The sequence below is a fragment of the Protopterus annectens genome, chromosome 1.part0 (genome assembly GCF_019279795.1).
Source record: "Protopterus annectens isolate FY-2018-M chromosome 1.part0, PAN1.0, whole genome shotgun sequence".
Taxonomy (NCBI): Eukaryota; Metazoa; Chordata; order Ceratodontiformes; family Protopteridae; genus Protopterus; species Protopterus annectens.
In genome coordinates this window covers 245,291,087-245,363,175 of record NC_056725.1, presented here as the reverse complement: position 1 = coordinate 245,363,175, position 72,089 = coordinate 245,291,087, and positions in this window count along the sequence as shown.

Sequence of the window (72,089 nt, the reverse complement as noted above, 5' to 3'; positions counted from 1 at the left end):
TTATTTATAGCTGAACTGGATGATATATAAACAAACATTTTTCAGGCATTGTATTTTTTTGAAGTATCGAAATGATATACATAATGCAGCTAGCCACAGGCTTGGGAAGATTTATGCCTGAATTCTTTCCAGCTCAGAAGCAAAAGCTGTCAGCAGTATATCAATGGTTATTCTGTTCAGTGACTCCTAAAATGTACAATTTTTTACAGCAACTTTATGTTTCCTTTCAGATAGATCAGCACATAGTGGTTAGTGATGCTGATTCATAGGTTTGAATCCTGTCTACTATGTCTTATCTGTGCAGTTAGTTTGTCATCTCTGTATGTACATGGAGAATATATTGTTAGTATCCATTTTTTCCTGCATCTCAAGGACATATTTTTAACTAATTTGGTGACTGTCATAGTGTCCCTAGCTTTTTGTGAAAGTATATGTGTATTTTGCAATGGACTGCTGTCCCACCAGGACTGTTTCTACCTCATTTGTATTATTACACAGGTTAAGCTGCTGTTCTGCAACACATAGAGCTGGATAGTATGCATGAAATCTGGAAAAAAATGGATGACTGGATAACAATTTCACAGCTGCATATTCCAAAACTCACATATATTCAGTTGAATTGCTATATTGCAGTTTTCATAAATCTCAAGAAGACCTAACCACTCAGCATGATGTGAATATAAACAATCCACCAAGATTGCTTTCTAAGGTATCACATTTGGTGAGGTAAATTATACAGCAGAGATCTCCGGGAGGTATATATATATATATATATATATTTTTTTGTAGTGTCTATAGGTGCTTGGACAGATAGGCATTACGTGTGTGATGTAGATAAACATCCACAGCAGGGGCAGAGATGTTTTTTGTACTGCTCCCAAATCATACCTAATTGGGCCTATAATGTGGAGTTGCAGATTACATGTGTAGTGATGTGGTTGGAATACAAATGACATGTGGGCAGAAATGAGGAACCATGAACAGATCTCCCTTCCTGACATCATTACATGTCAGTTGCTGGAGAGAAAGAGAATGAGGGAAGTGCAGTGCAAAACAAACCAAAAAACCTCAACCTGTACTACAACAAAATCAGCAACCACTATACAGCCTTCATTCCTTAGGAGAATAAATAAGGAAGTGTAGGTTCTTATTACTCCAACTAATCATTATCATCACTGACCCCCTTTTTTCCCATTTTCTACATGGGGTCAGGGTATAGTGTCAGCTGTTATCATCACTCTTTATTCAATGCCATTCTCCTAACTTTTTCAACACTCTTGCCTCACTGTCACAGGTCTTCTCTCATACAATCCATCCAACTCTTTGCTAGACATCCTGACTTCTTCTTTCCTTTTTTCTGTCTGTTCCAAATCTTCTTCACTAGATTGTTTTCTGCGTTTCTGCATATGTGCCTGAATCACCATAATCTGTTCTCTTTGACCTTTTCTGCAATTGGTGCTAGTTTGGCTTGTGCTCTGATGTCCTCATTTCTGTCTCTGTCCACAGTGAGCATCCTACCACCAGTGTCAGGCACTTCATCTTCATCAACTCTAGTTTCCTCAACTACTCTGCCTTTACTGCCAAGGTTTCTGCGTCACATCGTAGTAATGGTTGCACCACTATTTTGTTTACCTTACTTTTCATCTTCTTTGGCATTCTTCTGCCATACCATACCCATGTCACTCTGTGCCAGTTGGTTGCCGCCCCTCTGATTCTAGCCTTGACCTCCTCATTCAGACTTCCCTTCTCCCCAACCATCCCTTCCAGATAATTGAAACTGTTAATCCATTCCACTATCTTCCCTTCTATGACAATTCTCAGCTTTTGTGGATTTCCCCATTTGCTGCCATTACAACTGTCTTATTTGTGCTTAGTTTCAACCATATGCTGTCAGTTTTGCACTCCATTCCCCTAACTTTTGCTGAGGTTCTAGCTCAGAGTCTGTCTGTAATGCCACATCATCTGCATACAGTAAATGTGTTGATTTGTCCCCTCCAACCTGTTTGCTTTACTCCAAATGTAGTAAGAGAAAGCTTGGCACAATAAACAGTGATGAGATGGTACACAGACAAAAAAGTGAAATACATGAATAGCCACATTAGCAGACCACTAGCATAAATACAATGACACTGTCAAGCCACTATTCCACATATAGGTTCATAGGTTCATAGGTAGGTAATAGGCTATCTGCTCAAAGACATTTATAAGCCTAGCCAGAATGTGTTGGCTTTCGCCACCCCCTTAGATTAGTTCCCTGTGCCTCTGTCCAGCAAAGCCCCCGAAGTGATTCCCGGGGTAAACTTTTTGTTTCCCATCCATTCGTCAAGGTTTCTCTTGAGGAGTGTAAGTGAGGAGCTCTGCCTAATGTAGATTGGAATCTTGTTCCAAAGCATGGGAAGTCTCTGCGACAGGAATCTATCCCCCCAGCACATCCTATTTATTGTTGTGGTGAGGTTTAGATCCCTAGAGTGTGTGGCTCAAGGGGATAAGGTTTTCTTTAGGCAAAGCATGCCCATCAATTCTGGGTTGGACATGGTCTTGCATGTTAGGCAGAGATCACCTCTGAGTAGGCGGTATCAACCGAATACAGCTGGAGTTTCCTCAGTCGAGCTGCATAGGGCATCTGTTTGAGGTTAGCGATCCTCTTGGTGAGTTACTTCTGTGGTTTTTCCAGCTGTTGCAGGTGTCTTGTAAGGTACATCCCAAATGGGGCATTGTACTCTATGATGGGTCTGATGAGTGATGTGTAGAGGGGCACAATGACCTCTTTTGATCTGGATGCGAACCCTTTTGTGATTAGGTGGGCCACGTAAAAGGATTTTCTAACCATTTTGGCAATGCGATTATCAAAGGAGAGATTACTATCTTCTTGGGTCCCCAGACATCTTATTATATCTTCCATTTTTACGGGACTACCAAGTATGTGGTAGTTTGTGGGCACTTTGTTTTTTCCAAAGGGGATGACTATGCACTTTTTGGCATTTAGCTTGAGGCCATGATTTTGACACAAGTATCCATCTCAGTGAGACCCTTTTGGAGGATGTCTGCATCAGCTGGAGAGTTGATTATAGCCCCTAGTTTGCAGTCGTCTGCGAACTTGGTCAGCCATAGTCCTCCTGTGCTTGCCTGTACCTCTGAGAAGTATATGCTGAACAGGAGTAGTCCTAGGACTGAGCCCTGGGGAACACCACTTGTATCCAGTTTAGAATCGGGCCTTGTTCCTGCAACTTTCACCATGTGAGTTCTGTCTGTGAGCCAGTTGGCAACCCGTCTTGTGACGTAGGGTTTTATGTTCAGGCTGGTGAGCTTGTCTATAATACCAGAATGGGGAATGGTGTCGAAGGCCTTTGCGAGGTCGAGGTATGCTTTGTGTACCACCTTTCCCTCATCTATAGCCTTGGTAACTATCTCAAAGAAGTCCACCAGGTTTAGAAGGCATGATCTGCCCTTAACAAAGCCAAACTGGGTAGGGTCTAGTGTTTGCAGGTTCCCAATGTCTCTGTTAATGAGTTTCATGATGATGTGCTCCATAGCCTTGCAGAATAAGCTAGTCAGGCTTATAGGGTGATAGTTCCCAGGGTCTGTTGTGGCTTCACCTTTGTGGAGTGGATTAATCATTGCTGTGCACCACTCTATGGGTACGTAGCCTGTGGAGAGGCTGAGTTTGAACAGTGTTTTTAGGTGAGGGGTTAGTTCATCTTTGAGCTCGTGTAGGGTGCAGCCTGGGACACCGTCCGGTCCCATTGATGCTGTGTTTTTGGCTTTGGAGAAGGCTGTTATAACCTGATTGTCTGTGATTTCAGGGTCTCTACATTCTTCTGGCATGGTTATGGGCCCTTTTAGGGGTGAGAGGGGGGTGAAGTTTGCGCTGAACCTGTCTGCCAGGATGTTGGTGATATTGGTCGGTTCAGTGTATTTTGTGCCATTCTGCACTAACTCTGAGCATATCTGAGCATTGCAACTTAGATTCTTGACATAGCTAAAGAATGCCTTGTGGTTATGTTTGGAGTCCTTGGCAATTTTTTTTTTGAAGCTCACCTTGGATGATTTTATGAGGGATCGTAGTTTCTTGCTGATACTGATCAAGGATGTCTTCCCTTCTTGGGATTTTACTCTTTTCTGTACTAGTTTCCTTCTTCTATTGTATAGCTTTTTTATGGCAGGGGTCCACCAGACTGGCTTCCTTTTCTTGGAGGAGTGAGTCTTGGTTTTGCTTGGGATAGCACAATCCATGCATTCTTGTAGGTGCCCGTAGAATGCATTAGTAAAGGATTTTGCAGCTTGGACAGCATTATCCTTTAGCATGGGGGCTTTGAAACTTTCCACCTTGGTCTTAAGTAACATGAAGTTTGCTTTTGAAAAGTTTTTCATGGTGGTTTCCTTGTCCGGGGGTGGGGATGGAATGTGGATATCCAAAGTGATTTGTTTATGGTCAGATCTAACCAGCGAGGGGTTGACCTCCAGTGTGGAACACCGGTTGCTCATGTTGATGATGACCAGGTCCAATATGTTGTCACATGTGGTGGGAGTGTTGACCAGTTGATCCATGGCATTTGAGTTTATAAATTCTAGGAAATGTTGGGCAAGGGAGTTAGTACTTGAGTAGTTTTCCCAGTTAATGTTTGGATAATTGAAGTCACCCAATATTAGGGTGTTTTGTAGGACCTTTGTTTCCCAGTGTTTCCAGAAACATGGAATGGGGGTCCTGGGACATGGTGGGTGATCTGTAGCAAGCTACAATTTGAATTACAGTTTTGCCCATTGTTAGTTGCATGTGGATGATCTCTGAAGCATCATGTTGTGCCACTAACCTGGAGGTGTGGGTATCCTTGATGAATATGGATATGCCCCCCGCCTTTAGTATTTTGGTCCGAGTTCTGTGGACGAAATGTATGGTATGAGTTGTAGCCTGGTAGTGTTGGGGTGCTCTCTAGAGCCTTAAACTAGGTTTCTGTTACTGCACATATATCAATTTTCTCCATACTGAGGAGTGCCTTGAGTGCATGCATTTTGAGGTTTAGATTTCTGGCATTGAGTGGCATTATCCTCGTTTTTTTTGTTACTTGTGTTATTTCCGGCGGTGGGATTGTTTTTTGAGCCTTGCCTAAAAAAGGCACTATGGGGGTGGCAAGAGCCTTGGCCAGTATTCGAAAGCCTAAGGGTGACAGGTGCAAGCCATCTCTAGTGAAGCAGCGTGGCTTGTCGAACATGTCATCCCAGGTGGACAGACACTGGATCCCCTTTGAATGACACCAGAAACTTAGCCAATTGTTGAAATTGATAATTTTTCTTTATACCATAGTATCATTCTTGGTGAGGGCAGGATGCTGCTCAGGGTCAGGATCATACTGGCCTGGGCTATGTAATTAGAGAGCTCTTCCATGTCTCTTTTCATGTAGTCCAGGGAGGTACGGCTCAGGTCATTCACACCAACACTGACAATGACAGAGTTGTATTTGTACTTGTTCTGGAGTGACCTGAATGTTTGTGTTATGTGGCGGATCCTGGCACCCAACAGGCAGCTAACAGTAACCTTCTCCTTATTCAGCCTAGTGAATGGGTCGTCAGTGTGCCTGACTATAGAGTCACCTATTACTAGTATGTCAGGTATGTTACTTAGCCTTAAGGGCTGTGATTGCGTGGCACACTGGGTTTGTGAAGTATGTGTTTCATGGTTTGTGTTGAGGGGTGGAGGTTGCTTGGATGTCTGCTTTGGAGGTCTCTGTTGCTTTTGCAGATTTTTATTTAGAGCCTCTGAGTATGTCTTCGTGTATTTATGTGTGTTTTTTGCCGGTGCTGGTTTAATGGGTCTATGTGAGACTGGTGGTGTGATGCAAGTATTTCCCTTTTCTTCTTGACTGTCTGATCCAGTCTTGGTTTGAGAGAGCTTAGCCTCCAGTTTGGCTGTATAATTGCATCTCTCACATGTATTAGTGTTTGGTGGTAGGAGGAGAGGGTTGTCTGTGTACATGAGGCAGTTGTAACATTGCCTCAAAATACCCAGATTCACCAGTTGGACTGGATGAGTACACCTGAAACTGCCCTTTGAACATGCCTGGATAGGTACAGTGAACTGTTTTACCAAATGGCTAGTAAGGTTGAATAGAGAGCCTTGTCCTTCTGTACAGTATAGGAGGGTCTAGTGCTAGTGTTTATAAGTGCTTGCTATGAGTTTTAAGCAAGTGCCATGCTGAGAAATGAATGGCTTGAGTGCTTAAGTTGAAAGTTTGTCTAGTTCCAAGGGAAGAATTGAAGAGGAGACTTTGTGGAGTCAGGAATAGTTTTACCCTAGCTAACCGGCACTGCCTGGCGCGCAAAACCAGGCAAATGCGGTTTTTATATCAGGGTAATGAAAAAGATAGAAATTATCCCAAAATGGCCTATAATCTACTAATTTCTGTGCTGAAGCCGCTCCTCCAGGACAGATAGGCTGCTCAAATCTCCATTCTCTCACAGGTAAACAGAGAAACTTCCTTCTATCCAAAAGTAAGGTATGGGCAAACACAGAAACTTGTAACACAGCCCTGAATTCAGCACTAACCTGAAAACTGGACTATACTAGCTTACAAAGGTGGGAAACAAGTATATATATATATATATATATATATATATATATATATATATATATATATACATACATATATATATATATATATATATATATATATATATATATATATATATATATATTTTTTCCAGAAAATAAAGCAGATACAATCAAAAAAAACACTTTAAATGCACATAAAAGGATACTTATTGTTATATATCTCAGGTCAGCATTGTAGTCAATGACCCTAGTAATAAAGTAGGAAGAAACACAAATACAGTAAAGGCGTTATGAAGACTAACATCATTCCTCATTCTGTGCTTCTTCAGCTTTCACATTTACCACTACTAATAGGGATGAATGATAATGAATAATGGCTATTGGTATGTGAAAAACACATCATGATGTGGTCTAAAACAAAATGAACATTTTAGCCACCCACTTAGTACACTGTATGTTATAGCCCAGCAAAGCCTTGCAATCACTAGTAGTTTCAGACATGCCATTTTTTGATGGAGAAATCAAAACAAAAACATCAAATACTGTCAGAAATGTTTGTTTACTTATGTTGTATTCCTCATTTTTGTTCTCCAAATTAACCAAGGTATAGAAAACAAAATAACACTGTCTAGCAGGCTGTGAATGCTGCAGATTATTCAGAAAAGGTCAGTAATTTCAACATAGATCAGCCTGGAAGATTTAACATCCTGTGTAAGCTGTCAGTTACATTTCAGTTTTAAAAAGTGAATGCCTACCTTATTTTCTTATCTCATATCATCCAGTCTTTTTATTTAGTTCTGAGACACCAAAAATAAATGTAGTATGGCATAGAAAAATAAGGCTATTAACAGCTAGTGAAATTTATTCTGCAGTCATAGGTTTAATTCCCTCTGTGTTCTCTAGAATACTGTGATTATGAGAGACACAGTTAATCAAGCAACTCCTTCTAGGTTAGCAGTGGGAAAGGTAATTTCTATCCAATGTGTTTACCTGGTCAATAAATGAAGGGCTTTAAATATTATAGGATGTATAATATGCTATGATATGGAGCCTTACAGATTTGTTTCTGCCTAGTATCTGGAGTTTTAACTCTAATTTAATTTTGTGACCCCCTCTCCCAACTATGTACATTCCAGCTGGCCAGCTGTTGGTTTATTTCAATTACCATTAAATTAACATGTCCTAGATATTACTCCCAGGGCTTGGGCTACTTCAACCATAGATGATGCGAAAATGTGAAGTGGAGCTTCTTTCAGCATCATAGATATTATCATGTATGGAGGGGGATTTTTTTTTTTTTTTTTTTGCAATATCTTACAAAACATCCAGTCCTGCTTAAAAAAATAAGATGGATACCTGTTACAACAAAATTGCTAAGTTTGTGACTTGTGCTAAATACTCTTCCCATCACCTCACATATATACAACAATCCACAGCACACAAACTTATATACAAACCCCTGGAATGCCCAACTCTCACCTCCCTTCTAACTCTCTATCTACCAAATCGGCATCTCAGATATGAAAATCAATCTCTTATCCAAGTAAGTAGACCAAAACTTCCAACAGGTCAGTATCTCTACTCTTTCACTGTAGCCAAATCGTCGAACACTCTCCCATCTCATCTATGAACCATTAATGGTGGGCCCTTATTCAAAAAGTCTTTACATCAATATCTCTCTTCTCAATGGCTCTGCCCATATAGTATCCCCAACTCCTCAATAACCTGATTTACTGTTATATCCTTTCTACCCAATACTCACCTTTCTCCATTCTTAATGTGCCACCCTTGGAAATCTATCTATATCCTCACATGGCATATGAAAATTAGCGTAGGTACCTACTCTTGTTTATGTATACTACATAAAGTACTCAGAAAAATCCTTCTGTTTAAAAGGTAATATATCATTGTAAATGTGTAGGAATTATTTGTATTCTCTGTTAAACTCTACACACATGATACCCTGCTATTAACCATAGTGGACATACTGCTACTAGCCATCCAGTTGTACAATGTTCCATGTTATTCTCCTGTCTGATACATTTTTTGTAACTTGGTTATATTTTTGAAACTCTTGTTTAACATATTTCTCTTATCATGTATACTGTTTATGGAGCTTACCTCCCCGGGCCTCAGCTGAAAATGGGCTCATTTTAGCCCAGTGGACTTTCCTGGTCAACAAAAGCAAATAAATACATTAATAAATAAAATAAAATAATTAATATCCTACGTGGGCATACCTGCTGATGTACATTGCTGTATACATGGCCAGCACTGTGTATAACGTCAGAAAGCATCCATTTCTCTAATGCCAAATTTAATAACCAGTCTGTATCATGGCATACCTCCAACAATACAAATGTTCACAGAATGTCCACCGATTTCTACCACATATTTTTGGTCCATTTTTCATAAAATTGTGGTTTTCTGGAAAATTAGTGGCAAATTATTAAAAGACAGAAGTTAGAAAGTAATGGCAGGCATTTGAGTTTCAGACTTCATATCTTTCACAAAAATCATGCTAATAGAAAACCTGTCATTCTATCAACTTTCTAAGTTTGTAAGAGCAATATGTAAAAATTGCCCCTATTTTTGGGCCTGTGTCCCACTTTTATTTATGGCTTTATCTCAATTTCTTGCTCTAAGAGGTTGAGAGATATGATCATGGTTACAGCAAACCCCTGTCGTGGATTGCATGCAAGATGCCAGACAGAAATCTCACCCTCTCCCTCCTAGAATGATCTGCTCCTTCAGCACTCAATTCTGGGATCTTTACCTGTGACTGTAGACTGAAGAAATCAAAATGAAAAGCCTGACTTCTTACTTTTTGCATTTCTACTTGTGTTACATGTCTCATATCTGTCTCTCAGTTAGACAAGTGATGGAATCAGTGAAGTAGCACTATAGAAGGCCAAAGGCAGGAAAGTTGAAGAACTAACTGCCTGAGGCTCAGACTCCATGGCCTGCAGAGCTTTGTGATAACTGCAGTATGATGCTAGGACTTGAAACCAGTAACTGCACTTCCTGGAAGCACTCCTCACTTTGGAAGATGCTGACATCTGTGCAGTCACAGAGACAAGGTTCAAAGGCATGGAAGCACCCCCGCCATGCAGGGCTACAATGCATTCCATACATTCAGACCACAAACTGAGCATGAAATAACCAAAGGAGGAGGTGTATATATCTTCATTAATCATAAGTACACCTCAAGATTGGTCAAACTGTATGATTCTCTTGAGCTACTCCATGTCCAATTAATAATAGGCAAAGCTCCCTTTCACATCATAGCTAGTTATAGGCGCCCAAACATGAAGCTTGAAATGCACACCGCATACCTGGACTTAATGGAGTCACTTGCTATACAGCCCAACACCTTAATCATGTGTGATTTTAATTATTCTACCATCAGCTGGGAAACTTACATGACCACAAACATGCTTGCGCAAAGATTTTTTGACATTGCCAATGCAAATGCTCTGTAACGGCTTGTCAGCACACCCACAAGAAGCTCAAATATTCTGGATGAAGTACCCCCCCCCCCCACCATGTGATGTCCTCTCTGGCAAGATTGGACCATAAATTAATCTTGTTTGATGTAATTATAAGACCAGATACCCCATCAAGCTCAAGAATGCTTAATAACTTTCTCAGTTTTTGTATTACCTTTTGTTTAGTTTCTTCCCACATAAAGAACAGGGTGGATTGCCAGTACCCAATTTGAAGGAGTATTTCAGAGCTAGACAGTTATGGCTCCTATACACAGCAGAAGCACAAAACTATAATTCAAAGTAGAAAGGGATGATGCTGAAACAGGGGGAAAGCTCAAGAAACAAGGGGAGACTGAGATTTTGGATGCAGACCTTTAAAGAGAATAACAATAGTCATACAAAACATTCTATCCATAATGCAGCAGAAAGTATTCTAAGAATTAAAGACAACATAAGAATGGAGAAAGGAGATTCTGCCAATAAGGATGACTGCAATTATGGATACAGACAATAGGTAAGAGAGGGCTGGAATTTTTTGGAGAAAACTGGCAAGGAAACCAAGGTAATGGAGTAAATAACTAGAGAGGGAAAGATTATAGAATAGGAAGATGCCAAGAATTTATTTGGACTGCAGGTTAAAGATTGCCTTCCCTATCAAGGACTGATATCAGAGTATAGGCAAAGAGAAAGAAATAGAGGAGTCCTAAACAAAAGCTCAGCACTGATAGAGTTTTTATTAGAATCTAGAACAAAAGCTGCCATTAACAAAGGAATAATTTGTAGAGCATATAAAATATTGCATAATAATTATAAGAATCAATCAGACGAGGTTAACAAGGATTGGGAAGAGAGAGACTGGTTAATTCACAAAGAAACAATGAGAGGATATATTTATGTCTCCTAAATCTGCAACAAAATCTAGAAGATTTAGGATTTTTGCTTGGAAATGTTTACATATTTTTATACCCCAAGTAGACTCCAGAGAAGTTTTCTTCAGGTAGACCGCAAATGTTGGAGGTGTGATGGGGTAGAAAGAGGTAAATGGGAACATATTTTCTGGTAGTGCAGTGAGTTGGTGGACTTTAAAGATTCCCTGCAGGATGCACTGTCAGAGAAGCTGGATGGGCAGATTGGTGTGATGAGGCAGATGATTTTTCTGAGCTATGATATAGAATTGGAATTGCCTAGACATGGTAAGGCCTTGCTGTCTCTAATTATGGTGGCGGCCAAAAAGCAATTACTAGAAAATGGAAATCAAAATCTAAACCAACTATATCAGAAGTAGTGAATATTGTAATATAAATAAAACAACTGGAATTGAGATCTTTAGAAAAGATAGGAGCAAACTACATAGAAAAAAATAGGAATTGTTGGGACAATACATGCAGGGGAAGAATGAGGTTTAAAAGAAGGCAGGACTTAAATGAGCTATGTAATGTTTGAAAATGATTAGGTAGATTATAAGTGATGTATGATGTTTGCAACTGGGAGTGGGTCAGTAAGGACTGTGGTGTAAAATGCTTGCAACTAGAATTGTGTCAGTGTGGTTTGTTTTCATTTATATAAATGTATGATTACTTATGTTGTACGTGATGGTTTAATAAAGATGTTTCATGTTTAAAAAAGGGGCAGGAATTGAATAATGTATGTGATGTTGCTTAGGTTATATGATATATAGCAATATATGTGATGGATAATATTTTAAAATTTTAACTTGTTAATGCAGTTTGATTACATTTATATAAATGTAAATGTGCCTGTGTCACAACTGATAATTCAATAAATGTGTATAACAAAATGCTTAAGGGTTTTCCTAAGACAAATTACCTTCTACTAAGTGATGGTATAAGACATTTCAAAGCCTCCTCAAATGCAGATAGTATGGACTGCTATACAGAGGTGTACACCAATGAGCTGTATAATCACTTAAGCAATTGCATGAAATCAGCTGTACCTGACTGGATTATAACCAGGTCTTGCTGAAAAAGCAAGCTACTCTGGTGGACCCCTAGAATAAACAGGCTATACAGCCAGTGTTCCTTGTTCCTGTGGGCTGTGTTTTTAGAATGGAACATTTGATTTGATTTCTTTGGAGAATGTCTTTTTGAATTTATATATATATGTATATATATATATATATATATATATATATATATATATATATATATAGGACGTTTGCTCAACTGAGCAAACGTCCAAATCCATAAAACCGGAACACACTTTATCGAAAGTGCTTTTATAAAAAAGCACTTTCGTTAAAGCGTGTGACAAAAAAAAAAACACTACATTTACATTTTAGCAGGGGGGCTTTGCCCCCCTGCACCCACCCCCGTGCGGGGCTGTACCCCCCACACCCCCTACTTTAATATTCTCACTCCGAGACAGCACTACAGTAAGGAAAAGGGAATTTTCTCTTATCCACACCATAGTGCGGTCTTGCAAACAGGCATACTTACGCGAAAGTGCTTCTTTGGTGAAAAGCACTTTCACGCAGATATGCCAAACCAAAATTAGTTTTGGTGATTTTGTCTTCGGTGATCTGTACGGATACTATATATATATATATATATATATATATATATATATATATATATATATATATATATATATATATATATGTGTGTGTGTGTGTGTGTGTGTGTGTGTGTGTGTGTGTGCGTGCGTGCGTGTGTGTGTGTGTGCATGTGTGTGTGTGTGTGTGTGTGTGTGTGTGTGTGTGTGTGTGTGAAGTGGTTTGTGCAACTTTTTTATATGGTCTGAAGAAGTGGGTTTGTTTTCCGTGAAAGTGCTTATCTTTTTTATTTCTGAAATTTATTAAAGTTTTAAGCCATGGTGTTCAAAGCTCTAGTTTTTTTCTTTTACATTTTACTGTTTGGTAGTGTTCTGGTCTTTATCTGAAAACCTGACTTTGCCTGTTTAAACAGACCATACAGCAAAAGAAAGAAACTAATGTCCAAGAACAAGAGGGAACCGGCTCAGCCAAGGAATAAACTCCTCTCTAGCTTAAACAAACAAATCAGTGATCTTGTCAAGTCCTTCAAAGCTAATTATGATGTAAAAATAGCCTCCCTAGCTAAGGATAACCACAAGGCATTCTTTAACCATGTCCAAACTCTAAAAGGGAATACCCAGCTATGAGCTGAACTGGTTGTGGATAGCATCACTCATACTCAACTGGAGGTAATAGCCAACCTGCTAGCTGAAAGATTTGGGGAAAATTCACCCCCCTGTCCCCTACAGTCATCCTCCAAACTATACCTGACATCATTCCTCAGCCTATTATCTCAAGAGAGTAGGTCATATTGCTGCTATCCAAGGCCAAAAGCATGACATCAGTTTAACCAGACAACATCCCAGGTTGCCTTTTAAACAACTTAAAACATGACCTAGTGGACCTGTTTAAATCCCTGTTTAACCACAGCCTGAGAACTGGCTATGTTCTGGTGGAATGGAGGACAGCAACAGCAATCCCTTTGCACAAAGGGGGACCATCAACTGACCCTGGGAATTATAGGCCCATAAACTTGACTAGCCTCATCTGCAAGGCCACAGAAAAAAATCCTTATGGACCTTATTAACAATGACATAGGTAATCCCCAAGCTCTGGGCCCATCCCAGTTCATATATTTAAAGGTAGAACATACCTGTTAAAGATGACTGACTTCTTCGAGAAAGTCACCAAGGCCCGGAGGATAGAAAGACAATGCATACCTTATCCTGATCTAGCCAAGGCATGTGACAAAATCCTACACTCAGATATTAGACAGAAATGCTCCTAATTGGGAATTAACCCCTACATCAGATAGGTAGCCAAATGGCTCACCAACAGGACACATACTGTCAAAGTGGGTGACTTCACCTCTAGCAAAAGACCAGTCACCAGTGGCATACTACAGGGTTCTGAGCTGGGCCGCTTACTGTTCGGAATTAATTTCTTAGAATTCTAGGCAAACATGGATGGCCTGTGGCTGACCAAGTTCACTGATGACTGCAAATTGCGAACGATCATTGAATCTGCCAACAATGTTAATATACTGCAGACAGGGTTAACGCAGACAAACAATTGGTGCCAAAGCCACTGATTAAAGCTAAATGCAAAAGATATATTATTATTCCCTTTGGGAAAGCTGACATCCCTGCTAATTACATTATAGACAGCGCCCTCCTAACTGTAGAACCAGTGGTACATGATCTGGGTACTCATGTTGATAGCAATCTGAACTTTGACCACTACATGTCCACAATAGTAAGGAAATCCTTCTATGTGGCACATCCTATAAGTAGAGGCATCACATCTAGACCTACTTGGGCCTCATCAAACCAGTAATTGAGAACAATGCATCTTTTTGCATGCATCTCAAAAGACACCTGCAACAACTGGAGAGACCACAGAGATTTCTCACCAGGAAAGTACAGGATAGACAGAACAAGTCTTACATGGAAAGACCGAATGCCCTGTCACTGTATTATATCTTCTACAGGTTGCTAAGGGGAGGCCTGAGCCTGGCTTACAGGGTAGTCTCTGACCCAGCCCTGATGGAAATGCTACACATTCATAAATCAAAGTGCAGGAGAGTCACTTGCTCCAGGGATCTTAACCTAGCCTCTGACATGAATAGGTCATGCTGAAGAGATAGATACATCTCTCACAGACTGCCACTTCTAAGAAACAAGCTCCCAATTTACTTCAAACAGAGCCCCACCCTGATCACCTTCAAACACAATATAGATTAATGGAAGGGTGACTGCAAATTCCTCCTGGAGTGGTGTCCATGTCCCTCCTGGATAGAGGAAGTCAGTATTAACTACCACAGACCCTTACCTCTGTGAACTTCACTTACCTAACTATCAACAATTGGGGCAATTCGGGATAAATATGGCTAGGCTTGTAAGGGCTCTAGAGCCATTAGCCTATTACCTTCCTATGAACCTACGAACATAGACATGTCAACATTCGTGCCATTCAACATCTGCTCTACCATCAGTGACCATTGGTATATGTAGCATAGCTGCATTATTCTAATGCCTTTCTGTTCTAATGGGCGGCGACAGGTGTGAACATGTCTGTATCTTCTTTACATCAGTCAGATGAACTAGTCATACTAGGTGGTTTATATGCCTGCGTGTGCATGTATGTGTGTGGTGGTGGGAAGGGGTGGAGGGGCATTACTCTAATTTGACTTTTTGCTGTCTGTTTCTTTATTTATATTACATTTGTCACTGGATATATGCATCTAGACAGAGATCCTCTATACCAGGATCTAGGGAAAAAGCTCTGTTCAAAACCATGGTTTTGTAAAATAGCTACATGGCTGGGTCGTCTAGCATGAAGCACAGTGCTGGAGTTACAACAGAACTGTTAGAAAAGATGAATAATGCATTATATACTAAAGTGAAAGTCATAATACAGCTGCAGACTTATTGGCTTGTTTAACTCACAGATATAGTTACAAAAATGTTGTACAGAATTCACCAGACATTACATAGTAGTGATATTACTTTTGATTTCCTATAGCCAGAGATTAATCAGTGTAGCAGATGGAACTGATGTTTCATCAACATACAGTACATATCACTGGTATCATACTTAAATTCACATTACATACTTTGGTTAATTCTATGATACCAGATAACACTGCAATAAATATAACTAAACACTAGCCCATAAACAACTGGAGCTAATATTAGAATTCATGGTTTGTCATGCAACTTTATGTTTTTGTTTTTCACATTGCTAGGTCACTATCAGCATAAGCACACTAATGCATCAGCTTATAAATGACAAGCAGAGGGTTAATGTAGTTCTAGGGAGTCATGCTATCAGCATATATCTATTATATAGCACCATAGGAATATCATTAATAATAATAAATAGTAATAATATTAATAATAATAGTAATAATAAGTTCATTGGGCAGCGGTTAGCATTGCCGCCTCACAGCAAGTGGTTCTCTGGTTCAATTCTTGGCTGGGGTGTCTTCTGTTTGGAGTCTGCATGTCCTCCCTGTGGTCACGTGGGTTTCCTCCGGGTGCTCCGGTTCCCTCCCACATCCCAAAAACATGCAGTAGGTGGATTGGATACTCTAAATTGGGCCTAAGTGTGAGTGTGTGCATGTGTGTGCCTTCTGTGGAAGGTTGGGCGCCAGTCTGGCAACTAGAGACTGTAAAACTCCACTGCCAATCATAAGCAGACAAATGATCTGCTGTGGCAATGGGGAAAAGCCGAAAGAAGAAGTAATAATAGGTTCATAGGTGTTTACTAGGCTAATGACAACAAGGGTCTTTTTAAGTCTAGCCATGCATCCCAAATCTCTGACAAGTTCTGGTACCATTGATAAGTGTAAGCATGGGCTTGGGAGGTGAAACATTTACAAGCAGGTAATTGGGAGATTAACCATTTACAGGCTGCCTGTCTCCATTAGAGACATAGGTGCCAAATCAGGGGTGAATTTCCTGTTCCCCATCCATTTCCAAGTTACACTTTAATTGGGTTAGGGAGGAACTCTGCTTCACATGGATCGGGAGCCTGTTCCAGAGATAGCGTAGTTCTCTGGGATACATACTTGTCTCTCCAGTAGGTCCTATTTATATCACAGGCAAGGTTTAAGTGTTTATAATGGGTAATTCTGGTGCTGTTTGCTTTGCAGATATGCAGGGGGTCCATCAGAGTGTGTTCTGAAAATGCATTGCATGCCAGACATAGATTTCCCGTCAACAGCCTGTGGGAGCCAGAATACAGAGATATCCATTTATTAACCAGGTCGGCCACTGGATATTCACTTCTTTTTCAGGGACTGAAGGAATCAAATCCTCTACCACACAGTTTGCTACTGTCAGGAAAAGGTGGAAAACAAATAGACTAGCTAGAAATGTTGCCGATTTAGTAGGTCATAGACTATATAAGTAGTAGTAACTCAGCAAGCAGAAGTTGTAAGGTAATGTAACTATTATATGATGACATACTTCAAATCTAGTGCATGAACTGAGATGTGTTAGCAGCCCCTTCTTGTACAACGAGACTAATGACTAGGAAAGGTGCCCTCAGGCAGGTCCATTTGCAAGGAACAGTATGAGTGTGCCTCAGAAGTCCACAGGTACAAACCTTGGTAGGATGAGATGGTCCTCACACAATCATGAGCCACAAACACAGCTGAGGGTAATCAGTGACAGGCTTACCATGGCTCCAGCTGTGTAGCAAGATAGCTGATATAAGGAGTATGTGGGGAAGTTGAAAAGGTATGAACAGCAGCACAGAACTGGCTCATGCACACCTCTGGGAAAAGTTGCACCAGTGGTGCTGTCATAACATAAGCAAACAATGTTCCTGGGTCACATGTGAAATGATACAATTGTGCCTACTAAGTTTACGCAATTAACAGACCCCAGCCAACAGGACCCTTATCACCCCAGTCCCAGAGGCCAAACTACTAGGTCTTACAATGGACCAGCAACTAAAATACAATAAACATATTCCTAACTGTCTCCAAAGTCCACAAAAAGCTAGGAACCCTCTTTCACAGCAAAAGATTCCTAACCTCTGAGTCTAGAATTGCCATGGGGTCTATATCATATGAGCGAATTGCACAAATTACGAACACTCATAATATCAAATGTACCGGACCTTGAAGTGCTTTTTCTAAGATCACAGTACAGTGAAGAATGGGATATTTGGGTTCTATATCATGATATCGAATGATGAAAATAGCGAATGCTATTTCATCGGCCACTATTCAGTGAATGCCAAGAATAGCGAAGCTGCAGAACACCAAATTCTTTGGTTGGCCATTTCTGTGGCTTCGCTATTCTTAGTGCTGTGGTGGAAAGTTACAGGTTGGGTTCAGGTAAGTGTGCGATTGTGTGGACATTAGGGTTAGGGGCGGGTTAAGTGAGTTAGGGTTAAGGTGCGGGTTAGGCGAGTGTGCAATAGTGATAGACTTTAGGGTTAGGGGCGGTTTAAGTGAGTTAGGGTTAGGGCACAGGTTAGGTGAGTGTGCGATAGTGATGGACCTTAGGGTTAGGGTTTGGATTAAGGTAAGTGGGTAGGTAGTAGTGTATGTTCAGTTTCGTGTAGGGTTAGTTGTAGGATTTTAAGTGTATGTGTGTGGATTGCTATTTGTTTGGTGTGCTTGTGTTGTGTGTATGTGTTTCGGAGTAGTGAATTTTTTCCATGGGAAAAAATTTGCTGCTCTGAATGTTCAATATTTTGGTGTTTAGATGTTTTGGGGCTGATGAAATAGCGTTCACTATTTTCATCTTTTGATAGCGTGATATAAACACGATATTTGCCCTTTCCTTGCTGTAGTGTGATCTCGGAGTTGGAATATATATTTAGCGGGGGTGTGGAGGGCACAGCCCCCCACAATAGGAAGTTCAAGGTCCGGTACATTCGATATTATGAGCGTTCACAATTTGTGTGATTCACTCATGTGATATAGACCCAATTGCCAGAGCCAGAACCCACCTGTTATCAACATTACTTTATGCAACTCCAGCACTAACAAACCTAAATAAAGCCGACCTGAACAAACTTTCCACTTGTGACAGCAAAATCGCCAGGTATGCAACCAATGTCAAATCACACTCCCACCACTACCAATCCCTATATTCACTACACTGGCTAGAATTTCATAATTTATTACGTTACCACCAACTCAACCTAGCACACCAAATACTATACAATCCCAAAAAAACCCTGCCCTGACTGGCCTTCTATACTTCTATGATTCAAATAGGCAACTGCAATCCAGTAACAAAGCCCTGATTGAAGTTATCCCATGTAAAAACAGCTCCAGTGACTCTCTATTCCTTTGCAAAGTTGGTAAAGCATGAAATACCCTGCCCCTTGACCTCAGGTTACAAAATTGTACATCCACTTTCAAAAACCTCCTTAAGTCACACCTTTTCACCAACTACTTATGTAACTCCCTGAAGCATCACCCCTACTGAAGGATGTTATTTCCTGATGCTTCTGATGAATACTGACACCGTGCTCTACCTATGCTTATTGTATATATTGTATATATTGTAAATATGTTCTTACTACAAAAATCTCATGTACATATTTTGTAACAACTCTATGAAAGTGCTATGATCATATATTTGTACCACAACGTTGTATTTTTTAAATTGTTAACCTTTCTACAGCATGTTTTCTAACCTGTTGTTATCATTTATACTTTGTAACATTTAAGTGCTACCATGTATTACTCTTTATTCTGTAACTGTATGGTGCTTTTCTCCCCAGGACTCTGCTGAAAATGGACACTAGCTGCCCAGCTGGACTAGCCTGGTAAACAAATAATAAATAAATAAATAAATAAGCACAAACAATCAAAGATGAATGAGAGAGTTCATTGACTTGTACAGGAGAAGTCACAAGAACTCTGAACATAGGAATAGAAAAGTACACGTTTTTGTTTTGTATAAGCCAAGACCAAATTGTAAGCAAAAGTCAGTACAGAAACTATATAAAACTAAATGTTATTACCTCCTGTTATATACATTAAGATTCAGTAACTGTGTGTGGATACAGTTCTTGACAAAATGGTGCAGCTTTCAAGACAAAGAAGTCATCTGAGTTGAAAAATGAACGTCAAGGGATATGGAACAGAAACAGATCAATTCAAGCTCATGAACCAACAAATTAAGAGACATCTGTCAACTACCTGACAAAACTATGAAGCAGACAAAGGCAGTCTTGCCAGAAGAGCTAATACCGCTTCCTTCCCTCTGATTAAAGCATCCTGTTACTATGAAAAAGCCCAATGCATGCTGTTTCCTAGACAACGGGGAATAATTTTAAAAGCAGCAATACTATATCAGGATCAAAGTATCTCATCCTGCTATCCTGGTTAATTTATGCACAGCAAAAATATCTATTTTTACTAGAAGGAGGTCATATGCCTATTTTGCTTTGCAAGTCTGTAATTATAAGCATAATAAGAACACTGTTGCTTCAAAGTTCATCTTCTGCTTCATAGTATTTACAGTTTCTCTTTCTGCAGCTTCACTTAAATACTTCTCTTCTCACCCATGCTTGACACTCATCTTAAGAAATGGATTCCATAACCTGTTTAGTGCCTCACAATCTTGCTACAATATGTGCACACTGACTAGTTCTGCTTCATCCCTGCGATTATATGAGGTTTCTACAAATTTTACATACTTAGCATTCGTTTTCCCAGTCCTTCAGATCTACTCAGTATTATTGCACATACTTTATTGCCGTGATATCAATGGCATTTTTCACGTTTTATATAGGCATTGAAACAGTTAGATATTCTGTAAGGTGTAGAAAAAAATAATCCTTTTTGTTTTGGAGAATCCTTCTGCCTTGCTCCTACCATGAATCATCACAAAACAGTAAAACATTTTCAGGAATAGATTACTGACTTATAAATTCGTGAAATACACAGTCCCCATTGCAGACTTAATCCTAATGATTGGTGCTTTTCAGTTATCTGCTTCATACCGGAACTATCTTTGATAGTTATTAAAACCAGTTTCAGATTTTTAATAAGCATTTATTCACTTAAAATGCTGAAGCCCATAAAATAAATACATTTATACCTGAATTTCACATCCTTAAAAACACAGTTTTCCCTATCTTAGACATGCCCTAGATAGCACAGTGCCCAGGCTGAGCAGAGACCTGTAATTATCTCCAGCTTTTCTGCATCATTGTTATGTTAACAGACTGTACATTCTCTCCTAAGATTGTAATTAGACAAAATGATGTGACCCTTTACATGCACACCTAGATCAAATAACCTTCATTTATAAAAGGGAGCATGCAGATGCAATGCACTTTAAAATCCATTTATTGCAGCAGGTTCCATAATTGCTTCCTTTAAAAATCTTTATAACTTAGCATTCCATTCTACATAGTAAGCCATATGTCATGCTTGATGCACTTATTCCATTTTTTTATATTTATTTGGTTATTTATTTATTTATGTATTTATTTATTTATGTATTGTTTGTTTGTTTGTTTTTTTTTTTGGGTCCTCAGCGTGTCAAATTTACTATCAGATGCTAGTTACCTGTCTTCTGTTATATCCAATGTATATTTCCAGTACTACTCCAAGTATTGGACCACCAGTTCCTGGGATAATGTGACAAGTTAGGAAGAGGATTGGGATCTGCAGTTTTGGGAGGCAGAGAGGGGAGGCAGTGAGGCAACCTGCAGTATTGGTGGGTTCATATGTCCTAATGAACTCATAACTTTTTAGGTTACAAATTTTGTTGGCAGTACAATGATGTCTATAGTAAAATGCCCTAACTTTTATTTGAGATACACCCTTAATGTCTTCCCTCCTACCATACCTACCATGGAAATCACCACTCATTGTGGTTGTGGTACTGCCACTGGAGTACATGGCCTTTGGTGCATTCACAGCATGCCCCTTCACTCTGTCCATTGAAAATGGGATGCAGGCATTGCCTCATCTCTCCTCTTTCCATCATTATCAGCTGCTCCAGTATTTGGGTGACTACCCAAGCCAGGATTGTTTGGATCATAATCAGGGAGATATCCCTTTATGTCACACAAGCAATGAAAAATTCCTTAATTAACACGGAAATATCCCATCTAGGAAAAAAAGATTAAATACATACGTAGTTTTGCATCAGTTACAGTGTTTTCTACCAAATTAACAAGAGATCATGTCTCTGAAAACTAACTTTTATATACACTAGACACTGAACATTAGTGGAGAGATGGCAAAGGTCTGGTGAATCCAAAAACACAGTTCATAATATTTTTGAGATTTATTTAAATCAGTACACAGCCATTCTTCTTCTTCATATTTAGCAAAACCCAGCTCACTGCACTTTTCAGATAGCATTTTTTTTTTCTCTTTGGTCAAACCCGGAAAAGAAGAGATATCATGAGATAAAGCCATATTGTCATCATCCATTTCAAAGACTAAGGCCTTTAGATTCTTTGAGTCCTCTTCAAGGACATCACAAGAGTGTGCGAACCTCACTTATCCATAGCTATGTAATACAGTTGCATCCGTTCATCTAATGATGATGATGATGATGATGATGATGATGATGTGGCTGAGTTAGTGACAATTAAATATGTGAGGGCAGATGATGGAGCCTCAGTGCTTAAGGGACATGTCTACCAAAGAAGGCATATGGGCTAGAAAATTCTGGCAATTGCATCAGTCCCTGTTACCTAAAAGCATCGTTCTAGACCCAGAAGAACTGATCTCACCATACATAAAACAACTGCATGGCACCAGGAGCTTAATTTGATAGCCCTTGTGCAAGATACTGCAATTGGGCCTTTCTTAACCTGGATCCTGAATCCCTGCTGATCACAGGGAGAGTCCCACTTACTGTACAATGCTAGACTCACAGAATTATGCTCAGGGTGCAGGCCAGTTACAGCTGTACTCTGGCCACCCAAATAAGCAATTGTGCCACACTAATACAATGGGAAGTACTACCAAAAATAAATAATCAACAAGCCACCCCCTTTAGAGCTGTAGCAAGTTTAGCTGGTGTAATATGAAATGTTCCCATTTGGCAACATACCAATTTTTGGAGTTGAGAGCTAGGACAAAATTATCTCAGTACCAGAAATAAATTCCTCTCTGATTTAAGGACAGCAATATGTGAGGTAAGGAACTATTACATAATTGATATCTGTTGTATAAGTTAAAACAACTATGACAGGTCCTTGTAACAGCTCATTGACTGCTATTTAGTCTTAAAAAATGGTTCAAGCTAAGCAAAACATCATCAAAATCATGTCATTTACAAAATAGCTCTTTGTTAAACTTTGTAAAACACCTTTGCTACGCTGTAAGAAAGAGCTGCAGTTCTTAACACAGAAATACTGACTGAATGTTATTTTACAAAATCACAACTGTGCTAACAGGTAGTACTTGTAGGGACTGGCTGGCACCTCTTTTTCACTGGAGATCAAGTGCAAACTCAACCTATCACTAGTTAAAGAGGAGATTTCAGTAAGTGAATCGTGTGAGAGCATCTCTGAGTTGGACGTGCCATCAGGAATTTGGGACCATTGCTTATCGTTATCTTCTCCAGCACCAGCACAGGACTGCACGAGTGACTCCCTAATGATACCTCTACTAGGCAGCCTATAAAAAAACACCACGTTGAAAGTCCTGAGTGAGACCTACATTTTACCCTCCTCTGTTTTTGATTCATTTATTAATTTATTGTATTTGGTTCTAGGGATAGTCTGTTTAGGCAGAAAGCCTCTTTTCAGAGGTAGACCAGAGAGGAAAGCACTGTTACAGCAACACATAGACTAATTTGATTGTCTTAAATTACTTAATAATATACAAAATGTAGAAACAATTAAGTAGCTACAAAGAAGAAATAAAATAGATGCAACACAATGCAGAACGTTTGAGTACAGGTTTAAAATGCAAATGCAATTGTTAGCTGGAGAAAACAGTAGCATTGCTTGAGCTACTTTAAAGATCTGCTGCATGTGAGAAAACAATGAAGATTTAAAGGGTGCATGGTAGAAAGTTGTTACGAACTGAGTCAGTGAAAATGTAGTGTATACTGAACGTTGGAGGAAAAGTGCAAAGTGAAAGAATGGTAATACACTGGTAAAGGAGCAGAAGAAAGTGATGTGAACGAGTACATAGTGTACCTAACATTGCATGGTATTGAAAGTTAGACTGGGACTTTGCAGGAGCACAGACAGGAATCAAGTAGGTATTCTTTTAATTGTAATTTGAAGGATTTCAGATTGTCTCATTGCCTGACAGGAATATGTGTGGAATTATATTTTTAGCAATCTTATTAGAATATGCTATTTCATTTGGTTGCAAGTAATCCATGACTGGCTGTTTGTAGAATTCAGTAGCCTTTTTATGGTATAGTGAACGATAATGCCAATTAATGATGGACAGCTGTCTGGTCTGGTAATGAGTGTGGGGGTTGTAGCTACCTGCAAGGTCAAGATCCATTATAACCATTTTAATGAAAGGTAGTGGTGAGTCCAGTAAGATAAGTTAGTAGTGAATTTAGTGTTTTTATCTTAGCATTGCTTAAGTTGTCCTAACTGTGTGGATCGTAGGTTGTGGAAAATAGGGCTGGCATATGAGAGTGTTGGAAGATGATAAGATGAAGTAATGTGTTTTCTTACACTATCTGCTAGATACTGTTTGATCCAGTATCAGAAGCCAAGTGTATAGTTGTGATTTACATCACACTCATCCTCTTTGCAATTTGGGTAATCCTGATGAAGGCCTTGTCTTGTGATAAGGTGACTAAAATTACACTTTAATGGCTCACTGTTAGATAGATAGGCACAAATTCTTTTCCATGATCAACATCAGGCTGAAGATTTGAACCATGTGAGCAACAAAATAAAACAAAAATGGAAAATGACAAGGTTTTTTCTCCTAGCCCTATGCAATATGTTAGTGCATGTACCTATGGGACACATCTCTCTTTCTCTCTCTCTCTCTCTCTATATATATATATATATATATATATATATATATATATATATATATATATATATATATATATCTCTCTCTCTCTCTCTATAAATATATATATATATATAAATATATATATATATATATATATATAGTATATAGATATATACATACAGACATATATATATATATATATATATATATATATATATATATATATGTATATATATATATATATATATATATATATATATATATATGTATATATATATATATATATATGTATGTATATATATAAATATTTATATATATAGATATATATATATATGTATATATATGGGTCTACTACCAGAGATTGAAATTACACTATTTTGAAATCCAGTAGTAGATGCCCACTAACGCGAAAGTGCACTTCACCGAAAGTACACTTTCGCAAACACCACTAGAACAAATGTGTGATGTCCTCCACTGTGGTGCGGTAGTCACGGACCTTAGGGTTAAGGCTTGGGTTAAGGTCCGCTATCCTTAACCCAAGCCTTAACCCTAAGGTCTGTGACTACCGCACCACAGTGGAGGACATAGGTCCGTGACTACTGCACCGTGGAGGACATACTATTTCCTCCACGGTGGTGCAGTAGTCATGGACCTTAGGGTTAGGGCTTGGGTTAAGGATAGTAGATAGCCCTACAAGCTATCCACCATCCTTAACCCAAGCCTTAACCCTAAGGTCCGTAACCATTCCCTCAAGTGGTGTTCGCGAAAGTGCACTTTTGGTGAAGTGCACTTTCACGTTAGTGGGCATCTACTACTGGATTTCGAAATAGTGTAATTTCGATCTCTGGTAGTAGACCCATATATATATATATATATATATATATATATATATATATATATATATATATATATATATATATATATATATATATATATATATATATATATATATATCAGTACCCAACACAACACAAAAATGACAGAACACTGACCTCTCAAATTACTAATGGAAAACAGACAGTAAGTAACCCATTGGCCAACCCAACAATCACACAACAATGGCAGCAAACAACACAAACCCACATGAGGGGGCTTCACTCCCCACACCCCCCAACTAAATATATCAACTCTGAGATTGCATTACTGTGGAGGTAAGGGGAAAAGGTCGACATGTTGGCCAAGCACTTCCTTACCGTCTGTTTTCCATTGCTGTTTTGAGCGGTCGGTGATCTGTTGTTTTGGTATTGTCGGCTCGCTCATATGAAAATTCATGATGTGGCATTTTGTAAAGTGAAGGGGACCCATATATGTATATATATATATATATATATATATATATATATATATATATATATATATATATATACATATATGCATATTTTTATAAATATAGATATGTATATACATATATATTTGTGAGAAATAAAGATAAAAAAATATCTAAGATGAGGAATAAAAGACACAAAACAAAGATGACTGAAAATAGTAAAAATTTACTGCATTGTTTTATGCTGGCACTATTTTTTTAAAGCATGTTGCTGTGTTGGTATTCATATTAGGTACATGCCTACATCAGTTTTGCAATAAGACACTTCAGCATAGATATAAGCAATGAATGGATCTATTTTGCATTACTGCAAGACATTTTTAGTTGACAGTCTGTACGGATTACATCTACAAATGTTTAATCTAATTCAATCCAAATAAATATTTTGCACACAAGTAACGCTTTTCTAAAAAATATATATTTAGACTATGCCTTCCAATGTTACAATGTTATACAACATGCCAAAACCATTGTCATACATTTTCTGACCCTCCTCCCTTGTGTTCTCTTCAGATATGCATAAGCTGCTTTCTAATGCTGCTTGTATAGCTCCATTTTACTTCTACTGTCTGCCAAAACCATCTATGATAGTCATATTGTGCTATGGGTATACAGTATGTCCTTTCATTGACCAAACTCAGAAGTATCAACCCAAAATATCGAAACCCAAGTAAATGAAAAAAAAAAATAGGGAAAAAATAAAACCTATTTAATGCATAGGAGGCAGGCCCTTATATATACCTTATATGAACAAATTCCAAGATTGCAAGCCAGAATTCTTGATATTGATGGAAGAAACAGCGACATTAGAAATCAAGGTGAAGGAATCGAGAATTTCACCTAAAACATGGACAAACAATCCTTGGGGAAAAAAAATTTAACTCTTATTGAGACATTAAAAATGAACCCTAAATAATTAATGTGTAACTTTATACTTTATTAACTGAATATTATACATTCATGTATTTTTTAATTTTTTCCCCCTCCTTTGCTCAGGTCAGTTGTACATAGTGTATATAAAGGTTTATAATACTTATTTATTGATGATTGTACTGTTAAACATTATATTATTTGGAAAATAAAAAAAATATTTGAAGAAAACTATTTCGGATGGGACTATGACAGTGATGGCGTACCTTTTTGGGTTTGGTGTGTCAGAAATTCAGAAAATGCCTAACTTGACTCTGCTTGCGTGTCACTCCCAAAAAAAATAATATATATGTATATATATATATATATATATATATATATATATGTATATATGTGTAGATATATATATATATATATATATATATATATATGTATATGTATATATATATATATAAATATATATATATATATATATATATATATATATATATATATATATATATATATATATATATATATATATATATATATATATATATAAAACAAATAAGTAAATAAATAAATAAAACTGCAGGGCTCTCACTACTTCAAGGATAAATCTCAACAGAATCAGGGACAAATCTAGAAATAAGAGACAGGGACAGTTTGAAACTACTAGTACTACTAATTTGAGACACTGACTGAAAGAAATGAACATGAATTAATATACTTGAAACATAATTAGTTTATAAATCTAATTTTTGTCATTATTAAGTGTAAAAAGTTCCCAGTTTTAGCATGGATTAAAATGGACAATTGAGAGTAATGTAAAAGAGCACACTCCTAGAAATGCAGACTACTTGCCCTTTGCAGAAGTGTAACCACGGAGAGAAAACAATGTCAGGGTTGCCCTTTGCATAGTCTGTTGAGAAAGTATACTGAAACAGTCTTTGAGGTTAATACCTTCCTTACCTCTGCAGCAGTGCTGTTGAACTGGCTGCTGGCACAGAATAATTCTATGCACTTCACACAAGCAACAGATGCAAAAGCAGTTAGTGTTGCTGAACGCCGGTGTATCACCCAAAATGTCATGGCGTGTTACCTTTGACACATGTGTCATAGCTTCACCATCACTGCACTATGATCTATATAGTTATTTGCTTGTTTGTTTGGTTGGTTACTTGTTTCAATCTAAAAACCTTGTTGGTGGACTGGATCTCAGATCCATTTCAACCATGACCCAGGCTCATTTAGAAAATCAGATATGTTTACAAACTTACAAAGTAAAGAAGCCCATGCAACTTGAGAAATAGGGTGACAACAATTGCAAGCATTTGCAAAAAGTAATACGTACATGCAAAAATGGTTTAAGCATACATGGAGAAGAGAAGTTGCATGCACTGGGTTAGCATTCTGTGCAGTAGGCAAGGGAAGCATAATTAACCATTGTCATGAAAGCATATGCAGATAGATTATTTCATTAGTTATTTTTTAATTTAATGTTAAATGTAGGCAGAGTTTGCTGTTTCCTTTCCTCGGGAAGCAGGTGATTCCATAATGCTGGGCCCAGTTTTGACAGAGCTCTTTCACCTATCTAACAATTTTGTTTCGTAGATAAACAATTGCCTTCTTGGCACACAGTTACACACTCTACTGCAAAAGAAATTAACGTTTCATTATTTTTTCCTTTCCTGGGATTCAGAAACACAACAGCATGGAGGTCTTTTTAGGTATGATGCATAGTGTAATGAGGATTACAGCTAATTATAAATTGTCTAGTTGCAATGTTATGACCCAACCTACTATTAATAAGAAAATCCACCAACAGAAATGGCAGGTTCATTAGAGGGAGACATATTCTTCAATCATGGCTAAGATGGATATGAAGAAAACAGCTGAGTAAGCAGCATGTATGCATTTATGCATGTACAAATGAGATACATTGCGATACTACAACAAAGTTTACAACCCATCTAATAATGCCTTAGCAAAACTGTTGCAGGCATCCACTTTATATTGTGGATCCTGATAGGCAACCCCACTGGGGCAATTCCAGTGGTGTCTTTGCAGGGAGAATAGAAAAGGCTTGCTTTCTTTGTTGTACCATCAGACAGCCCGGCCAGTATCAATGCCATTAGAAGTAATGACAACATACAAGGGCACATTCCAGTGAAATGTGCTAGGCTTGTCTCGGCCATGTACATTCAGCTTTTTTGGCACATAATGCACAACATCAAGCAGGAAGTTAATGCAGATGTAGCACTGCCATCACTACATAGTACACAAAAGGATGGTGTCACCATGATGCTAGGATATGAACACCAGCACAAAAAGTGTCTACCAGCTGTATGACATTTAACTGTGCTTGCTGATTTGCTCTTTAACACCTCTGTATGATACTAAAGTGTAATAAATTAATAATTAAATAAATAAATAATACATTTATTCATGCATCCACAGGGGTTTATGTACTTACAAGGGTCAATGACTCACTCAAGCATGCTCAGTGCGCTTCACACACATAGGTGATTGAGACTCTTAGCCCAACAATATTGACTGGCACAATGATAAAAACTCGAGATTCAGGCACATTCAGTAGTTGGCACTGCATTAGCAAGATTATCTCATTACAAGCTTCAAAATGACATATTAGGAGCTCCTACAATTCCTATGGTTCTTGTTGTCGTATGGAAGATAATTTAACTAACTGAGCTAGTTGAAAGTTTTCAGTACATGACTTTTAGGTGCATCTTTTATGTTTGAAAGGGAAACATATTTGCAAAGAGTGTGTATCACATACTACTATGCCTCTACCTCTGGTTAAGGATTTTCCTGAATGCATGCACTTGCATAGATTTTGTATATGTTGTTGTTTAAAAGAACATCTATGCTGGCACTGCGGGGAGGGGGTTATTACTTTTGAAGGTTTATATATGTAGGTCTATGAATCTATGAACCTATGTTGACTACATGCTAGGTGCATAAGAAATATTTTTATGGGGTAGCAGACTTACCTGCAATGCATGTGTTATTGCAGCATGTGTATTTAATCCATACGTACCTTGTACATAAAGCAACACGGTGCTCATTATTTACTGGTATGACATTATCAGAGGGCATGCACAGCTTTTTAACTCCTACAGCAGTTGCTATGTTTCATATTGTCTAATCCCATTGGGATTAGAAATTGCTGTTTTATGCAGAAATTGGTAGGTAATATCTCTATTGAATTGTACCTGGGATTAAGGCAACATTCTTTTGAAACTGGATATGACAGGTTAGTATGGTCTTCTGTGTTCTTCCTGCTGGGTGGATGGTAGGGGGGTAGATAGGTCTATGACAGGAACTGCAAGCACTATACAAATTTAATAAGCAGACTTGTAGGCTCCACATACTTATGTCAATGCCCTACATGCCTTTCCACAACATGACTTCTATAATAAAAGCAAACATGTTCCTGAAATTTAGCAAGTCATCTCTGGTATTAGGGACATATTTCTAGCATTGGTATTGTATGTTTTAAATATGTCTTTGTGAAGTACCTTATATGTTTAGAAACAAGGCACATCAATGAATACATCAGTATGTTGTCATGGATGGCCTTAGGCATAGGCCAGGTAGGCAGCCACTTAGGGAGCCACTCTAGCATGGGGACGTTTACAGTATTTATTTGTTTATTTATTTGTTTTTTTTTTTTTTTTTTTGTAGTAAAGAAATGGTTTCTTTAAAACATGTTGGATGAATACAGGAAAAAACTGAAGAGTAAGACAAACTGTGAGAAAAAGGAAGAAAAACATAACCAGGATGGTGTAAGTAGAACAGGATGGGGACACCAGGTGGTGTGTGTGGGGGGGGGGTGCTGTGGAGGCCTTTTGCCCAGGGCAACAGTTGACCAAAGGCCGGCCATGTTTGCTGTGATACACATATGGGCTGAGATTATGTTCTCCTGGTGAAATGTTTAACAGTTAGGATGCCTAGTAGTGCAATATTATGAGAGGCCATTACATGATATGTACATGTGAATTCCAGATTTTTTGTAGGGGGGGGTCTGTGTCTGGTAAGACTTAAAGAAACACACCTGCCCACATGTACCCCATATCTGTCTTAGTTTCTCCTCATACATTTATCGAGGTCATATAGTTCTTGCCTCATGAGCAGACATCTCAACTGTGCCATGTACATATTTTGGGGGATATGTCCCTATTTTCAAGCTTGATTTAACCCTTTACATAATTTTCTGAATATGTCCTCATTACACATGATTTTTGAAGCTGTCCAGTACACAGAAAACCACATTACATGACCAAAATACTAGTGGTGCTAATATTTTAAGAAAGGGGACACACATCTTGCATTTCCATTTTTCAGAAGCAAAAATAAACTACCTTGTGTGGTAGAATTTTGCAATACAGTTAATTGAAGTCTACATATTTTACATTGCATTTTTGATAATGTGCTTATATTTTTCATCATTTTTGGCATTCTGTTTTGTTAATGTGTTTCTGAGTAGTTTTTCACATTCCTACTAGAAATAGGAAGAGTCATGTGCTATTTGTTATTGAAATTTTATACCAATTCGATATCCAGATTTTTGACTGAATGTACCTACTTTTTAAGGGCCTTCGCACCTACTTTCAATGAGTCTGGGTTGAGAGGTATGCCAGCAGCCTATATTTGCAGTTAGTGTAGAACTATAGGACGTTAAGGTCTGCATATTTGGTTTTGTTTCCATTTCAGCTATCAGTGTGATAAATGGCAGACAAGTAAGTTTTGCAATACAAAGAACAAGATCCATCTCCACAGCTGGTGGATAGTCAGTCATGACAAATCTGGCCAGTCCTTTCGTGACTGTGCTGGCAGGATGTAGTCAGTGATATCCGTGCTGTCAGTATCCTGAACAGGACATACAATTAGGTAAAAATCAGAAAATTAGCATGATAAGTGCTGCAAAACACAATGCTGTCCATGTAGCACAGGAGAAGAGGGCAATGGGGGAGCCCACCAACCAAACCACCATTAACTGAGATGGAGGAGTTCCATGAATCTGTGATCAGGGCCCCAGCAGTTCCAAAACAGACAGTGGAGTCCTGGATCTTGATGCAGAACTCCTCGTACCATCCAAAATATCTGTTGGTGATGCACCAGGTTGTTTTTTTTCATTGTGGCTAAATGTCTGGTGTACTACAGCTTATAACCATAACATTTTCTTTTTGCAGGGACATCAGAAATCCAGGTTCAGAGCCCACTGGTGCAAAGTATGCTAACTATTCATTTCCAATCCATTATACTAGGTAGTATTTTTTTCATTCATTGGGCTTTACGTACTGTCGAAGGGTGTTACTTAGTTTCATAGCTGCAGTGTTATCACGTCCTCCATCATGGACATGCAACTACCTGATGTCAAGCAGTTGTCTGTCTGTCTATTTCTAATGATAGATATAAAGCGTTCAAAACACCAAGAAAGCAAAAACAGCCAACCGGACCTCTGTAGCTCGAGCAGGAAATAGGAACAGCTGCAATGCACGATAGCTGCAATGTTCAAAGTGCAATGAACATAATCCACATACCAGCCAATAAAATAAACACAGGTTTATTGAAAAGTCCCTCAGAGCTCCACACAGAAATAGGTTTTTAAACCACACAGAATTACAGGTTTAGCACTTTCATCCGCATATAGCAAACTTCCTCAGAACCATTTAATATCCATTACTAAGTGGTATATATAGCAGATTTGGCGCCAAAAAATCAATTAGCATACATTTCGTAAAAAAACTTCCATTAAATTTCTTTTTCATTAAAACACAATATAAAAATATAATATAATATAATATATAATTACTAATAAATAGTTACTAATAAATATATACTAATAAATATGTACATGTGCAAAACCCTGCTCAAATTGATAGCTATAACAGTGTAAAAAACTAATACATGTGTAGGGTGTTACTTAGTTTCATAGCTGCAGTGTTATCATGTCCTCCATCATGGATATGCAACTACCTGATGTCAAGCAGTTGTCTGTCTGTCTATTTCTAATGATGATGATAGCCAAATCCTGGAATAGTCAGGGGTCACAATGTCAAAAGGAATGCGATGTCTACATCCCCACACCATCCGAACAACATAGCTTTGGAGCATATTCAACCCACTCCACAACCTCAAAAAGGCACATGAAAACAAGAAGCATGCAGATCTACTCAAACAGACATGTTTTCAGTTATGCCACATTCCCTACTGGCTGTCTCAAGCTCCACTGAACAAGAAGAAGACATGGATGGATGGATGATGTTCTGGTGGTTGAGAATACCAAGGGTACTGTTTATCCTTTGCTAGATGTGTCGATGGCTGCAACACAAACTTTGTGCAGGGTCATAATACAGGGACAGGTTGACACCAACACAGGTCTTGGTAAGTTAGTAGGGTAGTGCACAGTCTGCGTGATGAACTTCAGGGGTGTATGGGCCACATGTGCAATGTTTGGGACATATGCTGCAGGGAATTTGCACAACGAAGGTCCCCCTGTATAGTTAGACATCATGACAGATGCACTTCTTATAGCTGTTACATGTTGTCTAGAATGAAGGGAACCACCATGGATGGTGGAGCCCACAGTAAGGCACACTCAGTGTTATCACATCCTCTCTACCATCCAGCATTGAGGGGCATACATTACAACATGGATATTTATGCAGGTGAGATGTTCATGCCACATCCAGTTATGGCATGGGCCACCAGTCAAGGTCTTAGAACACTCAATCCTCTCAGCATGATGTGGCTCATTCCTGTGGGCTTCCCAGGAGAGGGTACCCATGGGCAGGGACTTGTACAATCTGCACATATATGGACAGAGACTTGCCTGATCTGCAAATATATCTCCTGTGGGTGCCATGGACCTGCTCACCAGATCCCAGCACAGTATTGCAACATCTGCTGAGGCTGTGTCCTAGCAAACATGCAGTCAGATTTCTGTACTCCCCATCAATACATATTCACACAGCAATGGAGACAGTACCCCTTCTCAGACCAATCTACCCCATCACCCAAGGCATCAACGCATGTCTGACACACATCACAAAATACTGTTCAAGCTCACCACCACATGCACAGTATAACTGTGGTCCTCCCCACTTGTGCATTTATCACATGGGTAGCCTATGTCTGATGCACAGTATAGTCAGTTTATGCAAGGTTTGCATACATCATTTTAATGTTCCATTTAATAATTTATTCTGGCCCATAGTTATGACACAGATGCTTCCTCACAACCAGTGCAGTGACATACTCTGCCCACCTCTTTCTGGCAATTTCTTTAACTGCAGGCAGCTTTTCCACCGGTTCCTCATCAGGCACCTCTTTCACTGATGAGTCAGGGACTTTCTTCTCTTCCTGACTGGGTAGACACAGCTGTAACTGCTTGCATATAATGATGTCATGTAACACCATATAGACTGCAAATATCTTACTGTATATATCAAGTTTATACTGCAAGGCACCCCAAGATACAATCAGCCAGCAGAAGTGAGCCTTCACTAGGCCAAATACACATTTAACGATAACACAAGTCTGTGATAAGGCATAGCTATAACTATTTCCGGCCATGGTCTTAGGATTTTTGAGAGCTGTCCTTAGCCATGGCTACAGGATGTATCTGGTATTGCCAGTAAGATGTCACAGAGAAAAATCACTCTGCACAAACTGCTGATATAAGGCTCACTTGTGCCATATGTGAGAACTGTCTATACTGCTTGTGTGGCCTGTGGACACATTGAATATTATACCCTGTGCATTACAGAACACTTGGTAGTTGATAGAATGAAACAACTTATGGTTTAAATATTCTTCCCTGCTCCCCAGGAGGGCCTTTATTGCAATGTGGGTGCAGTTTATGGCAATCTTAGAAAAATTGGAAATGTCATAAAAAGCTCACATGGTATACCTTTTGTCTCTCCTCAATAGTATGTGGAAATTACAAATGCTACCCCACTTGCTGCTGCATGGCATCATGGAAACTGTAGAGTATCTCTGAGGCAGATACCTAGGATGTACCCACAGTGACCCCCATTTATCACTGAAATGTCCTTATAGCTAGTAGTCTCAAAACCACATATATCTTGGTATCCACAGGAGAGGTGCTCCACACATCCCTCTGGCCTGCATATGAGAATGGCACATTCAAATAACTCCTTCAGGGTGCCTTTGTCCACACAGTAGCAGTCCACATTGTCCATGTATTTGAGGGAATGATATGTTAAGCAGGGATGGATGAAGTGGAACCACCAAGGATCATGACACACAGCATCATGATGACCTATAATGAGTGCAGCCTGCTTATATAAATTTACTAGTGTGACAGCTACACTGTACAAGTTTGTGTAGATTGTCTGCCATAAATCCACATTTTAGCTGTGGTCAACAACTGTAGAGTTCGCATCTATTTTTGTGCCTGAAATCTTTATATTTAAGAATAACTCTGCCATAATGTTTATCCTCACTTGGATCTGTGACTGACCTCATTTTTAATCTTCTTCTTCTTCTTTCGGCTTTTTCTCGGTTAGGGGTCACCACAGCAGATCACTTTGTCCGCTCATGATTGGCAGTGGAGTTTTACAGTGTCGAGTTGCCAGCCCAGTGCCCAACCTTCCACAGAAGGCACACACACACACACACTCGCACCTAGGGCCAATTTAGAGTGTCCAATCCACTTGCAGCATGTCTTTGGGATGTGGGAGGATGTTGCTTATTACCATGTTATTATACTGCCATTTGCATATTATGCATTCTATGTGATTTCTCAGGTTTCCATAGTCATGTTTACTGCGTCTCAATCACCCCATGCTGCTTGTAGCTGCTCGTCATGCAAAACCACATACTGTCACACCAAAAAATGTTTTTGAATCCAAGGGCTTGTGCTATTCTGGTCTTTCTTGCTTAACTTAAAAAAGTCAGACAAGCAAACAACCAAGTTTACCCCTACTCTATTGTATGACTTGCTTCAGTTTTTGGATTTAAGCAAAATTTATTTATTATTTTATTAATTTATTTGTCTTTGCTAACCGGGAAAGTCCAACAGGGTAATACCCATTTTCAGCAGAGGCCTGGGGAGAAAAGTTCCATTTCCTTACATTACATTATACCAAGTTCCAGTCAAGCACAGGTAGTTGCATTTCTATTTACATATATACACAAACAGTAGTTACATTTCTATTTACATTTATACACAAATAGTAATTACAATTATACATTCTAAGATTTTACAGAGGTAGAAGAGAAAGCCCACGTGCTACTTAGTGGATTGTACAGGCAGCAGTTGTGTATAAAAATTGTTTTGTCATTTCAGTAAGAGTTTGAGAATATTATGTTTAAGGAGAGTATTTGGACAGTATTGTACAGTGAACAAGTTTTATCCCTGCGATGAGCATGTAAAGGGCCAGGATATGTTAAGATGTAGTTTAAGCAGTGGTTTAAAACTAGTGAGTTTGTCAGAGAGTTTTATTTGTATAGGGATACTGCATTTTTGTCCAGGGTAAGGCAGTAAAATGTCACAAGCAATCACATTAATGGTAAATCAGGAAAAAGATTAGCTTCTCTTGTTGCTCATCCCCTGAGTGCAGACTGCATTTCCAGTGAACAATCTCCATAAGTATTTTTCTTTAATAACATGATTACGAGTCAGCCACCCTTAGTATAAAAGATCAAGCCATACTGTGCACACACTTCATGCTCACTGCTAAGTTATGATAGCCTGTTACCACCATGACAGACAATATTATATACCATAACACTGAAAAGGCTGCCCAGACATTATACATAACACTGCAAATCCTCCTGGTACTATTCATTACTCCTACAGACAACATTACTGAAGTCTGCATGAAACACTTTTACATAAAGCAATCTAAATTGGCATCAGCCAATAAATCATTTGAATCTATTAACTGCAAGCTTTTCACATCATCTTGTGACTTAGTTCTTTTGTACTGCAATGTTTGATGAAGCTTACAAAAGGCTAATTCCTAAATGATTTTTAATAATTTAACTTGACAGGGACTATTATTAACAGCATCATCATTAGGGATATCTTCGCCAGCACCCTCCTCCCTCCCCCAAAGGCACATTACTGTTGAGAAGAGTTAACGAAACATTCTTTACAGATTTTTTTTCTTAGGCTGTGATCTATATTAGAAGAAAGGCAGTGGAGGACATAAATCTCAAATGACCCTGACTTTGCAGAATGTTCCTAATTTTCCCTCATATTTTCGTCCTCTCTTTTTTTTTTCTGGTAAATCAGTGAGGATCACTGTCAGACAATGATGCCACACATTAGAGTTCCATGTTTCTTATTCTTCAAGAAATACAATTTGATGCAATAACTGCTGTTCCATCAACTTTCTAAATGAATTTGAGTAGTATTTACAAATGCCACCTTACATGGGACTGCTGTCTCCCCATTATTTTTGGCTTTCTCCAGAATTCTTAAGCAAAGAAGTTGAAAGGAATGAACAAGGCCATCTCAGTTACTGCAGTCGTTTCTAGAATATCTCTGTCCTAAATTTGCAAGAGATTAGGAAGACTGTATGTTTCTATTGTGTTTTAACATGTCAAAAAGCAGATTTATTTGATTAGACACTGAATGATATCACATACAAAAAGGAAAGTGGCTACTGGGATAATTTGTGCTGCATTTTGTTTTACAGCAAGCCAAACTCATGGGAAACTCACTTGGAAACAAGTAGATGATATTAGCTTTCAGAAAGAATATAGAGTAGACTCTTCAAACATGGATGATTTTTAAGGATCAAATTTGCTATTACTCATCTCTTCCAAGCTCCTCATAAAATTACAGGTACGTTATGTGACTGCCTGACAGGTGGATGTACGTGATTCAATGGTATGCTGATGAAGAAAGAGACGTGCATAAAAAAAAAGTAATAAACCTATGAATGCCAGCAACTCTACAATAGACCTGTGATGCTGCTCTATGCCACTCTTTTCCTGCCAAGTAAAGAATATCAAAGGTACTATGACACCAAACAGTCGAACTGTGTTAGTGCTCTTTTAACAATTTGGTTTTCTTGAGCAGTACTAAAATAAACATGTGCTCGTCATAAGTTATATAACCATCATGTTTGGATTCATTACCAGAATATACCATCTAGTTTAATATTTACAAGTAGCAGAAGAATACATGCCTTTGAAAGATGCATATTTGACATGTTTTTTCTTTTTTTCACTTTATTTCTATTTGCCTATCTAGTCTGATATGCAAGCACTTTGAGAGACATCTTGTCAGACAGAATCAGTGTAACAGAGGTGACAGCATATACTGTTAATGAGCTTACATAACATTAAGTCAAGACTTACACTTTTAAAATGTTATGTTTTGTTTTTCTGCCTGTGTGGTGTCTTTTCTTTACATTTACCTCTCATGGTTTATTGCCCTACTAAAGTACTTTATTTATTTATTTATGTAAATATGTAGATATATAACATATTTGCTTTCAAATTGTTGCAGCCTTCACATATTCCTTGATTGTTTCAGTCTTTCATATATAACAGTCTTGTTGTATACGTATTCCTTTTGTTACTGTGCATGTATCTAGGGCTGAGCCTGCAAATGGACATTTATGATCAGTGATCTACTCTGATAAACAAATGCAAATAAAAATTTAACAGTGTTCCTTAATACATGAAAACTTACAGCAGATGGTTATTATTAATGTCAGTTTTGTGGTGTAGAGTGAAGGAGCCTTGCATATGGCTCAGGTCACTGAGGTTTGATTACAGACCCCAAAACTAGAGCAGCTGACAAGGGTTGGAAAGAAATGAAGGGGCCTGTCCACCTCTCTCTAAAAGGGGAAGGGATTGCATACCTGGGAGGGGTGTGTTGACAGTATTGTCAGAGAACACAGAAGTGTGCACACAAGATCAGAGGGGGACAGGGCCACAGTGCAGAAAACATGCTAGAACACAGCAGTGTGCACATAAGATCAGAGGGGGGCAGGGCCACAGAGCAGACAACATGCTAGAACTCAGCAGTGTGCACACAAGATCAGAGGGGGACAGGACCACAGAGCAGACAACATGCTAGAACACAGCAGTGTGCACACAAGATGAGAGGGGGACAGGGCCACAGAGCAGACAACATGCTTAAACACCATTGCATAGTCCTTGATGGCTGGGTCTTAAGATAGGCATGTCATGACAGGGGTGGAGATATTCACCTCACAGTTCAGGTTTTTGGAAGTGAGCCTGGAACTGTCACATAAATTTAGTCGCCCACCATTACTGTACTCCCCCCAGTCAATCCCATAGTCATCAAAAAAGAAGGAAAGAAGCAATTGGGTGACCATGAAGGGAAGCCTATAGTCAGCAGGGAGGGGCTAGTGAAAAAGACAAAAAATATGAATATCATTAACAGAAAATAAATAAAGCTCAAGCAAAGGGCATTAAACAGTGCAATAGTAGAAAATACCCAGACTGATGTAGATCTAACAGATTTAAAGTAAGGCATTTAATAGGAGCAACAGGAGTCACAGCAGTCTCAGTAGCTCAGCTGGTAACATCACTCTGTTTAGCATAATAAAACCTTTAATCCACGCTTTCATTAAAAAACTTCATCAAAATACAATAAACATACAAAACCCCACAGTTTAAAACCACTATGAATGTCCATCCCCACCAATAGGCACATTATGTCAATTAAACAATTAATTCATCAAAATTCAAAAACAGGATGTTATTTCCTAATATAGACTCTACGGCTCTACACTTAATGTTAACAGTATCATTTATGCCAATTTTTTTGTCTGAATTTAATCTGATTTGACATAAAGTTTCTTTTTGTTCAAGAAATGTTTTAAAACTACCACCCCTTAAATCATTTGTTCCCTGCTCAAGAATGGAAAATATTTTTTTTTATATACTCAGGGCATTTATTGATGTGCTTATAAAAGGCATTGGTGTTGCCTTGCTTCTTAATACTGTAATAATGTTCTTTTATTCTAACACATAAAGACCTGGTTGTCATACCAATATAAAATGCTCCACACCGTGCACAAACACCTATATAAATAATTCCTTTATTCTTACAATTAAAATATCCAGGGACCTTAAGGGTGTAAGGTAAATGTTCTAAATAAACAAAAGGACCTTCAGAAATTTATATGCAGATGTTTCAACTCCCACATTTGTGCATGCCCCATATTTTCTGTGTAACATTCATGGTGTGTACTGATTTATTTCTCTCTCTTTCAAAAATAGTTTTTAAATTGCTTTGATTCTTATAAACAAACGTGCGGTGAGTCCCTACTACTTGTTCTAAATTTTTATTCCCTTCTAGAATCTTTCAATTGTCAGATTCGATTTTTCTAATAACACCACTGCCTGTAGTCATTTCTAAACAAAAATAAGTTTCAACATCATCTCTATTTTTGTTATTATTCTTATTTGGTGTTATTAGTCCATGATTAAGAATGGCTGGATAATTTGTGTCCCTTTTAATAATAATATATTCTGCATGTCTCTTTAACAGTACTTCACTATACCCTCTATTTATAAATAGAGAAGTAATCAATTCAACTTCTTTAAAAAAAGAATATCCCATCTCACTAGTCATTCAACTAGCTCGTATGAGGTGTCCCTTTGGGATGTTGTCCTTCATGTAATGTGGATGAAGGCTGGTATAATGTAAATAGCTGATAGTGAAAGTATCTTTCCAATAAACTCTACTAACTAGTTTTTTAAATTCTAAATCCCACTGTAAAGTTACAATAAAAAGTTAATTTTTAGTCCTACATCCCCTAAAGTGAATCTTAAACATTATGACCTAGAGTTAAGGGTGTCCAAAAATTTTGAACTTTTTTTACATCTCCAACCATAATAAAAACAAATCATCAATAAATCTTTTAAAAAATATAATCTGGTATTAAGTTATTTAATGGTTTTAACACAGTATTCTCCCAATTACCCATCACTATATTCACAAATGATGGGGCTGCAGGGGACCCTATAGTAACCCCCCAAATTTGTTTGCATACTTTTTTGTTGAATACAAAGTAGTTATTTAACAGAACATCAATTAGTTCACAACAACAATTACTTTCATGACTACTGTACATAGTAGAATTACATACAAACTCTCTAAAATGTTCTACACCTTCACAGTGAGAAATACAAGTAAAACGAGAAACAACATCAATACAAAACATAACATGCTTAGAAGGGTCAAAGGCTGACACTTGGATGTAATTTCTTATACTGTTTAAAAGGTCCCATGAGTCTTTTAGATAAAAGCTCATTTTTTGAACCAGTGGATTTAACATTGAATCTACCAATAAGGAAATTCCCTCTGTAATGTAATTAGGGGCATTTTCCATTCTTGAGCAGGGAACAAATGCTTCAAGGGGTGGTAATTTTAAAACATATCTTGAAAAAAAAGAAACGTTTTGGCAAATCAGATTAAATTCAGACAAAGAACCTGGCATAAATGTTGCTGTTAACATTAAATGTTTTTTTTTTAAGACCATGGAGTCTATATAAGGAAATAACCTCCTGTTTTTGAATTTTGATGAATTACTTGTTTAATTGAAATAATGTGCCTATTGGTGGGGATGGACATTCATAGTGTTTTTTTTTCAATAATTTTTATTTATTCTTTTCATTAATCTAAAATAGCATACATAATAGCACAGGTAGAGGTAAGATCTATTCACAGTAAGCAGTTGTTATACATTGAGGGTAGTACAAACAGAAATAAAACAATCAACCAATACTATTTACATTATATACATAGATGCTTTCAATATTCGAAGGAAACATTTGTACAATTCAGTGGGAGTTGTTGTGATTGTGCAAATACCTTAGGGAAAAAAGGAGCAGAAAAAAGAAGAAAATGTCTTGGTCTATGGCTATAATTTAGCAAGGGATCTGTTATTTGTATTTATGTCTGATACAATGTCATGTGTTAGGCCAGAATAATATTGAAGATTTGTTCCCATAATTTCCTGTGATTAATGTTTTTATTCCCTTTATCGTTTAGGATTTTTTGGGCTAAAAGATGTTTAGTCACCATTAATTTGAAATTCTCCCAGGATGTGTTATTTTAGTTAAGCCAATTGGTTGCTATATAGAGTTTCAATAAGAGAAAAATATTGGTCATAGTAATTGCCTGAGTTTTAGAGATATTATTTGGTAGAATATGTACAAGAGTAAATTCCCAGGTGAGTGTGGATGTTTGATAGCCCATTTTTTGCAATTGGAATTTAAGGGAGTTCCAAAGTTTAAATAAACATTTACAGCTCCAGAATAAATGGATTATATCAGCCATTTGAATTTTACAATGAGGACAAAGAGGGGAATTCGTAGAGTTAAATTTATGTAAGATAGCAGGTGTGAAATATGCATTGTTATAGATCATCAGTTGGGTAAATGTTAATTTTTTAAGTGGTACGGATATATTTGTTAAGTTAATAGCTTGGTTTAGTTGAAGGGTATTGATGGATGGGTTGTTCTTTCTCCAATAATCTGAGATAAGCAGATCTTTTTGGAATTTAATGTCTTTAATTAGTTTGTATGTATTAGTGATATATTTTTTAGCTGAGAGGATGGTTTTCCATAGAGAGTTATAGGTTGTAATATCATTGTTGTTTATATTGCAATTTTGTAAATAGTTGGTACATAATTCTTTAATTTGCCTTAGAATCACTGTATAGGATTTGGGGAGGTTCCAATGATTCCTTATTTTTTGTATAGAGTCGTTAATGTATTGGTATATATATTGGACGGTTATATTAATTAATTTAGGGAAGGGATTCAGGTTTAGAGACTGATTGTTTATTTTAAGGTTGGGATTTTTGTGTAAGGGTTGTAGCATCATCATAGCCTGAGTTAAAATTAGATATTTCAAGAGTTTTTTAGTTAATAAAATAGAGTGTTTCAGTGGTTCTAATATTTTGCACGGTTTTATTAAACTTGTATTTAGAAATGATAAGGCTTTAGGGTTGATATCCAAGCTTTTGATATGTTTTTGGTATATTATTATCCACATTGGGGACCAGTCTTTGTTCTTTGGGTTGTATTCAACTATTTGCAGTACGCTATTAGCGTTCGTAATTAGGTAATACGTCTCAAAATTGGGAAGGTCTAGACCGCCTTTACTTTTTAGGGTCGTAAGTTTGATATATGAGATTCTGTTTTTTTTTTTTGGTTCCCATATAGATTTTGCAAGCAAAGTGTAAGTTTGTCTAAAAAATGTATTGGGTATGTTTAATTGAGTAGTCATGAATATATAAAGTAATCTGGGTAATACATTCATTTTAACTATTGAGACTTTTGCCAGGAAATGTAGTTTAAGGTTTTTCCACCTGTTGAACCTATGAACCTATTAAGATCTAAAATAATATTTTGCCATTTTTGAGTTATATTATTTAAGTAAAAGTCTTTGTTATTTGTTGAGAAAGTGATGCCTAAGTAGTTGATTATCTCTTTTGTTTTTATTTTTCCTATTAGTGGTAGGAGTGAGAATGGTTTGGGTTTTTTTTAATGGGAATATGTTAGTTATTTAAGGTTTAATTTGTAGTTTGATATCTTTGAGAAGTGTTCTATGGTCGATAGTATTTTATTTACATCTGAGATTGGTGTGGTACAATAGATAATCAAATCATCTGCAAAGGCTGAGAGGAAGATTTTAGTGTTAAATAGTATTGGGGGTTATAGTAAAGGTTTTGTTTCATACTTAAAAAGAGTGGTTCAAGATATAAGTTAAAAAGTATAGGAGATAGAGGGCGTCCTTGGTGGGTTCCATTTATAATTGAAATTCTGTTAGACCAAGTTTTGTTAATATATAAAGATGTATAAGGCTTGTTGTATATAATTTGCAGGATATGGATACATTTTTGAGGAATATTAAAATAGGGTAATGTTTGGAGTAGAAAAATCAATATTTACTCTATCAAAGGCTTTATGAGCATCAATAATTAGAGCATATATGTTCAGGTTATAATGATTAGGCTGGGATATTAGAGTATTAAGAGTTAATGTATTATCACTTGTTTATCTGAGTGTTGTGAAACCAGATTGTTTGGGGAAGATCATTTTATCTAGTAGTTTTTTCAGTCTGTTTGCAAGTATGGATGTTAGTATTTTGGTGTCACTGTTTAATAGTCAGATGGGTCTATAGTTATCTGGGTTCTTTGGGTCAGCTTGATCTTTGAGTATAAAAATAGATTTAGAAGCATTAAAGTGTGGGTCATTAATTTTATTTTTTATTATATAGTTCAGTATGTGGACTAGAATTTGAGCTAATATAGGGGAGAAGGTTTTGTAGAATTCAACTGTGATACAGTCTGGGCCTGGGACTTCGTGTGATTTCATTCTGTAAGATGTGTTAATGATATATACAACTCTGGCCTTGGCACCAAGTTGCTTAAGGTATATATAATTGAATTTAACCTTTTTTAAATTGATTAATTAGAACTGTTTTCCCGCCATAAAGGCTTATTAACTAGGGCGTGGATATATGTATAAAAACAGAAGTTCTTTTTTGAATTGTTGTAACCTGATGAAGCGCATTCTTTAGGTGCGTGAAAGCGCTCGTTCTGTTCTATAATTAAAGATTTCTAACCATCGTGGTGGCTCCAGTAATTTGTTTGAATATTCTGCTGTCGATTTTGCTGGTACCTTTGGATGGTATTGCTGGGTTTCGTGCTTTTGGTTTTGGCTTCCCTGCTTTTGTTCCTGGCTTATCAACACGCGATGGATACACCGAATATTGAGCTTGACTACGTTCCGGGTAATATTGATAACATACCTAATTGGAATGAACTGTTTTACCAGAAAGAGAATCCATTGCTCAATTATGACAACAAAGTAAATACTCCGCCAGTGGTGAATACCAACACGGAGAATGTGCAAGAATTTTATATGGCTTTAAGGAGCTTAGAAAATGATTTGTATAAGCTCCATAGACTTATCTGGCAGAGGAAGCATTTGGAGGCATGCTTACACTTCAAGGTCATCCCGCGAGGCATGCGGGTCCTCTGCATGCCGAGTTACGGGGAAGCACATCCTGAACTCCTACGAAAATGGCAACAGCTGAACTTGGATCTTGGCTATAACTATTTAAAATTGCTTATCGAATATTTTTTGCCTATAGAGGAGAACCTCATAACTAAGGTTGAAGGTGAGCACAAAGTTCTTATTACTCAATATAAAAGTGACTTTTGTGTGACCAGAATAAACAATATGTTGAAACAACTAACTTTTTACAGCAATAAGCTGGAGCAAACCAAACTTAGAAAGCTAAAACGTGACTGTAATGACTTTGAATCAGGCCATATCTTTTTATGGCCGAGGTTTAATGAAGTGGCTGCTTCAGGTGAAATAAATAATCAAAACAGTGCAGCACCTTATGATACGACCAGCACGACCAGTAGAACTGAGCCAAATCATAAGACACCCAACAGTGTTGCTTCAACCTTATCACAGTTTGATGGGGATATTACACCAACTACCTCTTCCCTACCCTGTAACCAACAGGGTTTGAATTTAAATCTGACAACTGGAGGAGCTAGACCCAAAGATGTGACATCTCAGACAAATAATGCTTATAAAGCGACCCATGCTTTAAACTCCCCGCTTCCGTACAAACATCGAGCGCAGACACGCTCAACAAGCAGGGGGAGAGGGAAGCGCAAGATGTCCGGCGAGAATTGGGGGAACAGAAAGAAGAAGTTTTAAATACTTTGTTTATCAACATGTCTTCCAGACTCCTGACTGACATTGACTGTTCTGTACTTAATAAGGGGCTCTCTTTCATTCCCTCTAGAGGGAGTGAATTATCAGACACCTTGATTTCACTTCGTAAATTTACCAGAAAAGTAGCTTTGAAGCTACTTTTTAAAGACTCAGCTACTGCAGCGCATGATTATAACGTTGCTGAGTTAAAAAGGAAGAGCTCTTATGTGCCACCTTTACCGAGCTTTGTGGACTGTTTTCAGAGAGCCTGTGAACATGACTTTTATTTGTATTTTGGTGAAAAGCGGCATAAAAAGTTGTTCGTGAATTTGAATGCAGCCCAGAAACAAAGTCTAGATACTCTTTGTAAAGACAACAGCCTGACGTTTAGACCTGCCGATAAAGGGGGGGGTGTTGTAATAATGGACTCTATTTTTTATAATGACATGATGAACGACATGCTTAATGATGATGTTGCTTATTCTTTAATATGTAAATCAGAAGTTGTTTCAATCATTAGGAATGTCCATGACACATTATACGACCTTTTAATGTCTAGATGTATTAACAAGTCCCTATATGAGTTTCTTGATATTGAGGCACCCTTGATACCCATAATAAAGGGGTTGCCAAAGATACATAAAGGGATTCATCCACCACCCTTGCGGCCGATAGTATCTGGCAAATTATGGGTAACTGAGAATGCATCAAAATATGTGCAATCGAAGATTGGCCCTTTAGTTGATATGATACCTACTATTCTGAAAAATTCATACAAACTGCTAGATGATCTAAAAGAGGAATCATTACTGGACAGGGTAACACCTGATACTCTTATGGTCACTCTAGATATTAAGAGTCTGTTTACGAGTATACCGAATGAATTCGGTATAGAGGCTGTTAGGAAACATCTTAATGAATGTGGTAGTATCAGTAATGATGAGCAGTTTGTTATTTGTACTTTGCTCGATTTAATATTAAACAACAATATTTTTATATATCGGGATAGCATATATAGGCAGGCATGGGGGGTTGCCATGGGCACCCCTTGTGCAAATGCCTATGCGAATTTAGCAGTGTATGAATGGGAGAGGACACATGTTTTCAATGAAGAGAATTTCATCAATAATGCCATTTATTATAGGAGGTTTGTAGATGATATCATTCTTTTTTGGAATGGTACTATCGATTCCCTGCATGATTTTGTAAACTACATGGGAAATACTACCTCCTTTTTGAGCTTTACATATGAGGCTTCCTTGGTTAGTATCAATTATCTTGATATTACCATAGTTAAAAATGATAAGAATGAGTTTTTTACATCTTTATATAGGAAACCCTGTTGGAAAAATGGAATATTACACTATGAAAGTATGCATCCTAGGCATATTTTTCCAAATGTAGTTAAAAATCAGATGGAGAGGGTTACTAGACTCTGTAATATTGACAATGAGAAAGAACGCCTTTTAGACTTCCAGGGACAATGCTTTGTGAAAAGAGGCTATCCGACTCAATTAGTCATGAATTATGGAAATGATAGTTTGAATGCCTCCGAAAGAGGATCTATGAGGAGGCCCTCATATGGACATTATTCCAGGTTCCAGAAAAGTATAGTACATTATGACATCAAATATACCAATGATGTCAAACATATTAAAGAAATCTTAACTAGGAATTGGAAACTGTTAAGTATGAACAAGGAAATGATGAACATGGTAGGTAATTATCCCAGGTTCAGATATAGTAATTGTTTCAACTTAAAAAGGATTTTGTGTAAAGAAAGAGTCTCTTATGTACCTATAGATTTAAGAACTAACTTTAGGCAAGGAACATTTCCTTGCAATAAATGCTGCATCTGTAAATATATTACCAAAGAACAGAGATATGTAAATAGGGAACTAGGTGTGAATTTCACCCCCAATTTTTATGCCACATGTAACACTACTAATGTAATTTATTTAGCAACATGTGATTGTTGTGATGTATACTATGTGGGTCTGACAACATGCAGATTTAAAGATAGAGTGTACAATCACATATACGATATACGGAAAATGAATGAAAATAATGTACTGGCCCGACATTGTCAGATGTTTCCAGCCTATGGTTTTAGGTTTAGAGTCCTTCAGATTCTATACCCTAACAAAAGGGAAGGTGATACATTAGGAACACTAGAACTATATGAGTTGAGATGGATTCTAACACTTAGGGCACACTTAGAACCTGGCCTCAATACCTCACTCAACATTAGACCAGCTCTTCTGTGATCCTTTATTTCCCTATTCTAAAAATATTGTGGCTTAGGTAAAGCTATTTAATTTTACATCTTTTTTGTGATATCATTGAACAAAATAGTTGCTCCCTGATGGGTCGCTTTTATTATTAAGAAAGACTGTTTTTCTTTCTTGTTTTTAGTGTGTTATTCAATATGTTATATTATTGATCTGGATAAGTATATCCTTTTATATACTGATGGTTTTATTTACTAATAGTGATCATAATATAGACAGAAATGTATTTAAACATGAGTTTGCCACTCTTATACCTTGTCTGTTATTCATTCCTTTTTTGTTTATTCATTCTATCATGTTCTCCCCCGCCCCCTCTTCCCCCCCCCTCCTTCTTCCTTCTTTTCCCCAGAATGCATTATCACACATGAAGTATTGTTAGTAGTTTTTTCATAATAGAACTCAGGTTCTGATTTTAAATGTTTCATAATAAGGTAGTTTTTAATGAGATCTACTATATGATCATATATATTCCTTGGCAGAATTTATATTGTTTCTGTAAGATGTGTTAATGATATATACAACTCTGGTCTTGGCACCAAGTTGCTTAAGGTATATATAATTGAATTTAACCTTTTTTAAATTGATTAATTAGAACTGTTTTCCCACCATAAAGGCTTATTAACTAGGGCATGGATATATGTATAAAAACAGAAGTTCTTTTTTGAATTGTTGTAACCTGATGAAGCGCACTCTTTAGGTGCGTGAAAGCGCTCGTTCTGTTCTATAATTAAAGATTTCTAACCATCGTGGTGGCTCCAGTAATTTGTTTGAATATAGTGATTTCATTTGGTGGATAGTTGTGGTTATTTCACTGATAGAGATAGGGTCAGTTAACTTTTTTTGTTGCTTTGAATCTAGTTTCGGGAAATCAAGTCTTTGAAGGAAACTTGATCTTTCTTCTTTAGAGGATATTGGTGTTTGATCTCCATAGGTCTGTGAGTATATTTGCTCGAAATTTTTATTAATATCTTCAGTACTCATGCAGTGAATATTTTCAAAGAATATTTCAGAAATTTGGGAGGGAGGTTTGGTTTGAGTTATGATTCTGGCCAGAGCTCTTGATGGTATCTGGATTTCGTTAGCATAGTTAGCTAGCATTTTGGTTTCATAAAAGGATAGTTTGCTGTTATGTAATAGGTATAGATCTTTTTGAAGTTTCAGGATTTCACATTCAGTTTGGGTATTATAATTTGTTAATAGGTCATTCTCAAGCTTTTGAATTTTGGCTTCTAAGTCTTGTTCTTCTTTCAAGTGAACTTTTTTATAGTAGGATGCTTTTTTAATAAGAATCCCCCTAATTTGGGCTTTTGTTGCCACCCATTCAATATCCACAGGTAACTGGGAGTTAGGAATGTTGGATAAAGTTGATTTGAGTAAAGTTTCAATATTGTTTATTATTTCCTTTTTAGTTAAAAGGTTGGGGTTTAAAGACCAATTATAAATTTTTTCATTGTGTTATTCATTGTCATTCCATTGAGGTTTAAAGTAATTCTGGAGTGGTCTGAGAGGTATCTAGTGTGTATGGTCATTTTTGGGGCTAGATTAATAAATGAGTCTGAAATTAGAAAAAAAATCTATTCTCGACCACATTTTGTGGCACTGGGAGCAAAATGTGAATATGTTGGATTTATTTAGACTATCTCCATACTTAAAGGGGTCATATAACTTGTAATCCTGAATATGTTCTCTTAGTGCTAGGTGGGCTTGTTTATTATGTATTAAATTTGTACTTGTTTTTTTTTTTTTTCAGATGCGAAAAAGATGTGTTGGTTTTTGCAAGGGGCGTAAACATTAAGGATGAGAAGAGGTTTAGGAAGATTTGGAATTCGAATAGTTATATAACACCATCTTCCCTCTTTGTCCACATTGGTTTCCAAAATTTTATCCTGGAACTGGTTTTTAATTATTATAGCTACCCCTGCACTATTAGATTTGCCTTCAGAAGCTATAATATTCCTAATCCATTTTTTCTCTTTAATTTCTGACCATTGTTTGTGTTAAATGGCTTTCTTGGATCAATATGAAGTTTGATTTCACTTTTAGGATGAGGTGAAGGAAAAGTTTTCTTTTCTTCTTATTCTGGAGCCCTTTGATATTCCATGAGTCAAATTCCCACATTTATGTAGTTAGGTTGTTTATAAAATAAGTCTAGAGTGATTGTTTGTGATCATGATTTCTGTTCATGTATTGATAAAATAAAATTAAGAAAGCATCTTTTTCATTCCTGTCCCTCCCCAGTGCCTAACCACCATCCCCTTGGACCAGGAATAATGCAGGGAGTAAATCGTTATTAATTTTATGGATCTGTGGTACAGTATAGTAGTTATGAAATGGGTTATCATATTTAGGTAAGTAGTGAAAACTAATATCCCTGCCAGTGTTTTCTCTACATAGACAAAGCTTAACAAACTAATTCCCTAAAAAGCACCATTAAAGTATCCCTACTCTCCTCAGTAGTTTTGTATCTATCTAATGAAGTATTTGAAGTGAGTATTCTATGTGCTTATCAATAATTGAGAGGTGTAATATGAAAAGTTCTTAGTAGAACCATTATATTAGGTAGAGGTCCATTAGAGAAGGTTTTTTAGTATAACTGTACAAATACGTGTTAGTATAATCTAAAAATCTACTAAAAGGTATTAGTATAACTATTAGTTATATTGTTTTAACTATTTACACTAACCTTGAAATATTATAAACAAAAACAAAGTTTTTATATGTTCTCTTTTGTTATCTGATCTGCTCTGCCTCCTTTCCATTACTGTTATTTTTTTCCCCTTCATGCTATGAATAGGACTGTGCATATTAAAGATTTATAAAGGGCAACCCATGAAATATCATGAGAATAAAATGTCATCCTTCAGAATGTCATCTGTTTTTACAAGAGTTTAGCTTTAAACCAGAATTGGCAGGGAGAAGAGAGTTCATTAATGTAACTAGCAATGTTATTCTGAGTGTAAGACTCAGCGACTGTCTTGATCACTGTCTGTAGGTTTTTGCTGTAAAGGTGAAACAGAAGAGCTATTATAATATAAATAACATCACTAGAACATTCATGATTCGGAAGCTATGATGATTTTAAACAAGTATATGCTTACATTTAATTTTCTCGAGTAAATCGGCTTTACATTCATTGTGTTTACTTCCGGTTACACAAAGCAGATTCTATCTTCATTCTATGAAGCAAGTGGTGGCAGCCAATCAGTGTACCAAAATCCAAGCTACCAGTTGCACAATAGCTTCACCCCCAGACGTGTTCCCATTATGAAAGTATCATCTTTAGAGTTCAAAGCGAAACAGAGCATGCTTAAAATTATAAAAACAGACACATAACATTCTGTCCGTTTACTAAGCTTCACTATTTGGAACTGAACCTTTCAATTGTACATATATACTTGATTAAAAATTTTTTTTCCCTCAGGAATGTTACAATTATACTTTGCAATGGCTATGAAATTACTTCATTTGGCAACTAGTCTAGAATTTATTGTGGCAGAATGTTCTAATCATGTGTTTCATGAGAGCATTTGAACCACAACAGAAGCAACGAGGTCTGTGACATCACAGCGAGACTATAGTACTAATCCAGGTCAAAACATCCCTATATTCACCATCTTGCTTATTTATTTTGACAATAGTGAGCCTGTCCCCACATGAACAAAGACGGTGAAGGATTTATAAGCACACTTCAGGAGATGATAAAACTGCCTGCAGACCACTTGTAACAAACAAAGCACATAATCACAGTTATATCAAAAGCAAAGAGTACTAATTTACCATGTGATTAAATACTGTGGGAGCATTTTCAAGTATTCTGTCTCTGTTACCATAGACTCTGAGATCTTCACAGGTAGTTTTCACAATAAAATTAACAGGGAAGACTATGGATGCATATATTGTCAGAAAGCTACCATTAGTAGGAGACAGGGAACTTTGTTTGCTAGCATGTATATAGCTGTGTATGTATGTATATTACACTATATCATTTAAGAGAAAAGGTTAAAAATACTGTCATATTATACATTATACAACCCATTGTTTTCAGTTGCATAGCCAGAAAATAATTGTGATGATGGCTCTTTGATAATAGCGATCCTGTCTCCACACGAACAAAAACATAGTAAGTCTGGATGTAAAAATGTGGAAACGGTGTATGAACGAATGAATGGCATGTGCATGAAGGCATGTTGTGTGAGCTTGTGAATGCAGTAGAGACTTAGCACAGATGAATGAGAGAGAGTGAGTGTATATATTGAAGGAGAGGATGAACGGTGTATGAGAGAATGAACGGTGCATGCATGAAAGCATTTTATATGTGTGTGTAAATGCAGGAGAGACTGTGCATGGATGTATGAGAGAGAGTAAGTGTATGCATTGAAGGAGAGAGTGAACGGTGTATGGGGGAATGCACGGTGCATGTATGAAAGTTTGTATGTGTGTATGAATGCAGCAAAGACTGTGTACAGAGAGAGAAAGTGAGTGTATGCATTGAAGGAGAGAGTGAGTTGTGTATGAGAGAATGAACGGTGCGTGCCTGATATACTTTGGTCACTGAGTTAGAACAGGGACTTTGTCTTGCCATTTTATTGGATTTGTAAAGTAAGAGTAACTGCTTATCTTATAGAGAACAAGCATCCTCTTCTAGACTGGTTCTATCATCAGTGTATATGGAGTATGTAAATAATGACAGTAGATTAATAATATACTAGGAAACAAGCAAACGTGTAGTTCACATTGCGAAATCTACTGCATGGAATAGGACTGGCATGAGTGTGTGTATTTACTGTCTTCTTGGTAACTTTAAACAGTCTATCCAGTTTCATTTTACTTTATTGTAAAACGTTTTTTGTTTTCCCCTTGTTTTCATTTTGCTGTCTGAACACTTGTCGCTCGTTTCCTAGCAGCTTGAAAGAGCGTAGGGGGCCGAACAAACCCGCTGAATATCCCGGATGTGTCACACTTTTGAGAACTGGTGTAGCGCTCGGAGGGATGTTTTTGGTTCCTGTCATGGGAAAATGGTAAGGAGTAGACATGCCCAGTTGTTCTCGGTCAACCTCATGGTGGTTTCTCTGATATATCAGAACTACCAGGTTGTTGGTATAGGCCTAAAAAGGCCCAACAGTACAGGGGAAAGCAGAAAGTTGTCTTGGAAGGCTTTGAGGTGATCGATCGTTCACCCAATATTCATGCAGGACTCCGGTGAGTATATTTATCGATCTATTATTTTCTTAAAGAGTGTCAGAAAAGTTTCTCTGGCTTCCTTTTGGTTAGCGATCATATACTTAGTTCCTTCTGAGTGAAAAATTAGTGTATTAGGGTATTTCGTTTGAAATTTTATTTTTCTTTCAATTAGGAACTTACAGTAGGGAGAGAGAAGCTGTCTTGCTTGTCTTATTTGGAGGGGGAGATCTTGAGCTAGAAATATTGCATTATTGTTCCAATTAACAGTTCCTCCATTTTTTTTTTAATAGTCAGCAGCATTGTATTGACGTCTTGGAAGTTTAATAGCTTTGCATAGACAGGCCTGGGTTTGTAGGTTCCTTGGTTTTCTCTTAGAGCTCTGTGTGCTCTTTCTATTATTATTTGTTTTACTGTTTCAGGATCTTTGAGCAGTATGTTGAAAATTTGTATTATAGAAGGAATCAGCTCATTGTGGTTTACAGATTCTGGGATGCCTCTTATGATAATATTTCTTCTGGATCTTGCTTCCAGGTCTGTGATCTTGTCTTGGATGTTTTGAATTTCTTTGTCATGGGAGTCTGTTTTTTTGGTTATTAGAGTTATTTTCTCTTCATGTTCCATGTTTTTGGCTTCAGATTCATTCAGTCTGTCCATTATTTGGTTAAAAGTATTTCCAAATTATTGTAGTTGCACAGTTAATTCTTTTATTGCCTCTTGGATGGGAAGTAAGGCTGTTTTAATATCTTTCATTCATAGTGAATTCATAGTGACATTCATAAACTGTGGGGTTTTGTATGTTTATCATATTCTGATGAAGTTTTTTTAATGAAAGCATGGATTAAAGGTTTTATTATGCTAAACAGTGGAGTATACTTTGCTTTCTGCACATTCCAGTTTTTGGATTTGGTATTTGTTTTATTCTGGACATTTGACAGTCCTTTTCAGCTGGTAACATACTTGTGTTGAAAGGTCAAAAGAATGTAGGTGCTACTCCCCCACCAATTATTAGGATTAATTTTCCCGTCCCGGGAGTTCAAGATGGCCGTTGTTCTGTGAGCACTGCTAACACCTAGCTCTCTGAAATACCCTGAATTAAAATAAACCCAGAAGGCATTACGGAATAAAAAACGCAGAAATAAGACTGAACATCTATACCAGATAACAAACAGCAATCAAAGGAAGAAAAAAATAGCAGCAGACTCCTTTTAAAAACAACAGGATTATCGAAGATCAACTGAAGCCATGTGGTACTGAGGCCCTGCACTCATATACAAAGTCTAAAAAAGTACTAAGCAGCAGGATGTCAAAAGAAGAAAATAATATGGGCACTGTAACAAAATAAAACAATAAAAACAAATTATTGGTTCTAGCCTCACCAGATAAAGATACAACTCCAAAAAGACTAAGGACAAATAAACAATCAGACAATACTGAATCTACAGGCCAAACCAAGGCAGTCCAGATAGCTAACCTGGAAGACATTACCTATTCAGCAAGCAATACAGGAACTATCTTTACAGTTTCAAACATTTGGTGATTCATTTAACCAAATAATAACTAGAATGGAAAAATCTGAGGCTAAAATACTAGCAAAAATATTGGGCGATTTCAACTACCCCACCATTAAATGGGAAAACTACTCATGTACCAACTCCTTCACTCAGCGCATTCTGGAATTCATAAATTCCAATGCCCTGGATCAACTTATCCACACCCCACCAGGAGCAACAATATTCTAGACCTTGTCATTACCAACATGAGTGATCGGTGTTCCACACCTGAAGTCAACTCCTCATTGGTCAGATCTGACCATAAGCTAATCACTCTAGATACCCACATCCCGCCCCCACCCCACACTAAGGAAACCACAGTAAAAAAATTTCTCTAAAGCCAACTTCATGCTTCTTAAGACAGAAGTGGTGAACTTCATGACACCCGTGCAGATGGACAATACAGTTATGACTGCTGAATCCTACAGAAATGCACTCTATAAGCACTTACATGAGTGCATGTATTGTGCTATCCCAAATAGAACCAAGACGCTATCCTCCAAAAAAAGGAAGCCAATCTGGTGGTCCCCTGCCATAAACAAACTCTACAACAGAAGGAAGAAATTGTTGCAAAAGAGAGTAAAATCCCATGAGTGGATAAGCTCCCTGGTCAGCCTCAGCAAGAAGCTGAGATCCTTATAAGATCTTCCAAAGATAGCTATGAAAACAAGATTGCCACTGATTCTAAGGACAACCACAAAGCATTCTATAGATATGTCAAGAATCTCAATGGCAACACCCAGATCTGCTCTGGGTTACAGTACAATGGAACAAAAATTACAGAACCAACTGATATTAACAACATCCTGGCAGATAGTTTCAGTGCTAACTTTATCCCCTCTCACCCCCTAAAGGGCCCATATCTATACGGGAAGAATGCAGAGTCCCTGTAATCACAACTTCACAGGTAAAAGCAGCACTCTCTAAATCCAAAAACACAGCATCTATGGGAATGGACAACATCCCAGGCTGCATTTTACATGAACTTCAGAACAAACTGGCTCCCCACCTAAGCACCATGTTCAATCATAGCCTCACGTCAGGCTTTGTGCCCACTGAATGGTGTACAACAACAGTTATCCCACTCCACAAAGGGGGAGCCACCACTGATCCTGGGAACTATCGCCCTATTAGCCTGACGAGCCGGGCCTGCAAGGCCATGGAACGTATCATCATGGAATTCATAAACAAAGACATTGGTAACCTCCAAACTCTGGAACCCACCCTGTTCAGGTTTGTGAAGGGCAGATATTGCCTCCTGAACCTGGTAGACTTCTTTGAGGTAGTCACCAAAGCCGTAGATGAGGGTAAGGTGGTTCACACAGCCTGTCTTGACCTCACCTAGCTTTCAACACCGTCTCGCATTCTGGAATTATAGCTAAACTCACTAAACTAGGTATAAATCCCTATATCATAAGATGGGTTGCTAACTGGCTCACTGACAGAACCCAAACTGTAAAAGTTGCAGTCTCCAAATCTGACTTCAAACCAGTGACAAGTGGAGTACCACAGGGTTCAGTCCTGGGATTTCTCCTGTTTGGTATCCACTTCTCTGAAATACAGGCTAACACAGAAGGCCTCTGGCTAATGAAGTTCTCAGATGACTGCAAACTAGGAGCTATAGTCAAGTCCCCAAATGATGTGGACATCCTACAGAAGAGCCTCACTGAGACGGATGCCTGGTGTCAGAGCCATGACCTCAAGCTCAATGCCAAAAAGTGCATTGTCATCCCCTTTGTTAAAAACTCTGTACCCATGAACTACCACATAGGCAGCAGTCTTCTTAACACCAAATGTGTGATAAGAGACCTTGGGACCCAGGTGAACAGTAGTCTCTCCTTTGATAATCACATTGCCACAGTAGTCAGGAAATCCTTCTACATAGCACACATCACAAAAGGGTTCTCATCCAGGAAAAAGAGGTCATTGTTTCTCTCTACTCAACACGCATTATACTCATTATAGAGTACAACTCCACTTTTGGAATGTACCTCACAAGACATCTGCAGCAGCTGGAAAGGCCACAGAAGTACCTCACAATGAGAATTAATGGCCTCAAACAGATGCCCTACACTGATCATCTCAAAAAACTCCAGCTTTACTCTGTAGCATATCTCCTACTCTGAGGTGATCTCTGCCTATCATATAAAGCTATGTCAAACCCAGAGCTGTTGGACATGCTACACCTAGAGAAATAACAATCCCTCTGAGCTACACACTCTAGGGACCTAAACCTTGTCACTACAATAAACAGGACTTGTTGGAGGGATAGATTCCTGTCCCAGAGGCTTCCCATACTCTGGAACAAGCTACCCATCTCTGTCAAGCAAAGTTCCTCATTAACACTGTTCAGTAAAAATCTTGATGAGTGGATGGGAAATAAGAAATACACCCCAGGGATCACTTCTGTGGCTCTGCTCAACAGGGGCACAGGAAATTAACATTCTGGGGTTCGTGTAAGCCAGGGAACTTTGTTAGCTAGGCTTATTTAGGCCCTTGGTCCAATAGCCTAGTACCTACCTATGAACCTATAAAATTAAATTAAAATAGACTCTATTGCTCGAAGAACTGATTCCCATGACAAAGATCTGCAAAGTCCACAGACAAAAATAACAGACCTTGAGGCAAGGTCACGAAGATACAACATTACCATTAGAGGAATCCCTGAAACTGTGTCACATAATAATTTAATACCAGCTATCAAACTCATAATAAAATCCCTGTTGGATGACCCTGAAGAAACTCAACAAGTGATAATAGAGAAAGCCCACAGAGCTCTGAGGGAAATACAATCATCACCGAGACCAAGACCTGTTTATATTAAAATATTAAACTACCAAGATGTAAATAAAATCCTGTTTGAAGCCAAGAAGAAAGGTACACTCACCTGGAATAATAATAACATGTCCTTTGCTCAGGACCTTCCCATCCAGATAAGGCAAGCAAGGCAACGTCTGTCTCCATATTGCAGGTTTCTGATAGAAAAGAAAATCAAATTGCAGATGAAATATCCAAACCAACTAATTTTCAATGTTAAAGAGGTTAAATACAGGGTCGCTAACCCCAAAGAGGCAAAAGAGACATTCCTATCTGTTTTCAAGAAGATTCCACCTCCAGAAACGAAATAAGTTGTAGGGGTCCCTCAAGTGAAAAATGGACCGAATTGTGACAATTTTGGATGGGATCCAACCCTAATAGCTTCCCCTTATTGCCTACGCCCTTAAATCAATGAATGGAGCCATGAGGAGCACAGGAAAGGGAACAGAAAAACATGTAGGAACCAAAATTCAACTGCCATTTCCAATGCAAGATTTATAGGAAGGAACCACCCCCTGGGACTCTGGAATGCATAATCTTTCCCCCTTCGACCTCAAGAGCTTAACTACAAAGTAAAAGTGACCTGGAATGAAGATGAAGCAAGTTTAAGAAGTTAATCTTGCCACAGACACCCATAAATCAACCTAAATAAGCTGATAAGGTAAAACAGACTGAAAGATGACCAGAAACTTGCAAAGCAAGACTCTGAAGAATAAAGTATGATTTTACCAAAACAACCAATTAGACTGTGAATTTCTTATTAAGACTTATCATAAACAATCCAGAATTTATTACTACATGAGAGACTGTCAGAACCAGCTTATCTTAAGGATTTATGACAGAAATAATGATGTTTGACTTGAATAAAGATAAATAAAGTGCAAATGCATTTTAGAAAAGGAAAATACAAGAAGACATAGATATAAACTATATGACTGCAGAAAACATAAACACAATCTAAATATGTAGGCTTTGGCAGAATATATACCTGGCTGAGCCTGAAACCATTTTTTTTCTATCTCTTCCCCTCATTTTCCTACTTCTGATTATAGGTGCCAATAACATTTTTTTTCCTGGAATCTGCTATAGATTGGCACAGAAGTCTGTATAGGCACCGAAGTAGGGGAGGCAAACTGTTTAAAGGAGAGGGGAGGTAAGAGAAGAATAAGGAAAAGGAAAATGTAAACAAGACAAGTCTTCTTTAAAATCTGTGCCACATTGTTGTATATCTTGATATAGCTAACTGAGGATTTGAATACTACCATGTTGTTTAAAAATGCATTATTATTATTAGGAATAAGTTTCATGCTAAAAAGCTGTAAGTTCTGTGCTGTAACCATAGTACTATAATTGTATAATAGTTTTAAGGAAGAGGCTAGGGATATTTAACAGCAGTGTTTTTAGGGAACTAGTTTGTTAAGCTTTGTCCATAGTGTATATAGTAACGTAAGGGGGCTAACATGGACTAAACCTACACACAAAGAGAAAACACAACCAAAGATCAGAGGGAAACTAAAGTATATGTTAATTTCTCACGTTATTCCCCCTTTTATTCCTGGTCCAGGGGTACAGTGGGTAGGCACAGGATAGGGACAGCAATAGTTAGATGCTTTCCAAAAATACATATCAACATCACATACAAAGACCATAAAACCAAACTAATATACAAGTCATGTAGAGCAAACATACTTAACATATAGATGTGGGAAATAGAGATGTGGAATGTTAAAGGACTCCAAAATAAAGAAAAAAAAGAAAACTATTTTTGCATCTTACCCTGAAAACCAAAGCCAATCTTATATTAATACAAGAAACACACTTTACAGAACAATGGACAGAAATTGGGGAAAATGGATAAGAAATTATAGCAACAGGAGATAAAACAAACAGTGCTGGGGTTGCCATAATAATTAAAAATCAATTCCAAGACAAAATACTTGAGACTAAGGTGGACAAAGAGGGAAGATGGTGTAACATATCATTTACCAATCCAGGATTACCAAAACCCATAAAGGTGCTTAATCTATATGCACCCTGTAGTAGCCAACATCACTTTTTTATGTCACTTTACCAATTCTAAACCAACTTAAAGATCACTGCCTAATAGTTAGGGGTGACTGGAACACATATCAAAACCAAGAAAAAGACAAATCTAACCTGATTAAAACCCATAATAAACAAGCCACAATAGCTCTAAATGAACTTAAACAAGACTTTAAACTATACGACCCTTTTAAATATGGGAATAACGAGAATAATTAAGGGAAATTCACATTCTATTCACAGTGCCACAAAATGTGGTCAAGAATAGACTTCTTTTTAATCTCAGACATACTAATTAACATGGATCCAACAACAGTTATACACACTAGATTTTTCTCAGATCATTCCAAAGTCACATTGGTTATCAACTGGGACAAAAAACTGTACTTAGCTAATGGAGGTCATAACTGGTCATTGAATCCTAACCTACTCATCAAAATAGATGTAATAAAAGAAGTTGAAGAAATATTAAAGACATCCCTTGCAAATATCTCCAGATCCCAAGTCCAAATAGACATAGAATGGGCTGCAGCCAAATCACAAAACTGAGGAACATTCATCAAAAAAGCACCATATTATAAAAAAATACAACTAAAAGAGGAGTATACATTGAAAGTAAAAATAGAACTACTGAAAAGAGAACTACTAAACCCTAATAGCCAAACTGAAGTTGATCTCCTAAAACTACAAAGAGACCTCTATGTGTTAGAAACCAGAAATATGTCATTTTATGAGGTAAGAATGTTAGCTAATTGTGCAGAGGAAGCCCAAATACCATTCAAAGCCTTGGCCAGAATCATCTCTCAACACAAAACCACCTCAAAAATATCAGAAATAAATTACAGTGACAAAAACTACACAAGAAATTAAGAAAGTATCAAAGCATTTGAACAAATATACTCTTAAATCTATGGAGAACAAACATCACAAACCTCTAAGGAAGATAGAGAGCGTTTTCTTCAAAAAATAAAATTCCCTAAACTAGATTTAGATTAACAAAAAAACTAACGGAACCTATTTCCATCAATGAGATAAGCACAACAATTAAACATTTAAAATCACATAAGGCCCCAGGACTGGATGGACTTACGTCAGAATTTTATAAAACTTTCACCCCCCCTAATTGCTAAACTACTATACTATGTGCTAAACTATATAATAAATAACAACATAAATGATATTCACTTCAACGCCTCCAAAACTATTTTCATACTAAAAGAACATGCAGACCCCAAAAACCCAGATAGTTATAGACCCATCTCCCTTTTAAATATAGATACAAAGATCCTGACCTCAATGCTCGCAAATAGATTAAAAAAAAACTGAGAGAGAAAATAATTTCTCCAGAGCAATCTGGGTTCACACCATAAAGATAGACCAGCGACAACACTCTTACATTGGATGCATTACTATCTTTTGCAAATCAGAGTAATATTAATATCTATGCAATGGTAGTAGATGCCCACAAGGCATTTGACAGGGTCAATCTAGAATTTTACTTCAAACATTGCCTTATTTTAACATACCTATCAGTTTCATTCAGAACATCCAAATTCTCTATAGCAATCCATACACATCCCTATATATAAATAAAACATAGTCAAATAGAATTATGATAAAAAACAGAACAAGATAAGGATGTCCGTTATCGCTCTTTCTATTCAACCTATTCCTAGAACCCCTGTATTTTATATTAACCAAAACACATACCATAATCCCCCCTCAATACACAACTTCAAAGTATATCTCACCACCTTCGCAGATGATCTGAACATATACTTCACTACACCAAACTCAGACATAACCAAAATAATAACTGCAATTGAACAATTTTCAATCATGTCTCACTACAGATTAAACCCCAATAAAACTAATATCTTCCCCTTAAAGCCACCCAAACTTATCTCAATACCACTAATAGATACAATAAAAATTAAAGAAGAAACTAAATATCTGGGAATTACTTTCTTCCAGAGCAACAAGGAATTCTACCAGCATAACATAACTCTTAAATGGCAAGGCATAATGCAAGACTGTAAAAGATGGAATAACCTTAAGCTACCATTTCTGGCCAAAGTATCAATAATCAAAATTAACATTTTACCTAGACTAACACATATATTCATGACATCACAGATAACTATAAGTAATAATTTTTTTTAAAACAAATTCATATCTTCTTAGCAAAATTCATATGGGAACCAAAAAAAAAAAAAAAAAACAGAATCTTGTATCAGAAACTAACACTTCCCAAGAGCAATGAAAATAAAAATTATTGAAGAAAAAAAAGATTAATTTTCCAGTCCCAACATTACAGTGAAGCATAATGGGTGAACTGCACTCCTGAGTGTGTCTTCTTTCAGATTAAATGTTAAACCAAGTCCCCATCTGCCTAAGCTAGAGATAGCTCAGATATGTGTAAAAGATTCCATGGCATTTAACAAAAAGAGCTGGGAAAGTACCCCTGAAACACTGGCCAAAGTTCCTTCAGTCAATATGAATACCACCCTGGCTTTACCCGGAAAAGAGCCCACTGGCCTATTAGGACTAATGCAATAAACAAAAGTATAAATAAATAATACAAAAAGACATGGTTATGTACCCAGAATGTCTATATTTCCTTGGTGTTTCATGGAATAACTGAAGAAAAGATTGTGTAGGTATATCGCAGCACTAAATTTTATTATTCAATTTCTAAATTACATGGTCTAGTGAGATTTGGGATAGTACGAAGATAGCCATAGTTGGACAGATATCCCTGTTGCCAGAAACAGTCACCATCTCATTTTGTGGGACCTCCAAGAGGTCATAGGTAAGCTAAAAGATATATTCTCTCCAGCATGATTTTGTATGCCCCAAGCCCTCCTTTCAGGGAGCTGTGCCCTGTAGATTGCTTGTGGAAGGCATCCAATGTTTATCCTCATTAGGTACTATAAAAACTTGTCACCTTTCTAAATAGAGGATTCATGGACATGCTTGAGATTCTTCCATACTGCTTAGTTTCTCATTGTATCATAGAGAGTGAGCCCAATTACTCTGCCGTGTGCAGTGGAACATAATGTCTGTTGCTTGTGTCTGAGATCTTATCCATTAAATCCTTTTGATCACAACCTGGAGCTCATGAGTCTAGCTGCATATGGGTACAAATACTAACCTGTAAATGCAAAGCTTCATCCGTCTCTTCTCTTACTTCACTACTTTCTTCCCTCTACTTTCACCAATGAGCAATAACACAAAGTACTTGCACTCATCCACCTGAGGTAGCTGCTCTACTACTACCTGTGGAAGGCAGTCTACACTTTTTCATAAGAGAAGCACAAGCTCTGAATTGGTGGTGCTGATTTTCAACCCATTTGCTTCACACTCAGCAGCAAATTACTCCACTGCATGCTGGAGATTTCAGTCAGTTGAGCTAACAGGACAACATAATATTCAAATAATAAATCTGTCACCCTCATGTCCCTAGAGTGACTGTTTTCTGGATCTTTGGTGCACCCTCATATCTTATCCATGAAAAGTACAAACAGGAGAGGAAACAAGTAATACTTCTGGTTGAGTCCTATGAATATCTTAAATGTATTTGACTCAACATAAAGAAAGCAAGCACAATTAATTCAGCCACTGAATTGCCTACAGAAGCAGATTTGGAATCCTTTAATGTTTGCAGCACATACCGCAAGATATTCCATAGTACACAATCATGCCTTCTCCATTTCCACAAAACACATGTAGACAGTATTGTTAAACACCTATGACCAATATTTGTGCAGGGAAATATAGCTGATTCCATGGCTCCATGGTTGGTTCCATGGCCAGAGCAGCATTCAGAGAATGTTAGAAGGCATCTACTTTCCAGCATCTTAGCATATGGATGAGGGATATCATGCCTCTTTAACTGGAATACACCCTTCAACCCAATTTTAAAAACAGAAAGCATTTGCCATTCCAGAGGTCCTCTTCTGGGCATGATAGACACAACATCCCCAAAGTGTTCAGCATCTTCAAGACTTAATCTTACCCATTACTGCAGCCCTGCAATGCAGGTAGGAACATACAGATTGACACATATGATTTCAAAATAGTAGATGAAGGCAGTACAAGTACTAATAAGTATTAAAAAATTGAGAAAGTAAATTTTATCTAGAAAACTACCCTTGGAACTGAAACCTGTAATTTAGTGTGGCTAAACAAAGTTATTGTGCAGAGACAAGTTAGATCAGCTAGTTTACACATTAAACAGCACTACTATCAAATCTTAGCACAACCTAACCTAGTGTAGTGCCAAACCCCAGATACCACCCAAAGAGACCTCTGTATAACTCTGTCCATGCCTGCAGTAGCCCAGCCAAATACAGGTCTGGGCAACATGGATATTCAATTTCCAAATGTCTCCCTAGCCAGCTTGGTAGATATGAGCATTCTGAGACAATGTAGCAATTGTTTCAAGTTCAGAGACAACCATTTAATCCTTAAAGAAACAAACACAGTATGCAAAAGATGCACATACACAATTTCACTGGAGGCAAAACTCTTGCATACAAACAAGGTTGTCAAGAACACACACACTACATTCACCACCCATGTGTGTACAATACACATAGATCAACTTATGTAGAGGTACTAAAAAGCAATCTTCCCAAACTTCACAAACCTCTGAAGCCTATAAATGTCAATGCTTATCCTCAACAATTTCTAAAGCACTCACCAAAAGCAACACCAAACACCACACATATGCCTACATCCAGTGAAGTCCCAAAAGCAAAGCCCATAAGTCAAGCAAGCAAACACATTACCCAGGACTATTGTCAAAGGAGACTCCATTTTAAGACACCAGAGTGAACAAGGAAAAGGCAACAGTTAGTTGCTTATCTGGAACCAAGACTTTCCAAGTTACACATGCACATAAGTGAATATACCACAGATACCAGTACAAGTATATCATAGTCCATGTGGGTGTTAATGACCTAAGACATATTTCCATAGACTATATGAAGAAAGACATTGTTGGTCTATCTGAATATGTGTTTCAGGCAGGTATCTGCCTTGCATTGAACATTATTCTATCTTCGCCAAAGCTGATGTCACAGTATGAACAAAAGATGACTGACTTCAATAACTGGCTTGGTTTCTGGTGTTTTGCCAGAGGGATTCAGTATTTGTCAGCATGGGAGGACATGAAAGGATGGTCTGCAGCTGTCTCTGCTAGGGTTCCGAATATTGGCTAAAACTTTAGCCACCTGCTTAGAGCCTTTTTTAAGCAATGGCAAACTGACAAACCTAAAGACCGAGTAAATAAAACCCAAAGAAACCTAACAGTGTTACTGACTTAATGCTAGGAGCCTAAACAAGAAATTCCACATCCTACAAGCTCTCTTCACTCTGGAGAATATAAACACCTGTGTCATTAGTAAGACATGGTTTAAATAAACAGAAAGTACTCAGGCAGCACACAGCTTCATTGCCTTCCATGCATTCAGACCATCAGCTGCACAGACATGGACAAAGTGTGGAGGAATCTGAATCTGTATTAGCAACAGGAATAAATCTAAGTTGGTTAAAAGGATGATGTCCTAGAATTTATTCATGTGCAAGTCACCACAGGCAAAGTCCTATCCCATATCCTAGCAAGTTATAGCTCAGCTTCTATGTCCCTAGGATCCCATAGCTCATACATAGACCTACTGGAGACACTCAGCATTAAACCAAATACCATATACATATGAGACTTTAAGTACCTCACTGCAGACTGAGAAAAAATTACCTGTCTCACAATCACAGGCACGGTGATTCATGGGTTTCATTAACACAAATACTCTTGACAAGATTGTGCACACACCTACCAGAGGTTCAAACATGCTGGGCATATGGGAGAGTGCTGCACTCCTCAGTGTCACATACTCACTGGTGAGGTTGGACTATAAAGCTGTATCCTTTAACATAAAAATCAGCCTTCAAACCCCCAGCAAACCCTGAAACAGTTAGGAATTATTCCAAAGAACACTTCATCCTATTAAGCTATAGTTTGTCAAAATTTAATGTCCCTTCCAATCCCAAGTTCACAGCAATCTAAGCAGAATTGTTAACAGACAACTTGTACAACCATGTAAAGGGATGAAGAGAAGCTGATCTACCTACTAGAAATAAGTACAAAACAAACTGTAATATGGTATATAAAAAAAGGAAAAAAGTCAAGACTAAAATCAGGGACATCAACTCCCATAATGACAAGAGCTCTCTAACCAAAGTAAGCAGGAAACTAAGAGGTCCAACAAGATCAGTTATGAGGTAAAGATAGCCTCACAGGCTACTGTAAATACAACCCCAAGACCTTCTACAGCTATGTCCAAAACCTCAAAGACATCACACAGCAATGTGCTGAACTGGTGGCAATGGTGCCACCTTCACTGAGCAGAGTAACATAACGAATTTGCTGCCTGACAAATTCAGTTCAATCTTCATCTCCCACTCCCACCTGCCTCCCCTTATGAAACACCTACTAGCATAACACCTCCAATTATTTAAAGGGAAATGGTCTTGGCAGCACTTGCTAAGGCCAAAACACAGCCTCAGTGGGCCACAACAATATCCTGGCTTGCCTTTTAAATAGCTTGAAACATGACCTTTCAGGGCCACTTCAATAATTTTTCAAGTACAGCCTCAAAACAGGTTTTGTACCATGAGAATGGAGGACTGCAATGGTTATCCCACTTTCTCAAGGGTGGACCATCAACTGACCCTGAAAAATACAGACCCATTAGTCTGACTAATCTAATATGCAAAGCCATGGAATTGATTATCATAGAAATGATCAACTAAGACATAGTCAACCTTCATACACCGGACCCAACCCAGTTTGGCTTTGTCAAGGGAAGGTCATGCTTAAAGGAAGCAATAAATTAGAAGAAAATGGTGTACACTGCCTACCTGGACCTGGCTAAGGCATTCAACTAAACACCCCACTAAAGTATAGCTGACAAACTCATCAAACCGGGGATAAACCCCTACATAACATTCTGGATTGCCAGCTGGTTCTCATACAGGACCGAGGAAGTCAGAACTGGTGAGACCTCCTTCACTAACAGACCAGTCACCAATGGAGTACATCAGGTCTCCTTGCTGGGACTGCTCCTTTTTGGCATATACTTCTCAAATGTAAAGGCTAACATCAATGGTCTTTAGCTGACCAGGTTTGCAGATGACTGCAAATTGCGAGCCATCATAGATTTCCCCCATGACACAAACATCTTACAAAAACATCAAACACAGACAAATGGCATGTACCAAAGTCATGGATTAAAACTCAGTGCCAAGAAATGCATTATATTACCTTTTCAGAAAACTGACACCCAGGCTAATTACACCATTGATAAGACACCCTTAAGTGTTGACCCATTAGTCAGGAAACTGGGAACATATGAAGACAGTAATCTGGCATTTTATCACAATGTGGCCATGGTAGTAAGAAAATCATTCTGTGTCATCCAGCTTATAAGTAAGGGCATGACATTCAGGTCCAAGGAAGTCATACTCCCATTTTATTTGACCCTTATCAGAACCATCATTGAGTATAATGACTTCAGCATGTACCTGATTAGACATATGCAACAGTTGGAATGTCCACAAATGTTCCTTCCAAGAGAATCCAGGGTATAAACACATTGTCCTATCCATATTGCCTTAAAGCCCTATCTCTATACTCAGCCTTCTACAGGTTAATGAGAAGTTATCTAAAGCTGATATACAAGACATCCTTGGATCCAGCTCTGAAGGACCTTTTGCACAGCCTCAAAACAAATAGCATCAGAACCACTACATCCAAAATTTAAAATTTTGCTTGTCACATGTTGACATGCTGGTGAGACAGATAAGTTTCTCAGAGGATCCCCACGCTCTGGAACAGGTTACACTATCAATGTAAAGCAGATTACAACCCTAACCTTATTTAAATGAAACCTTTACCAATGGATTGTAAATTCACCTTGTGGCCTCTATAACGCTGATAGACAGAAGCAGACAGTAATTCCCAAACTATCATACCCCACACACACATATAACCTCTAGAAACTTCCTAACTAGTTTATCCCCTCCTAATAAACACCCGTGATACAGAGGGACATAACTGGGTTGGTTTGCATGGCTAGGCTTATAAAGGCAATGATGCTTGTTAGTCTACTATATACCTATGAAGCTATAGCTAAAGAAAGAAATGAAATACACAGTTTGGAGCTATATTTCATAAAAGCTGAGAAAAAAGCAATATCAATACCTTATACTCTGCAATGCCAGTACCTTATATTACATAATAAACTGTTATAGATTTTGAATGATCTTTAGAATTTTCAAACTCAGCAAAAAATAATTGAATTAAACAGGTGTCTTACTGTCACAGGGCCCAAGACTGAAAAATCGCATCTGTCACATCAAAGAATAATTTTCAAAACAGAGTTTTTCTTGATAAGATGAAACATCTGAAAACAATAAAAATGAGTCAGTTGTCATGTATTATGGAGGTAATTTTTCCACAGAAAAAGTCTCCAACCCGAAAAAAGACACATACACTGGACATTCGGAAAGGTAGGTCAGTTTATGCACTGGTGAGAAAGTATGATTCAGAGATGGCAATTTCCACAGAGAAAAAGATCACATGTTCTCGCTCAACTCACCTGCACCATGACTGATCCCATTGGAGTTAATGGGTGAGTGCTGTCTTTTGACAGTGTGTTAACTTTTTGCTCCAACCGTGGAAATTTAAGAAATTAAAAACAACTTGACAAAGTAAGTCGGAAGCTGCTTACATTTTTGGGTGACAACATATGCTCATTACGACATCAGCCAGTGAGACACCTCTCATCACTGAGGCTCAGTAAAAGGGTGATGTATGAATCAGTAAGAATTACACTTCTTAAGACAGAAGTGGCAAGCTTCACGACACCCATGCAGGCGAACAATAGAGGTACGACTGCTGAATCCTACACAAATGTACTTTATAAGCACTTACATGAGTGCATGGATCAAGCTATCCCTAACCGAACCAAGATGCTTTCCTCCAAAAAAAAGGAAGCCAATCTAGTGGTCTTCTGCCATAAACAAACTCTAAACCAGAAGAAAGAAACTGCTGCAAAAAAAGAGTAAAATCCCATGATTGGAGGAACTCCCTGGTCAGCCTCAGTATGAAGCTGAGATCCCTCATAAAATCCTCCAAAACTAGTTATGAAAACAAAATTGCCACTGTTTCTATAGACAACCACAAAGCATTTGGGCCTATATTAGAACACCGAACTTTCAAAATTTTGAGTGTTCTAATATTGAACCCTATTAATCAAAAATTTAAAACATCGAACATACAGAACAGCAAATTTTTTCCTAGGGAAATAATTTGCTGTTCCAAAACACACACACACAACACAAGCACACCAAAGAAACAGCAATCCACACACATACACCTAAACTCTTACACCTAACCCTACACTAAACTATGCATACACCACTAACTATCCACTTAACTTAACCCAAACCCTAACCCTAAGGTCCATCACTATTGCACAGTCACCTCATCCACGCCCTAACCCTAACTCACCTACCCTGCCCTAACCCTCACGTCCAGATAATCGCACACTTACCTGACCTGCGCCCTAACCCTAACTCACCTAACCCGCCCTAACCCTCATGTCCACACAATTGCACACTTACCTGACCTGCGCCCTAACCCTAACTCACCTAACCCACCCTAACCCTCACATCCACATAATCGCACACTTACCTGAACCCAACCTGTAACTTTCCACCACAGCTCTGAAAATACCGAAGCAACAGAAACGGACAACCAAATTCTTCCCCTAGGAAAATTTTGTTTTTCAGTTTCTTCGTTATTTTCAGTGTTAGCTGAAAATTGGTTGATATTAGAACACTCAAAATTTTGAAAGTTCGGTGTTCTAATGTAGACCCAAGCATTCTATAGCTATGTCAAGAATCTCAATGGCAACACTCAGATCTACTATGAATTACAGCACAATGGCACTAAATATACAGAACCAACTGATATTGCCAACATCCTGGTAGATAGGTTCAGTGCTAACTTTACCCCCCCTCTCACCCCCTAAAGGGCCCATCTCTATACCAGAAGAATGCAAAATTCCTATAATCATGGCTGCACAGCTAAAAGCCACACTCTCCAAAGCCAAGAACATAGCATCCATGGGACCTGACAACATCCTAGGCTGCGTTCTACAAAAACTACAGAACAAACTGGCACCCCACCTAAGTACCATGTTCATTCATAGCCTCACCTCAGGCTTTGTGCCCACTGAATAGTGTACAGCAATGGTTATACCACTCCACAAAGTGGGATCCACCACAGATCCTGCTAACTACCACCCTATTAGCCTGACGAGCCTGGTCTGCAAGGCCATGGAACATATCATCATGGAACTTATAAACAAAGACATTGGTAATCTCCAAACCCTGGACCCCACCCCGTTTGGGTTTGTAAAAGGCAGATCATGTCTCCTAAACCTGATAGACTTCTTTGAAGCAGTCACCAAAGTTGTAGATGAGGGTAAGGTGGTTCCTACAGACTATCTAGATCTTGGCAATCCTTTCAACACCATCCCCCACTCTGGAATTATAGAGAAACTCACTAAACTAAGTATAAATCCTTATGTCACAAGATGGGTTGCCAACTGGCTCACTGACAGAACCCACACTGTGAAAGTAGCAGACTCCAAATCTGACTTCAGACCAGTGACAAGTGAAGTACCACAGGGTTCAGTCTTGAGTCCTCTCCTGTTTGTTATCTACTTCTCTGAAGTACAGGCTAACACAGAAGGTCTTAGGCTAATGAAGTATGCAGATGACTGCAAACTAGGAGCCATAAACAAAACTCCTAATGATGTGGATATCCTACAAAAGGGCCTCACTGAGACAGATGCCTGGTGTCAAAGCCACGGCCTCAAGCTCAATGCCAAAAAGTGCATTGTCATCCCTTTTGGTAAAAACTCTGTACCTATTAACTACCACATAGCTGGCAGTCTACTTAAAGACCAAAAGTGTGATAAGATACCTTGGGACACAGGTGGACAGTAGTCTCTCCTTTGATAATCACATCTCCACAGTAGTCAGGAAATCCTTCTACATGGTGCACCTCATCACAAAAGGTTTCTCATCCAGGAAAAAAGAGGCAGTTGTTCTCCTCTACTCATCACTCATTAGACCCATTATAGAGTAAATGCCCCTTTTGGTATGTACCTCACAAGACATCTACAACAACTGGAAAGGCCGCAGAAATACCTCACAAAGAAGATTACCGGCCTCAAACAGATGCCCTACGCAGACCGTCTCAAAACACTCCAGCTTAACTCCATTGCATATCGCTTACTCAAAGGTGATCTCTGCCTAACATACAAAGCTATGTGAAACCCAGAGCTGTTGGGCATGCTCCACTTAAAGAAACCCAGTCACTCCGAGCTACACGCTCTAGGGACCTAAACCTTGTCAACACAGTCAACAGAACATGCTGGAGGCATAGATTCCTGTCCCAGAGACTTCCCATACTCTGGAACAACTACCTATCTATATCAAACAAAGCTCCTCATTAGCATTCTTCAAGAAAAATCTTGATGATTGGATGGGAAATAGGAAATTCACCCCAGGGATCACTTCTGTGGCACTGTTCAACAGGGGCACAGGAAAATAATTTTCTTAGGTGGCGAACGCCACGGTACCTTTTTGGTTTGGCTTATATAGGCCCTAGGGCCAATAGCCTAGTACCTACCTATGAACCTATGAACCACTTCCCACTCTCGGTAATACTTTCTGAATCCCTCCCAGCCATAATATATGAAAGAAGTTAAATTATTTTTGCCAAAATTCACAAATATTCAGGGGATACATACAGGGAAAAGAAGTCTGGAATAATTTAATAAAACAACAAAGAATATGAAAACAGAGCAATATAAAACACAGAACATTAATAACAAGGAAAATTAGATATCAGATGAAGTACAAATAACTATTAAAAAATATGCATAGGGGGTCTTTGCTTTCTCAGGTAATGGCATGTCCTGTCCTGATTATGACCCAGATGACATGGTTTCAATTGACAATTCAGATGCTAGAAGGGACAAAGCAAGGGTCAGTGAGAATAAACAGCCACTGCCAGCTAATCTATCATAGGGGAGGGAGGTGGTATGATCCACTGTACCATTAACCTCAACAGATGTACTGAGAGATTGACTTTAGCTGCTATTCAAACAATGTGGTTCATGCCAGATATAAGCTGGCAAGGTATGCATATGTGTGTGAAAGCTTGCATGGGACCACCCACACTAGAAGCATTAGCAAAGCCACCAGCTGCTGCAGGAAGGGATCAGATTTAGGAAGAGGATCATTATGACTGCCAGGCAGTCCAACCTCATACTGACCTCACCTCCAGGGAAAGGAATGGTCTGACAAACCTCTCACCATGGCCATGCAATGAGAAGGCTACTAGTTGTCATCTGTTTGGGAAAGTAATGGACCTGACTCATACCTTATTGGAGGAAACAATGGTCCAATAATGTGCTGATCCAGGAAGTACTGCATGAAGTGTGTGGGGGTTAAAAAAGAATAAAAGAGCACACAAGCATATGTTAATGTCAAGCACAAAGTAATAGTAAATGCACACAGAAGTGACGGCTGGAACAGAAAATGCCAAGCTGGAAATGCTTATTGATTTTTGTTTTTTGTTAAGTTTTAATATTGCTATTGAAGAAGATTACAATTGATTCATATAAAAACACTGCCAATCGGTAACAAATATATATAACTAGGACATATCATGGAGTCTGCCTGT